At 41.1% G+C, this 72,089-nt stretch overlaps 2 protein-coding genes across 7 annotated transcripts in view; one reads left to right on the top strand and one right to left on the bottom strand.

The window, feature by feature from the left end:
* Nucleotides 1-44,399: 44,399 nt before the first annotated feature.
* On the top strand, nucleotides 44,400-50,032 carry RFK (riboflavin kinase). Its single transcript, XM_029201459.1, has 4 exons — nucleotides 44,400-44,892; nucleotides 45,820-45,971; nucleotides 48,076-48,178; nucleotides 48,952-50,032. Exons 1-4 carry the CDS (start codon nucleotides 44,811-44,813, stop codon nucleotides 49,080-49,082), a joined length of 468 nt encoding a protein of 155 aa, XP_029057292.1. The 5' UTR covers nucleotides 44,400-44,810; the 3' UTR covers nucleotides 49,083-50,032.
* A 21,555-nt stretch (nucleotides 50,033-71,587) lies between these two features.
* Nucleotides 71,588-72,089, bottom strand: part of PCSK5 (proprotein convertase subtilisin/kexin type 5) — a 449,309-nt gene continuing 448,807 nt past the window's right edge. For all 6 annotated transcript variants that reach the window (XM_029202698.1, XM_029202699.1, XM_029202700.1 and 3 more), the window contains one exon: nucleotides 71,588-72,089. This exon is cut by the window's right edge and continues 1,594 nt beyond it. The gene's annotated coding sequence lies outside the window, so the exon portion shown is untranslated.

Genomic DNA, 72,089 nt, shown 5'->3' with positions numbered 1-72,089 from the left:
AATGCAGGAAATGAGACCTTTCATCAACTGTCAGTATATAGTAGATTGCAAAAAAATAGGCACATATCTATTTCTCTCATTTCTGTATGCTTGACCCTTTGCCATGTAATTTTGCCACTCCACTGTCAAGTGGTGGAGTATATTTCTCCAGTCTTTGAATCTGGGCTTAGTCATATGACTTGTTTTGGCCAATGGCACTTTTATAAACATGATGAAAGCAAAGGCTTGAAATTCTTCTGTTCATTAGAATTTGTCCTTTCTTATTGCCAAGATTTGTCCTTTCTGCCTCCATGTGAAGAAGCTGGAGCTGGCCTACTGAATGATGCGAGGCCATGTAGAGAAAGGCTCCAGCTTTTCCAGCTGTCCAACTATCACAGCTGAGAAGCTGGACATCTGAGTAAAGCCATCCTAGAAAATCCAGCCCCAGCCAAGCTCACCAGCCTAGAATAATAGGCTGTCAATCCAAAGAATTATGAGAAATAATAAATAATAAACTTATAAGCCAATGAGTTAAAGAATGGTTTATTACACAGCAAAAACTAACTGATACACAATGGGAGTGTAACTTAGATACCACCACTTTGGAAAATACTGAGGCAATATATAATGAAGTTAAAGATGCATATATTCAGTGACCCTGCAATTCAAATCTTAAGTATGCACCTTGGAGAAAACCTCACAAATATGTCCAAGGAAATATGTACAAGAATGTTCATTGCATCCTTGTACATGTCATGGGAAAAATATTGGAAAAACCCAAGTGACTCATCAAAAGAAGACAAATTTATTATTTATAATGTATTCATATAATGGAATATACGTCACAATTGGAAGGACTAAGCTAGAACTACATGATTCAAAATGAATGAATCTTGAAAATAAAATGTTGAGTGAAATTAATTTTGAGAGAATGGTTACATTTCAGGAGATGAGGGTGATGGTGGGAGGAAAATACTGTTGAAGAGGAGCACAAAGATTCTTCAACTGGATCTGTAATATTTTAGTTCCTAAAAAAATATATTAAGGGCTTCTCTGGTGGCGCAGTGGTTGAGAGTCCGCCTGCCGTTGCAGGGGACGTGGGTTCGTGCCCCGGTCTGGGAGGATCCCACATGCTGCGGAGCGGCTGTGCCCGTGAGCCATGGCCGCTGAGCCTGTGCGTCCGGAGCCTGTGCTCTGCAACGGGAGACGCCACGACAGTGAGAGGTCCGCGTACCGCAAAAAAAAAAAAAAAAAAAAAATATATATATATATATATATGAGAGGGATAGTTAGGGAGTTTGGGATTGACATGGGCACACTGTTATATTTAAAATAAATAACCAACAAGGACCTACTGTATAGCACAGGGAACTCTGCTCAGTATTATGTAACAACCTGAATGGGAAAAGAATTTGAAAAAGAATAGATACATGTACATGTATAAATGAATCACTTTGCTGTACACGTGAAACTAACACAGCGTTGTTAATCAACTATACTCCGATAGAAAATAAAATGTTAAAAAAAAACAGAAGCAAGTGTGGCAAAATATTAAAAATTGCAAAATCAGGGCGGTAACCACATACATTACTCTATTGTTTGTATATTTGAATTGGCTCATTAAATAACTTTACAGGTACCTACTTCATTTGCAAAAATAGCATTTGTAATGACTGCTTAATATTCTAGTTAAGGAGCTAATATTTCTTAAATTAATCCTTTAATTTTTGTTACGTAGGTGATTTGCAATTTTTCACATGCATAAATTAGGCTGTGATGAACATCTCTGTATGACACTGATTGTTTCCATATGAGTCATTCTCAGAAGTATAATTGATGGGTCAAAGTCTATTCAGTTTTTTAAGATTTCTAATATTTATATTCAAATTGTCTTTCAGAAGGTAATAATTTATACTACTGCTAGCAGTGTATGACCACTTTATCAACACTGAATAATATAGCTATTCATTTTCTCTTTGCCACTTTGAGAGTTATAATTGCCATTTTAATGTGCATCCTTTTGATTATGGTATGGTGTATTAATTTGCTAGGGCTGCCACAACAAAGTACCACAGACTGGGTGGCTCACACAACAGAAATGTATTTTCTCACAATTCTGGAGGCTGGAAGTCTGAGACGGCAGTGTTAGCAGAGTTGGTTTCTTCTGAGGCCTCCCTCCTCGCCTTGTAGATGTCTGTCTTCTCCCTATGTCTTCACGTGGTCTTCCTTCTGTGTGTGTCGGTGTTCAAATTTTGTCACATTAGGATATGGTCTTATTGGATGAGGGCCTACTCTAACGATATCATTTTAACTTAATTATCTCTTTAAACATCTTATCGCCAAAGAGTCACATTCTGAGGTATTGAGGATTAGATCATCAACACATGAATTTGGGAGTAACACAATTCAGTCCGTAATAGATAATGAACATTTTTTCATAAATTTATTATCCAATGGAATTGTTCTACTGTAACTTTTTTATACTTGTGTCCTTTGCCGTTTTATTGCATCCTCTTATTGGAAATTTTGCTTAATGATTTATAAAATTTTATTATATATTAAACTACTTGTCACAAAAGTTGCATGTTGTTAAAAAAAATGATTAGAGAAGACCATTTAGGTGATACAAACAACCTTTATCTAATACTTCTTGAAGTGGATGGTCTCCATTTTGAGAACTGCAAGATGAGGCAGAAGGCAGGAGGCTTTTTTTTTTTTTCATGATTTGTGATCACATCACCTAGACTGGGGTAATACTTACTATTTTTTTCAGGAGGCTTTTATAGGATAAAGAATTAAGAACAAGGGAGAGAAAAATAGAAAATATCTGATTGGCAGTGGCCACATAGTCAATCTTGTTTGGAGTGAGAAGGAACAAGGAAGTTAGTGTAGAGCCTTAGTATTAGGCTATTAGCCTATTAGTATACTTGTCAGTATAGGCTGACAAGATATACTGCATTTCAAGCAGAGCATTTACAAGGACAGAAAAGTTATTTAGGTTTCAGTTTGCTGACATGGCACCCCAGGCAGGAGCAGCTCCATCTTGGGCCTAGAAAGTTTTCTCAACAATATATTTTTTTTCCCAGTTTGTTGTTGGTTATTTGATAGGATTTTGTTTCCATGTAGAAGAATTTTGTTCCCATTCAGAAGTTTTATGTGGTCAAATGAAAGTCTTTTCCTTTATAGTTTTCTGCATTGAGAATCCCACAATCTTCATATTTATCTATACAGTTGTCCCTTCGTATTCACTTGGAATACCATCCTTTAGAACAGTTGTGCTGGGGATCTCAGAATCCAAGGACCTCCCAAAGCTCTTATATAAAATACCATAATATTTGCATATAACCTATGCACATCCTCCCATATATTTTAAGTCATCTCTAGATTACTTATAATATCTAATAAAATGTAAATAGTTGTAAATACAATGTAAATGCATACAGCTTCCAGCAAAGGGTAACTCAAGTTTTGTTTTTTAGAACTTCCAGGAATTTTTTTTTCCTGAATATTTTCAATCCGCGATTGGTTAACTCTTTGGATGCAGAAACTGCAGCTATGAAGAGACAACTGTATATTTAATACACTAATAAGTTTTACTTATAATTTTTTAAAAAATATTTATTATTTATTTTGGCTGCACTGGGTCTTAGCTGTGGCACGGGGGATCTTCATTGAGGCATGCGGACTTCTTATCTGCAGCATGCATACGGGATCTAGTTCCCCAACCAGGGATCGACCCTGGGCCCCCTGCATTGGGAGCATGGAGTCTTACCCACTGGACCACCAGGGAAGTCTCATTACTTAGAATTTACAGATAAATTTTACCTACAATTTACATTACTTTCACGGTTTGTTTTTTACATGTAAACATTCAAGCATTCTTTTTTTCTTTTTAAACTTTATTTTATTTATTTATTTATTTTTGGCTGCTTTGGCTCTTCGTTGTGGTGCGCAGGCTTCTCACTGCGGTGGCTTCTCTTGTTGCAGAGCACGGGCTCTAGGCACACCGGCTCAGTAATTGTGGCGCACGGGCTTAGCTGCTCCGCAAAATGTGGGATCTTTCCGGACCAGGGATCTAGCCATGTTCCCCTGCACTGGCAGGCGAATTCTTAACAACTGCACCACCAGGGAAGTCCCATTTAAGCGTTCTTTACATTTAAGTAGTTAATCCAGGTGGAATTCATCTAATTTATGTTATGAAGTATAGAACTAACTTAATGTTTTCCTAAAATATTTAGCCATTTGCCTGTACTTGGTAGCCTATATTTTGGGTAAATATTAAGTATTTTAAAAATAAAATAAAAATAAAACTACTGTCCCTTATTGGCCTTTTGGTAGTGTTTACATGTAAACTTTTGTGATGGTTCAATGTCCTTTTTTTACTGTAAGTTCTGGGAAAAGTATATCTGTTGATTTTAGTTGTAGGTTGGTTGATTTCATTTTTACCGTTGTCTGAGGTGGGGTAAATGAATCATGTTTGCCTTAATGTCAGTATGTAACTTCTGACCTTTTCATTCTGAACAGGGTACAAAAAGAGATTTAGCTACTGCTAATCACCCAGTTCTGTGTTATTCAGAGCAGCATACAAATGCTTCCTTTTATAGGTTCTGTTTAGCTTTTGAAAAAAAGAAGGACTTTTAAGTATTGAATTAATGAATACTTTTCATAACACACAACAAGAGAATAAAGGCCATTTTTTTTCTGTCAATGAGGCTGAATACCCATTTCATTAGGAGGGGAAAACATCCTCTTCAGTTCTTCCCCCAGCCCTGGCGGCTCCTTAGAAACCATCACAGTTCAGAAAATGTTTAAACAGTCAACTGCTATCTCCTTTCATTCAAAGGTAAACCACTCTTTGGAATCTCTACCACCTAGTGCTGAATGTATGGTAGAAAATGTCAACACATAGTTTAATAAGGTAAAGTTCACTATGAAATAACTCTGCCCGATTTGAGCAAAAGCAAAACTTTGATCCAATTGTTTCAGAAATCAAAAAAATATTTTATCTCAATAAACTCCTTGCCATTCCACACTGGAAAGCTTAACAACAGCATCACATTGACTCACTTCTACGGATTTCATTCAACTATGTTATAGTGTATATTATTCTTAGAATTCTGAGTCGTAGAATCCTCACCTCATGGAGGCATGAAAAAAATCAGTGATTCTATCCATTCCTTTCTGGTTGCAGAACTGCAAGGGACATGTCATTTGGGGGAACAAATCTAGTAATTCTTTTATCCATTAAGGTCTTTTGAAACCGGATACTGTGATGACCTGGAAAGGGGAAATCTTTGTGGCTAGAGGCAAGACGGGGAGGGGTGGCAGTAGTGGGAACTTACTTTTCATTCTATATTATTTGTACATTTTCAATCCTATACCAAGTGCATGTATAATATATTCAAACTAATTAGTTCTCTTTAAAGTTATTTTTATTGTATTTATTTTTTATAAATTTATTTATTTTATTTTTGGCTGCGTTGGGTCTTCGTTGCTGCACTTGGGCTTTCTCTAGTTGCGGCGAGCGGGGCCTACTCTTCTTTGCGGTGCGCAGTCTTCTCATTGTTGTGGCTTCTCTTGTTGTGGAGCACGGGCCCGAGGTGCGCAGGCTTCAGTAGTCATGGCACGCAGGCTCAGTAGTCGTGTCTCATGGGCTTAGTTGCTCCGCAGCATGTGGGATCTTCCCGGACCAGGGCTCGAACCCATGTCCCCTGCATTGGCAGGAGGATTCTTAGCCACTGTGCCACTAGGGAAGTCCTAAAGTTATTTTTAAACAGTAATTTTTATGCTAGGGCCCAGTTACATTTGGAATAAATGCAAGTCAGAGTGTAACAGCAGGCTCTGTACCACTGCTCCAGGTAGAAACTATTGATTTACATTTTCAACAATTTCTTTTTTCTTTCTTTCATTCATTCAACAAATATCTAGGTAACAAGTCTGTGCCAATAATCATGTACATAGGATGGTGAAGATCGTGGTGGGGCTATAAGGGATTATGCACGTAGAATGGAGAGGGGGATTATTGAGATTATACAGGTTGTGCAGCAATTCATAAAGCAATCATACAGGTGAATAATGAGTGAGATTTGCCATAATCTTGATGGGATGCGATTACTTGATGGAAAAGTACACTCTGATAAACACTAAAATGGGTAAAAAATATGATGACATTTTATCGAATATCTGTCACGCTTCTTTATCTGCTGCCGAGATGACATTTTTCATCCATATGCTTCTTGTGCTGTCTTCCTAAATCATAATCCTTGTCTTAGAGTTTAAAGGGGGAGCCAAGGGAGGATTCCTTTTATTTTACTAGTATTTATTGAGGCAGTTAATTTCATGAACTTCATAAATAACTTTATAAATGATTCCAAAGAAAATTGTTTATTTCATTGTTTAGATTTAAGACAGATAAGGGACAAATTCATGACCATACATGGTTCATAGCTTCTAAATTGTTAAGTATCATAAAGGAAGCATTCTCATTGTCTTCAACACTTAAGAAAAAGTTCTACCTTCCAATGCAAGCAGACAGAAAGCAAGTCCTGTAAGACTTCCTTCAATTAAATATGAGGTAGTTGCTATTGCTCCAATCCCTATTATTACCAGGATGCAGAGGCTAAGCTTGGCAATGGAGCTCAAAACACTGAATAACATTGACTTGAGGGCAGAACATAGGAAATCACAATGAAAAGACAAACATGAAATCTTAGGGTTTTTTTCTTTTTTTCTGTTTGTCTTTTCTCTTGAGGAAGATGGAGAAAAATACTTCTCTGAAGCACAGTTATTAAATTGTCATTCTATATCTGTTTTCCCTACTCAAAAACTGTTAGAGTTATCTTCTACTATTTCTTTTCAAAACCGAGACGTATTTCTATTTCAGTAAAAACTGCTCAATCTCCTAAGCAAAGCTCAAAGGCTATGACTGAAATTTAACCACATTCTTCTCACATTCGTAATAAACTTCATAAATTCAGAGAAGTTAAGTAAACTTTTTAGAATGTAAGTAAATTTTACAAAAAAGGATTTTTTGATATCATGATATAACATATTTTTTAAGGTAACAGATTTAATAGGGAGCTCTTATTCATCCCACTAGTACAAGGAAGCTAATGTGATTTCCCTATGGATTAGAGTTTATGTTTTGGAACCGATGAGTCGCATTATATTGCCAAAAGAGGAATCAGAACAGCTTGGTGAACTATAGGAACCAAACAAGATAAGAAGGATCAAGTTCTCAACTAAGCATCTAATATTAATGTAATGAGTATTTTCAAGTCAGAGCCTTTCTAACTGTAAAGTAGAAAAACATCGGAATTGGTACACTGATTTGCACAGTATTGTTTTGCTAAATATAGTAGGTATTCCAATTTCATTCAAAAAGAAGCTTAGCTTACTTCTGTCAAATGACAAAAACAACACTATTTATTTATTTATTATTATTATTTTTTTAAACAACACAATTTAGTAATGAGCTTGATGTCTTGTATTCAAGGGAAAATAATCTATGGCTTGCGGGGGTTGGGTGAGGGGTGCAGTACCTCATAAGCAGTGGAACACTCTTCTGGAGGGATTTGGGGCAAGAGCGAGTTTTATAGAGCATTAGTCGAGGCAACGCAGCAATGGGGCATGAATGGCTAGGAGGTCTGGGATTTCCTTGTAAGGTCGGCAGGTCTTATTTTTTTTTAATTTATTATTTTTTTTTGTAAAATTTATTTATATTTTTGGCTGCGCACAGGCTTTCTCTAGTTGCAGTGAGCAGGGGCTACGCTTCGTTTCGGTGCCCGGGCTTCTCATTGCGGTGGCTTCTCTTGTTGCGGAGCACGGGCTCTAGGCACGCGGGCTTCAGTAGTTGTGGCATGTGGGCTCAGTAGTTGTGGCTCATGGGCTCTGGAGTGCAGGCTCAGTAGTTGTGGTGCACGGGCTTAGTTGCTCTGTGGCATGTGGGATCTTCCCAGAGCAGGGCTCGAACCCGTGTCTCCTGCATTGGCAGGCGGATTCTTAACCACTGTGCCACCAGGGAAGTCCCCTTATTTTCTAGAATAAGCTGAGCTTGAGGATTGTGACTGGTGTGTGTCAGGTCTCCTTGACTGGAGTTTCCCATAAAGTGCAGGCTGACTTAGGTTTGGATTTGTGATGTGGGCCAGGCCACTGGGGCGGCCTCCATTTTGTGGGTCCTGATGTACGAATTAACTGTCACTTCACTGTTTACCTGGTAACAACTTACCTTGTGTTATTAGCTGTAACATAAAGGGCAAACAATTTTGGGGACTCACATAAAACTCCATGACAGTGGCTACAACTCTATATTATAGAATGTTTACTTTCCTGTATTACATATTTAAATCCATTTTTAATATCACTTATTTTCAAGAATATATTTTCAAAAATAATCGGTTTTTTAAATTAGCTTTTTTTAAATAAATTTATTTATTCATTTATTTAATTTTTGGCTGCATTGGGTCTTCACTGCTGCGTGTGGGTTTTCTCTAGTTGTGGCGAGCTGGGGCTACTCTGTTGCGGTGCGAGGGCTTCTCCTGTTGCAGAGCACAGGCTCTAGGCACGTGGGCTCAGTAGTTGTGGCTCGCGGGCTTAGTTGCTCCGCGACATGTGGGATCTTTCTGGACCAGGGCTCGAACTCGTGTCCCCTGCATTGGCAGGTGGATTCTTAACCACTGTGCCACCAGGGAAGCCCTAAAATTAGCTTTGATAAGAAACACACGCATAGTGAAAATTCTCTTTTCCACCTCTGTTGGCTCCTCCCCACCTCTGTTGACTCCTCCCCTCCACAACCCCCACTTCAGGCTCTCAGTACAATCAGCTTCTTGTGTAAGAAGTTCTACACACATCTAAGCATTATATATGTATGTGACACCTTGGGTACACAGGATTCTGGGGCTGTGATTAAACTTTATATTTGCCTCCTCTTGCCCATGTAAAGTTTATTTCACAGGGTTCACTTTCCTGCTCCAGGATGAATACTCAGCTCATGTACAGTTAACAGAGGACACACTGTTAGTTCAGTAATTTAATTGTTCAGTCACGTGCATTAACGGAACTCCAAAACTAATTTAAGGCTTCTTACAGCCACTCGCCATTTTTCTCTTCCTAAATCCTCTCTCCTTTCCATACCCTATTTTTAAACCAGGGTTTGGATAAGGGATCAAGGGTTGTGAAATTGTCAACAGTTTCCTTTGTTAATTCTACATAGTGACGGAGGTACCAGGATATGGCACCCTCTTTGACATATGCCTTATTTTGAGCTAATGGCCAATGAGAACCAGCAGATATAGGAAAAGCTTTAAAAGGAACAAGTTTTCCTTTTACAGAGGAAATTTACATGTATAAAAGGTATTTCCATTTGCAAAGAGGCCTCCCTCTCCCTTACAAGGAAGAAGAGAAGTCTGAATAACTCTCGTCAGTACAGAAGGCATCTGAATAACAAACCTTTCTAAAGAACCCTTGTTTGGTCACTTTCCCATAAACTGCCTCCCACCACCACCACCACCTCCAGCCAGAAACCCCAAACTCCTTTTCCTTTGTTTTAGCCTAAGATGATATATAAGCTGGAGTTCTAACCACACGTTGAGTTACTCATTGCTGGCTACTCCCACATGTACCTGTAAACTTCTGTTTATTTTCTCTTGTTGATCTGTATCTTTGGCTAGTCTCATTGACAGGGCCCCAGATGGAGAACTTGAGATGGACAGAGGAAAAGATTTTTCTTCCATCCCTACAACATGGAATGTCTATTTCACATGTGCTTTGGTACTGAATAGTTTATTGGTGCTTCATTAAAACAGAGAAAGAGGTCCATATTTAAATAGTGTTACATGTACAGAAAACTCTACATGTTGTCCTGTATCTTACTTTGTTCACTTAATGATAAAGCATTTGAAATTATTTGGAGGTTAGGAACACTTAGGGTATTTTAGTTCTAAGCATTAAACAATACATCTCTTCTTTGTGAACTACAAATTGGCATTTTCCACTGGCACTTGCCATCCACCTCTACAAGGATTAAACCATGCGCTGCTGCACCTGCTGACCTTCAACACCCCCTGACAGGAGCTCAGGTGGAGAGCAGGAATGAGGCGCTCTGTGCTCTGGGAAAAACTGGCAGAACAGGTCTTCAGAGAGATATTTTCAGAAGATTTTATGAGCCCAATTCTTATATCTCCTCATATCTAGAAAAACACTAAAATCCTTCATGGTGACGTCTGCTCCTCGTGACTAGCAGAAACCTTCTACAAAAAAAATGTGCTTCATTGCATGTATTTCCTCTTCACCAAAATCACATATATACTGACCTTCTCCCCTGCCTCTTTGGAAGAGTTTCTCAGAGCTATGTGGGATGCTGTCTCCTCATTTTGCCCCAAATAAAACTTAACTCAGAACTCTCACGTTGTGCTTTTTTTTTTTTTATTGGAAGAATCATACACCATGATGAAGTGAGATTTACTCCAGGGATGCAAAGACAATTCAATACACAAGTATCAATTAATGTGATGTATTATATTAACAGAGCAGGGGTTAAAAATCACATGATCATTTCAATAAGTTGTGCATTTTTTTAAGTCAACATCTTTAAACTCTTAAAAGCCATAGCAAATTTTTATATGGCACACTATGGAGAAAATCCCCATATGCCCTCCTCCCTATATCCCCCAAATTTGGTCCTTTTAAAGTACTGAGTTTATGTATCTATGGTCAGAATGCTACATTTTAAACACATGTGTTGTCATTCACAGATCCATGCAAGGGCATTTTTCTTACCTGATCATCTTTGGTTCCATCTACTACGGTAGACTGCTTTGTGTTTTGGAATGAAAGATGGGGCGAGGAGAACTAGACAATGCATCGATAAACGATTTTTTTTTTCACATCAGCATCACAATTATACTGGTAGAGTTGGAGGAAAACTAGATGATGAGGTATTTAAGAGATACATTCTATAATGTATATTTAGTACTCTCTCTCCTGCACTGCCCTTGCACAGTGATGTTAGCACTCAACAAAATCTTATTATCTGACTAACACTACTTTAGCCATCAAAGTGATAGGAACAGAGTAAAGGGACAAAGTGGGTGATTAGATAGTTAATCCCACTAGGGGATCATAAATAAAGTATCAGAGACTTTTTTTTTTTTTTTTTTTTTATGCGGTACGCGGGCCTCTCACTGTTGTGGCCTCTCCCGTTGCGGAGCCCAGGCTCCGGACAGGCAGGCTCAGCGGCCATGGCTCACGGGCCCAGCCGCTCGGCGGCACGTGGGATCTTCCCGGACCGGGGCACGAACCCGCTTCTCCTGCATCGGCAGGTGGACTCTCAACCACTGCTCCACCAGGGAAGCCCTGAGGGACCTTTTAAGTTAATGATCACTCAAGAACGTAGGCTTGCTTAACAACAAAACCAAGCAACAGAAACACAAGACATTCCCCCAAACAATAAAAAGATGGTGGAATGAGACCTACATCCTGCCCATTGAATTTAGCACATTAATGATCCTTGAGAAGGGGCTTTTTCTGCATGTATTAAGCAGAAATATAGGGGAAGGGTGACATTATACTAAAACCTGAGATGATTGACCGTATTCTAGTATATGTTACTGCCTTTTTGCTCATTTCCATAGTGCCATGACAGTCCCGGTTGGGCCATAGAGGGTCGAAAACTCCTTCGCCCAGTGCGGAGGAGGAACCTATGATGGAAGCCTGATGTCTACGCAAGAACGAGGAGGAAGGTGGTCTTCTTTCTCCCCACTTTTCCTTTGATTATAAAAATGTAGCCCACTAGTTCTCAGCGTGGCACTCCCTTGCCTGTCCGCTTGCATCTCTCACAAGCATCCAAACCTAATAAACTCTTTCCATGCCTGTCACTCTGCCTCTCCTTGAATGCTTTTTGTTCTGAGCCAGAAGAACCTATGCTCTACTGAGTCGTGAGACGTGTTCTGCAGTTTGAAAATCAGATTTCCCTTCTGTTTAAAGAAATATTGGATCATCAAAGAGAATTTAGTTTCTGGTCTGGCACGCAAACAGATTAGAAGTCACCACTACATCTTACCAACAAGTAAAAATGTGAACGAACTGAAAAATAAACAAGTCTTCTTAGGTCTGTCAGGGAAGTGAGGTCACAGGGCAAATGACTGCTCCTGAATCTGGAAAGACAAATTAGGTGGATACAGGTAATCACAACTTAGTGGAGCAGAAACCTCCATGGAACCATTACCGGGATAGGAAAACGTGAGCTGTAAATGATGAATTGCTGGAGGCTCATTGTGGACAAGTCTGACAGATAAAATCTCTAGTGGGAGCCCTGTACTTCTGTGAGTTTTACTTGCTGGAGCTCTACCAGAAAGGTGCTCACAGCAAATATCAGAGAAAAATCCCCTTGGGCTTTCAGCAGGGTAAGGGGAAAAGTATCCATTTCAAATACAGCAGAGCATTTCGTTCTTCTTAAGAAAGTCTGTCCTTCAGAGCAACTATTTTACCAAAGGCCTAACCTATTGAGATTTTATCAGAGCCTAACTGACCTGGGTGAAGGGAAATACCCAGCTCCATCCCCCTCCAGCCAACCTGTCCCACCTAGGCGGGGAAAAATCTAAGAGGCACCTGTGAAGGTCACATCCCATGGGTACAGGCTCACCAAAAGACCAGAGACCTAATCATGGGACTACAGAATGCTTCCCCTCCCCACATTTTACCATCATATTATTAAAGGCCCATGTATGGTAGTTTTTTAAACTCATTGTATCATGCTTGACTTTCAACAAAAAATTGCAAGGCATATTAAAAGGTAAAACACACAGTTTGAAGAACTAGAACAAGCATCAGAACCAGACCCAGATAAGACAGGGAAGTTGGAATTCTCAGATTGTGAATCTTAAACAACTATCTTTATTATGCTAGGGGCTCTAATAGAAAAAGTAGACAGCATGCAAGAATAGGTGGGCAACGTAAGCAGACGGATGGAAATTCTGAGAATAAAAAGAAATGCTAGAGTTCAACAAAACCATAACAGAAATAGAGAATGCCTTTGATGGTCTGAGGAAAGAATCTCTGTGCTTGAGGATATGTAGAAGCTTCCAAAACTGAAAAGCAAAAAGAAAAAACCTGAAAAAAATTGGAACAGAACATCCAAGAGAAGTGAGACAACTAAAAAGGTGTAACTTACACCTAATGAGGCTACCAGGAGGAGAAGAAAGAAAGGAACAGAAGAAATATTTGAAGCAATAATAATTGAGAATTTCCCCCAAATTAATGTTAGACACCAAACCACAGATCCAGGAAGTTCAGAGAACATCAGGTAAGGTAAATGTCAAAAGAACTAGGTCATGTTCAAGTTGCAGAAAATCAAAGACAAAGAAAAAATTTTAAAAGAAACCAGAGGGAAAAACACCTTACCTATAGAGGGGAAAAAATTAAAATTACATCCAACTTCTCCTCAGAAGCAAACAAACTTGAAGGGAGTGAAGTGAAATATTTAAAGTGTTCAGAGAAAAAAACCCCACCAACCTAGAAACTAATAAGCTATTAAAACGAGGTTGCAGGATACGTGGTGAGCATACAAACATTAATCACTTTCCTATCACCAGCAAAAACAAATGGAATTTGAAATTAAAAACACGTTACCATTTATATTAGCATCACCAAAAATAAAAGACTTAGATATAAATCTAACAAAATATGTTAACTCAAAATGAATTATAGACCTAAATGTAACGAAGCAAAACTATAAAATTCCTATAAGATAACATAGGAGAAAATCTAGATGACCTTGGGTATGGTGATGACTTTAACACAGCACCAAAGGCATGATTCATGGAAGATATAATTGATAACCTGGACTACATTAAAATTAAAAACTTGGGTTCTGTGAAAGACATTGTCAAGAGAAAGAGAAGACAAGCCACAGACTTGTGAAGAAATATTTGCTAAAGAAAATATTTGCTAAAGACATAACTGATAAAGGACTGTTATCTAAAATATACAAAGAATTCAAGCTCAACAGTAAGAAAATGAACATCGTCATTAAAAATGGGCAAACGACCTAAATAGACACCTTATCAAAGATATATATACGTGGCCGGAGCAACTAAGACCATGCACCACAACTACTGAGCCTGTGCTCTGGAGCCCGGGAGACACAACTACTGAGCCCGCGTGCCACAACTACTGAAGCTCACGCCCCTAGAGCCTGTGCTCTGCAGCAAGAGAAACCACCACAATGAGAAGCCCGCGCACCACAACGAAGAGTAACCCCTGCTCGCCGCAACTAGAGAAAGCCTGCACGCAGCAACGAAGATCCAATGCAGCCAAAAATAAAATACATAAATAAATATTTTTTTTAAATGTGAAAAAAAGATATATACACGTGGCAAATAAGCATATGAAAAGATGCTCCACATCATATGCCATCAGGGAAATGTAAATTAAAATAAAAATAAGATACCACCACACACCTATTAGTATGGCCAAACTCCAAAACACTGACAACATCAAATGCTGCTGAAGATGGGGAGCAATAGGACTTCTCAATCGTCGCTGGTGGGAATGCAAAATGGTACAGCCACTTTGAGAGACAGTCTGGCGGTATCTTACAAAACTAAATATAGTCCTCCCATGTGATTCAGCAATCACACTCCTTAGTATTTCCTCCGAAGGAGTTGAAAACTTGTTTCCACACAAAAACCAGCACATGGATGTTCACAGCAGCTTTATTCATAATTGCCAAAATTTAGTAGCAACCAAGACGTCCTTCAGTACGTAAATGGATAAATTAACCATGGTACTTCCAGACAAGGAATATTGTTCAGCGTTTAAAAAGAAAAAAAAGCTATCAAGCCATGAAAAGACATGGAGGAAACTTAAATGCATATTGCTAAATGAAAGAAACCAATCTAAAAAGACTGCATACAGGGCTTCCCTGGTGGCGCAGTGGTTAAGAATCCGCCTGCCAATGCAGGGGACACGGGTTTGATCCCTTGTCCAGGAAGATCCCACATGCTGCAGAGCAGCTAAGGCTGTGCGCCACAACTATTGAGCCTGCGCTCTAGAGCCCGTGAGCCACAACTACTGAAGCTCATGCATCTAGACCCCGTGCTCTGCAACAAGAGAAGCTACCGCAATGAGAAGGCCGCACACCGCAACAAAGAGTAGCCCCCGCTCACCGCAGCTAGAACAAACCCACTCACAGCAACAGACCCAGTGCAGCCAAAAATAACTAACTAACTAAATAAATTTATTTAAAAAAAAAAGACGGCATCCAATATAATTGCAACTATGTGACATCTGGAAAAGGCAAGCTATGGAGACTGTAAAAAAGATCAGTTGCCAGGAAGCAGGGGATAGGGAAGAATGAATAGGCAGAGCCCAGGGGATTTTTAGGCAGTGAAACTATTCTGTATGATAATAAAATGGTGGATAAGATATTATTACACATTTGTCAGAAAGCACAGTAAAATACCAAGAGTGAACCCGAAGGTAATATGGACTTTGGGTGAAAATGATGTCAGTGCAGGTTCATCCATTGTAAGGAATGTACCACTCTGGTGAGGGTTATTGATATTGCGGGGAGGCTGTGCATGTAGGGAAGCAAGGGATACATGGGAACTCGCTATTTCCTGCTCAGGTTTTTTTTGTTTTTTTTTTTTTTTTTTTTTTTGCGGTACGCGAGCCTCTCACTGTTGTGGCCTCTCCCGTTGCGGAGCACAGGCTCTGGACGCGCGGGCTCAGCGGCCATGGCTCATGGGCCCAGCCGCTCCGCGGCATGTGGGATCTTCCCGGACCGGGGCACGAACCCGTGTCCCCTGCATCGGCAGGCGGACTCTCAACCACTGCGCCACCAGGGAAGCCCTCCTCCTCAATTTTGCTATGAAACTAAAACTAAGAAATCGGGACTTCCCTGGCGGTCCAGTGATTAAGACTCCCGGCTTCCACTGCAGTGGGCGCGGGTTTGATCCCTGGGCGGGGAACTAAGATCCTGCATGCCAGGCTGTGTGGCCTAAATAAATAAATAAAACTAAAAAATAAAATCTTAAAAATGAAGTCTATTTAAATGAAAAAACAATATTGGTAAAACAGAGCTCGCTGGCTGGTTTGGTTAACTATTCTGAATCACCCTGCCTGTAATTTTTTTCCTCTTCAAAGTATAGCTATAGTTCATGCTGAAAACAATTTGGTGGATTAGGGAAATTTTCTGTGTAGTGATTTTACATATTGGGAAGAAAAAATGGCAGATTTAGGAATTTCATATCTTAACTGTGAAAAAGGAGGAAGGAAACACCAGTAATTCTGGAGACAAACGGAAATAATTAAATATGTAATTAGTTTTGGTAACATTGATATTTTTACCATGGTTGTCACATGGCAAAGCTATCATGAAGTTAAGAGAAATCAAGATAGGAGGCTCTCACTGAAGCTAGAATGGCCATTTTTATTATGAGTAAATCCCGCCTTAAAAAAGAAAGTTTTCTGGGAATTCCCTGGCGGTCCAGAGGTTAGAACTCTGTGCTTCCACTGCAGGGGTTCAGGGAAGTAAGACCCCACAAGTGGTGCAGCCTAAAAAAAAAAAAAAGTTTTTTTGAAAAGAAGTGGAAGTTTAATCGGATAAGTATTTACTAATTATTATGAAAATATTCCAGTGCCCCAGAAATTTTTTACCTTTCTTTTCAGAAATTTTAGCATATTTTTTCTCCTATACTATAGTCACACGAAATATTTATATAATTTAAAACATTTTTTTTAAATGGGAAAGAAGCCTGTATTCTTTCACTGTATAATCCTGGCTTCAATTCTCCTCTGCCTTATCCTTCTTAATGAAACATATATTCACAAGAAGCTTGGGACTTCCCTGGAGGCGCAGAGAGCCCTGGTCCGGGAAGATCCCACATGCTGCTGAGCAACTAAGCTCATGCGCCACAACTATTGAGCCTGCGCTCTAGAGCCCACGAGCCACAACTACTGAGCTGCATGCTGCAACTACTGAAGCCCGCACACCTAGAGCCCATGTTCCACAACAAGAGAAGCCATCACAATGAGAAGCCTGCGCACCACAACGAAGAGTAGCCCTGGCGTGCTGCAACTAGAGAAAGCCCGTGCGGCAACGAAGACCCAACGCAGCCAAAAATAAAAATAAAATCAATTAATTAAAAAAATATATACAAAAGAAGCTTCAAAACGTATAAACTTTTGAAATTAGAACAATCAATTTTCAAACACTCTTGTGATTGAGGGAAGAGGTAGTGTACAATGGTCCTTTACCAAATCCAAGTGCATGAGGCAGTAAGTCAAACTCTTCAACTGAGGATAGAATTCTCCTGTGCCTAGTAGTACCTGAAGTGAACATCATTACTTAACTTTGATTTTCCGTTTGCATTTCTAATTCCAAGTATCAGTGAAATAAAAAACAACGTGGTAATGTGCCACCTTGTGGAAGCACGAGGAATAGAACTATTGCAGGATTTTTTTTCCCATGATGAGAATTTAACGTTGTATTTTTATGTTTTTTCCAATTATACAAGCAATAATTGTCCAGCGTAAAAAAAGTAAAGAAAGTGGATACTCAAATATTAGTTGAGTATATGAAGAAAACAGTAACCACCCCAGTCTTGATTTGGGCTGTGCCCTATTGAAGCAGCACAATGAATAAATGAATGAATGAAATTTTAAAACTCTGATTTTTCAGGTCAGTTATTGCCTCCAGGCCTGGCCTTACATTAGGATCTTATCTTCCAGAACTATTATTAATGTTCCATTTGGGGAGAAAGTGATGAAACTTTATTTACATTCGTATAGGTATTAAAAATGATCTGTTAGTACTATTGACAACTCTCCATTTCCCTGTGTGGGGTGTATCACCATCAACCAAAATACACATTTCACTATGGGTTATTATGGGATAGTTGAATACAGAAGACCTGGAGATCAGTGGACTCTCCCAGAAGGTGTGATCTTAGGCCCACTCTTGAAGACAGAATTCAGAGCTGGATGGCTCCTCAGGAATTCCATAGGTTCTCCATGTTCTTCTGGATTTAACAAGTCCCAGGCTCTAGGTCTGTTTCATTTTCTGCAAAATAATAGTGTTAGAACAGATCAGTAATTTTCAAACTGTGTGTTTTAAGAGGTTCCAAAAATATTTGATCCAAATTTTATTATAAATATATATTTTTGAATTTATTTCATACACTACTATTTTATAATATATATTTCCAGAAGTAGTATGTTATAAAAGTCTATACAATAGTATGAACCAAATTTGGAGGTATTAGAGACTGTCAACATATTAATGTGTCTTCATTGAATAAACATATTATACAAAGTAAATTTTCTACATTTAAACAACAAAATACCCTTGTGGTAACAAATTATTCTTCTTCTTTGTTCCTCTTTTATATTGAGGTTTTATGTGAGATCTCACGTGTCTGTTTTCAAGAATGGCATTCTGAAGACCTTTACGCCTCAGCCAGCCCCTTTGTGTTATAGCCTGGTGTATGGTCAGGCCACTCAGGATGGCTGTTCTCTTGCTGTCTGTTCATTCCCTGCTCAACCAGTGCCTGCTTCACCTACACCCTACTCACATGACTGACTTTCCTGCAGCCAGGCTCCAGCTAACGACTGGTTTAACTTTAGATCAGAACATCTCTACTAGGACAGCTTATCACAGAGGCAGTAAGGGGCAGGCCCGGCTGCTGGTTTCCCTGGTAACCAAATAGCCACCTGTCGTCAATTTCCCCTATACCTGGTAACCTCCCTGTCTCCCTGGAGTGAAGACTGTCGCCCCTGCTGCACACAGTGGGGTGTCGTTCCAGGACCTTGCTTCATCCACGTAAGCTCCTCCCATCCATTAAACCATTGAGTCTCTGTGGCTGATTCTGGGCTTTTTCTTCTATCTTGAAGCCGGGCAAGTACAGGGCTTGCAGGCCTGCAGGATGCAGCCCCAAACCTGGTTATAATAAATTCTCTATAACACATCAACAGGTGTAGGGGAAGAATAATAATTTTCTGTTTACCCTTTTAGGTTCTTGGCAGAAACCCCTCTGTAATAAAACTCAGATTAAAATGAAAATCAAAAAAACCCCAGAAGTTTAATAACATGTATAACTCCTGTATATATGGGAGAGAACCAGGAAAACAAGTAGCTTTAAGGAGTGGCCCAAGCCACCACCTCAAATATCATCTCCAGCTAAAGACAAAAAAAAAAAAATTGGGGGAAGTGGGGAAGAGCCAGTTATGGGTGGTCACCAGGAAAAGCACAGTAAACAGGGCAAGGTTATCACACAGATTAAAGTCCTTACCTTCTCCATTGATAAGAGTTTCTAGAGATTTGGTCCTCCTCCTCTTGGGTACAGAGAGGGAAACACCCTTACAAATGTAGATGTCTCTTACAAAAGGGTAACTTCTATTCTGTTTTCAGAGCTTCTTAAAAATAACCAGTTCGGGGGCTTCCCTGGTGGCGCAGTGGTTGAGAGTCCGCCTGCCGATGTAGGGGACACGGGTTTGTGTCCCGGTCCGGGAAGATCCCACATGCCGCGGAGCGGCTGGGACCGTGAGCCATGGCCGCTGAGCCTGTGCGTCCGGAGCCTGTGCTCTGCGACAGGAGAGGCCACAACAGTGAGAGGCCCGTACTGCAAAAGCAAACAAACAAAAACCAGTTCTGGAATTCCTTGGTGGTTAGGGCTCTGCACTTCCACTGCAGGGGGCACGGTTCAATCCCTGGTCGGGGGAACTAAGATCCTGCAAGTCACGGAGCGTGGCCAAAAAAAAAAACAAAAATGAAAAACAGTTCTTATGCTAAAGAGGCATATTTTGGGGTGGCAAATTCTGCTCCCTTTCTCAGGTAATCATCATAATAATAGCTGATACTGAGAGCTCACTCTGCATAAGTCACAGATTTAGTTGCTTTACCTTGTGTTAGCTCTTAAATCTTTCCAATGCTTTATGAGATGGCGAACATTATTATTCCCATCTCACAGCCAGGAAACTGAGGCACAAGGAGGCCAATTAGTGGGTCTAAAGAAGTGGCAAAGTCAGGGTCCCCTCTTATTATCACCTTGCAGTAGAGTCTTCTTGCTCTGGTCCGTATATTGACATTCCTGCCTCAGAAATGAGACTAATGGAATCCACCCCAGTTTGATACTTTTCCCTCCCTCCTCTTTGTTCAGCTGTCTCACAGCCATCCTGGGGGTCCAGCTCAAGTCCCACCTCTTCTGGAAAGTGTCTGGTGTACCTGACTCCCAGGGCTCCCCTGTCTCTCTAATCCACTGTGGCACTGGCTCATGCTAGGAAGCCTGATCATGCAAAGGCCCAGGAGTGAGTTAGAAAAACTGCAGACATTCAGGAGAGGTCCTGGATAAAGTATGGAGGCAGCATTACCCGAAAACTGGGTTCGCCTCTTGGTGGGTGTCAAGCCAGAAGGCGAAATCAAGCCAAAGAGCAGGTGAAGGAAGGATTCATTACTTGAAGCAAGTAAGGAGAACACCAGGGATATTTCCCAAAGCAGCGTATCCTCGAATAACAAAATTGATGAGGTTTTAAGCCAAGGGTGCATGCATATTCATGAAGGGGCTTGAGCAGGGGAGAATTCAGCATAGAATTGGGACAAAGGTTGACAGAGTCCAGGCTCCAGTTGATTGAAGTCTACAAGGGTCAGCAAGTTCAGCATCGTCATTTCTTAGGCTCCAGTTAGCCTGGTGGTTAAGTGCTCCAGGGGGGGTTTGATCCCACAGAAAAACTCAAAAATGTGCTTCAGACTGATCTTTACCTTCAAAAAAAACCCCCAAAAACCCACAGCAAACATCATTCTCAATGGTGAAAAGCTGAAAGCATTTCCTCTAAGATCAGGAAAAAGACAAGGATGTCCACTCTCGGCACTCTTATTCAACATACTTTTGGAAGTCCTAGCCACAGCAATCAGAGAAGAAGAAGAAAAGGAATCAAAACTGGAAAAGAAGAAGTAAAACTGTCACTGTTTACAGCTGACATGATTGTATACGTGGAAAATCCTGAAGGTGCCATCAGAAAACTACTAGAACTAATCAATAAATTTGGTAAAGTTGCAGGATACAAAATCGATGCACAGAAATCTCTTGCATTCCTATACACTAACAACAAAAGATCAGAAATAGAAATTAAGGAAACAATCTCATTCACCATTGCAACAAAAAGAATAAGATACCTAGGAATAAACCTACCTAAGGAGGCAAAACCCTGTACTCAGAAAACTATATGATACTGATGAAAGAAATCAAAGATGACACAAACAGTTGGAGAGATAGACCATGTTCTTGGACAAGAAAAATCAATATTGTGAAAATGACTATACTACCCAAAGGAATCTACAGATTCAATGCAATCCTCATCAAATTACCAATGGCATTTTTCACAGAATTAGAACAAAAATTTTTATAATTTGTATGGAAACACAAAAGACCCTGAATAGCAAAAGCTATCTTGAGAAAGAAAAACGGAGCTGGAGGAATCAGGCTCCTTGACTTCAGACTGTACTACAAAGCTACAGTAATCAAGACAGTATGGTACTGGCACAAAAATAGAAATATAGATCAATGGAACAGGATAGAGAGCCCCGAGATAAACCTACACACCTATGGTCATCTAAACTGTGACAAAAGAGACAAGAATTTAGAATGGAGAAAAGACAGTCTCTTCAATAAGTGATGCTGGGGAAACTGGACAGCTACATGTAAAAGAATAAAATTAGAACACTCCCTAACACCATACACAAAAATAAACTCAAAATGGACTAAAGACCTAAATGTAAGACCAGACGCTATAAAATTCTTAGAGGAAAATACAGGAAGAACACTCTTTGACATAAATCACAGCAAGATGTTCTTTGACCCACCTCCTAGAGTAATGAAAAAAACAAAAATAAACAAATGGGACCTAATTAAACTTAAAAGCTTTTGCACAGCAAAGAAAACCATAACAAGACAAAAAGACAACCATCAGAATGGGAGAAAATATTTGCAAATGAAGCAACTGACAAGGGATTAATCTCTAAAATATGCAAATAGCTCATGCAGCTCAATATCAAAGAAACAACCAAATCCAAAAATGGACAGAAGACCTAAATAGACATTTCTCCAAGGAAGACATACGGATGGAAAGAGGCACATGAAAAGATGCTCAACTTCATGAATTATTAGAGAAATGCAAATCCAAAGTATAAAGAGGTATCACCTCACACCAGTCAGAATGGCAATAATCAAAAATTCTACAAACAATTAATGCTGGAGAGGGTGTGGAGAAAAGGGAATCCTCTTGCACTGTTGGTGGGAATGTACACTGATACAGCCACTGTGGAGAACCGTATGGAGGTTCCTTAAAAACTAAAAATAGAACTACCATATGACCCAGCAATCCCACTACTGGGCATATACCCTGAGAAAAACATAATTCAAAAACACACATGCACCCCAATGTTCATTGCAGCACTATTTGCAATAAGGACATGAAAGCAACCTAAATGTCCATCGGTAGATGAGTGGATAAAGAAGATGTGGTACATATATACAATGGAACATTACTCAGACATTAAAAGGAACAAAATTGGGTCATTTGTAGAGATGTGGAGAAACAAAAACCAAAACAAAACCAAAAAAAAAAAAACAAAATATCTCACTACTGTCAGTTATAAATTTATATGGAAAATTTAAAAATAATAAACTGATTTGATACACTGAAATTTAAAACATTAGAAACATTGCAAAAAAAAAAAGAACTGGGAATCTTTACAACTTATACATTGTCTTCCATATGGTTAAGTTATCTCCCTAGCCTGGTAATACCTGTTTGTCCTTACATTGTTTTGTTCCCTTAAAATCATTAACTACTGAGACCTCTGCAAGGGCATGCATTGTGGCCAGGCTTAGGCCACAAAATGGCTTAGGTATAAAACGGCTTCTCTAATTGTAACAGTGAAGAGCAAACCTGACTCCATATTGAATTTATCTCTTTAGCTCTAAGCTTTGTGTCCTGTTGCTAGTCGCCCTTGTTTAGAGAAGTTAGCTCTGCGCCTGAACTCACAGACACAATAATCATTGAAGGAATTCTGCCCATGGCTTAAGGTGTCTGTGAGAGCCCCTTTCTAGAGAGTGGTCCTCCCCCCAACAAAGATAAGGAAACCTGAACAGGAAAGATAACATTTGTCTTATCATGAGTCCTGCAGGCACACCATGAGGAGACCTGATTAACAAATTTTCATAGCATCCCACCTGGCTGATGCCCTGCTGCTTGAGGCTATTCAACACCTCCTGACCTCACCCTTCCCACTTTCCTCTTTTCTTAGCATAAAAGAAGCTTGAATTCTAACCTGAAAATGATAGCCCTTTAGGGTACTAGTCTGCCATCTTCTTGGTTTGCGGGCTTTCTGAATAAAGTCGCTATTCCCTGCCCCAACATCTTATCTCTCGATTTATTGGCCTGTCATGTGCGGAGTGGTAAGAGCTTGGATTCAGTAACATTATGTCAAGTAATCTATGTTTGGTTCTCTTCCTCCAGGGACCACACCCCCCCCCACACACACACACGCTATTGGCCTACAACAGGAGTCAAGGGGTGTCATAGGGAGGACCCTAAGAATAGTAGTTCAGTTTAGACTTACCCTAAGAGGATGGGAAGCATGGAAAAGCTTTTGGTGTAGTTTGATCAGACTGGCATTTGAGAAAGGTCACTGCTGTGCAAAAACATTGATTGGGATTGACTGGAATCAAATCTAAGGTTTGAAAGAATTGAAAGGAGACTGCTGCCACTAGGCAGGTAAAAGGTGGTGTCTTGCATAGTATGAGTGTGTTTTGTGTTTGGTAATTGAAATCATTGTTGCTTTTGTCGTGGTCATCCATTTACAATGCTTGGTGTCAGTTTATTTATCTCTTATAAAAATAAAATACAGTGTGTGTGTGTGTGTGTGTGTGTGTGTGTGTGTGTAAAAAATAAATAAATTAATTAAGGGGAAAAAAAAAGATGGTGTCTTGGATTTGGTTGGGGCAGAGGGAGGAAGACAGATTGGGAGAGACTTGGTGATTGTTCAGATATGGAGAGTGTGGACCCTGCTGTCAGATTTAAAGGCTAGCCCTTTTTAAGATTTATTTTAAAAAGATATAGACTTTATTTTTTAGATCAGTTTTAGAGTTTTAGGTTGACAAAAAAATTGAGTAGAAAGTTCAGAGAGTGCCCTTATATCATCCCCTGAATCCCACCCCCATAACCCCCCCACTTTCCCCTGTGGACTGAAAAAAAGAAGCACAACATGAGAGTCGTGAGTTAAGTTTTATTTGGGGCAAAATGAGGACTATAATCCGGGAGACAGCTGCTCAGATAGCTCTGCGGAACTGCTCCAAAGATGTAAGGGTCAGTATATATGTGATTTTAGTGAAGGGGGATATGTGCAATCAAGCACACGTTTTGTTAGAAGTTTGCTGCTAGTCACAAGGAGCAGATGGCTCCGTTAGTGATTTTAGTGCTTTTCTAGATATGAGAAGATGCAAGAAATTGGGCTCATAAAATATTCTCCTGAAAATATCGAACTCTCTGAAAGTCTGTTCTGCCACTTTTTCCCAGAGCACAGAGTGTCTCATTCCTGATCTCTGCCCTGAACTCCTTTCACAGTGTGTTGAAGGTCAGTGACTGCAGTGGCTGGTGACTTCATCCTGGTAGAGGCAGATGGTGAGTGACAATTTTTCATCTGCACCCCTATTATTAACCTCTTGCATTAGTGTGATACATTTGTTATCATTGATCAGCCAATATTGATAGTGAAGGGGAACAGCCTATAGGACCCAAAGTGTGCCTCTTTGGAATAAGGATTATTTTATCCTCATTATCTTTAAGAAACAGGAGAAGCTCTGAAAACCTAGTAGAAGTCACTCTTTTGTAAGAGACATTTACATTATATAAGGGAAATTTCCATTTGTAAGTGTGTCTCCCTTTTTGTACCAGAAGGAGGAGCAGGACTCTAAATCTCTAGAAACTCTTATCAATAGAGAAGGCAAAGACTTTTATCTGCATTAACAACAAATTATTTTTCCTCCCCCACAGTAGTTTATATTTGAGTTCATTCACTCTTTGTGCTGTACAGTACTATGGGTTTGACACATGTGTAATGTCATATGTCCATCATTACAGTATTATATAGAATAGTTTCAATGCCCTAAAAACCTCTGTGTTCCACCTATTCCTCCCCAACTCTGGGTAGCCACTGATCTTTTTACTGTCTCCACAGTTTTGCCTTTTCCAGGATGACAAATAATTAGAATCATGTAGTATGTAACCTTTTGAGATTGGCTTCTTTCCCTTAGCAATATGAAGGTCCTATCATATCTTTTCCTGACTTGATAGTTCATTTATTGTTTTGCTGAATAATGTTGCATTATACGGACATGCCACAGTTTATTCATTCACCTACTGAAGGGCATCCTTGTTGCTTCTGCTGACCTGAAACAAATAGATTGCTAGATATTTCTCGAGCAAAGATGAGTTTATTTGGGGTCAGCAGAGAATTGCAATTCATCTGCTACCAAGGGGAGCCATTTGCAAGTCCCCTCATGGCAAGTGAAGGAAAATGCTTTTATAGAGAGAAAAAGAAGTTGGAAGTGCTATAGTAAACAAAGAATCCAGGCTTTTTATTGGCTGACTCCTTGCCAGGGAAAAAAAAAGGACTCTTTATTCTTTCTGTTGTGCACTGCTATCCATCCCAGGGTGAGAGAGGTCCCCTTCTGGTCTCCTAATTCTGTTTGAGATTTCTGTTTATTAATTTTTTTTCTTACATTTCCCCCTTTTGTTCAAGATCTTTCTCTGAAAGCATCACTGATCAAGAGTCATCTTGTCTCGTTTCAGCAGATTTTTGTTCCTCAATGTCAGGAAGAACCTTTCCTGGGTGTAGAGTCCCATGTCAGAGGGAAAGTGCACAGATTATAAATCTATTAAGGTTACATTTGAGTAAAAAGGCGGGATAGGAGGGAGAACTCTCAGGCACTTTTTATCTAAAATCTGTATATTATCAAGATCATAGACACTGGAGATCATCTGAAGCATTATGACATCATCAAAGTTTTGGTGACAAGCTTCCAATAGCGAGGTCCTGATATCTTGGAAAGCTGTCTTATCAGATGTCATCTGCTTCAATTCTGGGAAATCTTTACTTTCAGGGTCACCAGATGATATGCAGGTCCAGTCAGCGTTCAGTGCTTTCTTTACATGTGTGCACCGAATCCAAGAATCCGTTCCTTGAAGTTTGGCAGCACAAAAGTTGTTTAGCAGTACCTGATGGGGCCTTTTCAGCAAGGCTGAAGAGAGTTCTAGAGATATCTTCTCCAGTAGAAAAAAATCTCCAGGTTGCAAGACGTGATGCTTAAGGTTTTCATGTCTGGAGGGCTCACTGAGAAAAAATTGCTCTACCAAAGAATGGTTATTATTATTATTATTATTTTTTGCGGTACGCGGGCCTCTCACTGTTGTGGCCTCTCCCGTTGCGGAGCACAGGCTCCGGACGCGCAGGCTCGGTGGCCATGGCTCACGGGTCCAGCCGCTCCACGGCATGTGGGATCTTCCCGGACCAGGGCACGAACCCGTGTCCCCTGCATCGGCAGGCGGACCCTCAACCACTGCACCACCAGGGAAGCCCAAGAATGGTTATTTTTAGTAGAAGCAATTAGGCCTTTGCAATATTGGAGTATCACTCCTTTCGTCAGCTGTGGGTCAAAAGAAGCAGGAGCCATTTGCTCTCAGTACTCTCAGTATCCTGTGACTATCTTAAAGTGTGAGAGTTTATGAGTTCCAAAAGGGGTGGATCTGAGATTTAGAAGGAAAAACGGCAATGCTTTTGGCCAAGGTATTTAGAGAACCTCTACACATTTTGCCAACTGAGTCTTAATAATGCCATTAGTGCGCTCGACTAAAGAGGTTTGAGGGTGGTAAGCACAGTGAAAGTATAAAACTGGCCAAACGGCACAGACTTGTCAAAGCATCTGGCCAGAAAAATGGGTTCCTTGATCACTATGAAGTTTGAGAGGAGTTCCCGAGGTTAGGGACAATTTTTTCTAAAAGGACATTAGCCCAAGAAGAGGCAGTAGCCTATCTGCAAGGGAAGGCTTCAGTCCAGTATGAAAACATACAGACAATGACCAAAACATATTTATGTCCACTCGACAAAGGAAGTTGTATGAATCCATTTGCCAGACCTTGAATGGCCCATTAGGCAGTTTAAAAAGTCCAAGAGCTGCATGAATAAGCTTCCCTGGGTTGTATTCTGGACAAGTGGGACAAGTGAGGTAGGCACCTTTGTGGCCTTGTTAATTTTCCCCACCAATATTGATTCATGAAGGCTATCATTTTGTCATAGACCAATTGTTTAATGCATGTGAAGGGTGGGAATTTTAGAGTCTCCAATAGAACTCGGTGGTAATTTGGTTAAAACCAGGGCTTTCTCTTTTTATCAAACTAATAATTGTTGAATTTCCAAACTTGTTTTTCCTTTTCTGAGGCCAATTGTTGGGACTCTCTAGCCAGTTTAAAAAAAAAAAAAATGATCATTTGGGGAAATATTCACTTGGACCATGACAAAGGTTTGGCTGCTCTTGGTTCCTTCAAGGGCAGCATTTCTTGCAGAAATATCAGTAAGGTAGTCCTTAGGTTCCAGAGAATCAAGTTTAGAAGCCCCAGAATATTAATAGCTTAAGTGGTATTTAAAAGTATTATATTCAATAAATCTTGAACATAGGGGCCATTTCAAGTTTTATTTCCACTGGAAGTAAGGAAGGTACATTGCTTCCACAACATTCCCAAATCATGAGCTATTCTGAAAGCATATCTCCTATGAGTATAAATATTGGCAGTTTTGTCCTTGGCTAAAGTACAAGCACATGTAAAAGCATGTAATTCAGCCTGTTGGGCTGAAGTAGCCATAGGTAAAGATGATGCCTCAACAACATCAAAAGGAGTTGTAATAACATACCCAGCACATTGCTATTGTTGACAGAAGTTGCCATGTCAATTTTTAAAATAAGACCATCAGTGAACTATAAGAAGTCAACATTACCCTATGGAATTTCTTGTAGCTCATTATGAGGTATCAGGAGGTGGTCTGTCAGCATTAAGCAGGGGAGAAGTGTAGCCAGGTTAAGGTTGTTATTATTATTATTATTATTAGGGTTATTCTAAAATAAAAGAGTGAAGAACAGTTAACCAAAGCACTTCATAGGAGGTGAGGTGACTAGCTGAGAAATGTGGAGTGTGATGAGAATTCAGGAGAGCTTCTACTGCATGAGGTACAAAAATGGTTAAAGGGGATTCTACAGTGATTTTCTCAATGGCCTTAACCAAAAGGGCAGTAACTGTAAAGGCCCTAAGACAAGGAATGTATCTGTGTCCCACAGTGTCCAGTTGCTGGCTATAATACCCTGTGGGTTGATGGTGGTCCCCATGTTTCTGACTGAGCACCCCAAAGGCATTCGCTTCCTTCTCATATACAAAAAGAAAAAAATGAATCTGATAATTGGGATGTCCAAGGGCAGGTAGGTTCATCAAACTCTCCTTTAAGTCCTTGAAGTCTATGTCATCTGGTTCTTACCATATAATTGGGTCAGAGCTATTATTGTTGAGAAAAACATATAGAGGTTTGGCCATAAGAGAGAAATTTCAACTCCAATTTTGGCCATAACCAACTAACTCGAGAAAACCTTGCAGTTCGTGCCTAGTTTTCGGTTTGGGGAAATTTAGGACACCACAAAGTCTGTCTGGATCTAGGTGTAGCCCTTGTTCTGATATCAGATGCCCTAAATATTGAACCTGGATTTGGGTAAACTGCAATTTTTCTTGGGCAACCTTATGTCCCTTTAAGGCTAAAAGATTTAGTAAGTGATTCTTTAGCAAGCGGTTTTCCAGTTAGGAGGCTTGAGAAGGAGAGCAAAGCAGTAAATCATTCACATTATGGCAACAAAGTAGAACTTCTAGGGAATATTCTGTCATCCAGATCAGGCTTCAGGATTTGCAAGAAATAAGAAAGGACTCAATAAAACTCCGAGGCATTAGTGTCCAGGTGAATTGTTTTTCTTCCCCAGTGAAGGGAAAAAGGTACTGACCAGCTTCATCAACTGGAATACTAAAGAATGAACTGCAAAAATCAATTACAGTAAAGAATTCACTTCCTGTGGGGACAGATGTTAGTAATGTATATGGGTTAAGAACAACAGAGTGTTGAGGGATAACAAGGTTGTTCATTGCTTGGAGGTCCTGGGCAAACCTCTGCCGTCAACACTTAGGTTTTCTCACCAGTAAAACAGGAGTGTTGTAAGTGCTAGTACAAGGCATAATAAGGTCTTGAGTCTTGTAAGCTTCTTTTATGGGTTTTGTGCCTCGAAGGGCTTTTTTATTTATAGGGTATTGATTCATTCTGGGAAGAGGTTTTGAGGGGTCTGTCTGTTTTTGTTGTTGTTTTTTTAAATTGAAGTATAGCTGATGTACACTGTTATATAAGTTACAGGTGTACACTATAGTGATCCACAATTTTTAAAAGTTATATTCCATTGAGGGGTCTATTTGAATCTTGATGGGAGGTGTGTTCCAGTGTTTCCAGAATCTGCTCTAGTACCGTCAGAGACAGAACAAATAAAAGATGTCAGAGGGTTGTGTAATTCACGTGGTAGGTTACTTTGATGACTACTATCAATTTGTAGAATTACTTCCCCCTTTTGAAAGAATGAAATTACGGCATGATACTTCTCTAAGAAGTCTCAGCCTAATAAATGGATAAGTATGGAGGAGCTAAGGAGAAAAGGGTGGGTATCTCTTAAAGTGTCTAAACAAAAGGGAAAAGATTCTTGAGGTTCATGAGAGATCCCCACTATTTGAACAGTTTTAGTGGTCAGAGGCAGGGGCTAATTTATAGTAGTGGGGTTGAGCACCAGGAGGGTGGCTGTATGGTCAATTAGTACTGGAAGCAATTCATTCCCAATCTGGAGAATGTTTCTTTATGCTGATTAAGAGGGAGGTTTGGAAAGGACTCCTGTAGTTCCTAGGAGCCCCATCATTGAGAATTGGGAGGATGTTGGAAAGGCTGGTTATAGGGCTGAAGCTTCCTAAAGCACTTAAGTGTGTAACAGTGTTTTTTCCCCAAATCCTGGCTCTTTGTAATAGCAGAATCTAGGAGTGTTTTAGTTTCATTTAGGAGCCTTCATTTTCTGGAGTTGAAGATTAAGAATTCTGGTGGTTTTCCTTTGAGGTAATTCATCTAGACTGCAAAAGAGCTGGTTTGCCAGATTAACTAAATCTGGAGTAGTCATAATTTCCCATTCCATCCTGGTCCTTTTTACCAGAAGGGAATTGGTTCAGCCAATTAATAAACAAAAGCTACTCAGGTGGAACCAGCATCTGAAGGAAGACCAGAATTTTCTTTAAAAATAATCTGAACTCAGTTGTAATATTCATGAACGGGTTCATCTGATTCTGTGTGCAAGGCTGAATTTTATTCCAATCAACAGACTTTGGAAAAGTCCTAGGACTTGCTCAGTGAAGTCACCTAGTGATTGCCTAAGCCTGATCATGCAATAAGTTAGTGGGCTGGTCTTCCAGTGGTAATTGTATTACCAAACTGAACTTGAGTCCACTTGCCTGATGCACATCAAAGCCAATCTACTGACACTGGGTTGTGGTGAAGGAAAGTACAGCGTTTATTGCAGGGTGCCAAGCAAGGAGTACAGGCAACCAGTGCTCAAAAGACTAGAACATCTCCATGGCTTTCAGGGAAGGATTTTTAAAGACAGTATGAGGGAAAGGTTCACAGGGTGTGTGATCAGCTCATGCACAATTCTCTGATTGGTTGATGATGAGGTAACAAAGTGAAGTTTCAGGAAACAACATCATCAATCTTCTGGTTGCATCTGGTCTGAGGTCTATGTGCTTGTGGTCAGCAGTTTCCATCTAGTGGGGATCTGATTTCTGTAAAAACAACTTAAGAGTGTGTGTCAGACATTGTTATCTATGTCCTTCAGGGAGGAACTAAACGTCCTGTGACTCTGCTATATGGCTGATTTATTGTTTAAATTGTTACCAGTTCTGCCTGACTGCTGTTCCTTGTTTCTGTATGTCCCCGTTCCTCTGTTCTCATTCCTCTAATCATTAACTTTTGTTTTTTTAATTTTTTTTAAAATAAATTTATTTATTTTTGGCCATGTTGGGTCTTCGTTGCTGTGCGTGGGCTTTCTCTATTTGCAGCGAGCGGGGGCTACTCTTTGTTGCGGTGCATGGGCTTCTCATTGCGGTGGCTTCTCTTGTTGCAGAGCATGGGCTCTAGGCACGCGGGCTTCAGTAGTTGCGGCTCGTGGGCTCTAGAGCGCAGGCTCAGTAGTTGTGGCACATGGGCTTAATTGCTCCATGGCATGTGGGATCTTCCCAGACCAGGGCTTGAACCCATGTCCCCTGCACTGGCAGGCTGATTCTTAACCACTGCACCACCAGGGAAGTCCTTTAAGATTTTTTTGATGTGGACCATTTTTAAAGTCTTTATTGAATTTGTTACCATACTGCTTCTATTTTATGTTTTCATTTTTTGGCCGTGAGGCATGTCGATCTTAGCTTCCCAGCCAGGGATCGAACCCACACCCCCTGCACTGGAAGATAAAGTCTTAACCACTGGACCACCAGGGAAGCTCCTAATCATTAACTTTTGAGCTAGATTATTTTTTGAAATTTTTGAGCCAGATTTTTTGAAACTCAGGGAAGCTTCAAGAGACCATAGTATTTTCTCTAAGCGGGAGATGGGGAACATGAAGGGGTCTGCTACCAAGGAAGCCTGTGCAGGGATTGCTCAGTTTCAATTCTAGAGACCCTTCAGGACTTTCCCAATTAGCAGTTTTCATCCAACGCTGGGCCTGGTCTTCACTGACAAGCACAGCTAGCTTATGTAAGTCAGAGAAACCAGGTTGAAATGTTCAAGTGACTATATTAAATGCCTCAGGAGGATCTTTGGTCACTTTGAAAATCTCTGACTATGGCTCACAGTTCAGCTTTAGCCCAGGGAGTATAAGAAATTAAAGGTTTAGCCCCTGGGTCCTCAGAGGGCTTAATTTTTCCTTTTTTTTTTTTTTTGCGGTACACGGGCCTCTCACTGTTGTGGCCTCTCCCGTTGCGGAGCACAGGCTCCGGACATGCAGGCTCAGCGGCCATGGCTCACGGGCCCAGCCGCTCCATGGCATGTGGGATCTTCCCGGACCGGGGCACGAACCTGCGTCCCCTGAATCGTCAGGCGGACTCTCAACCACTGCGCCACCAGAGAAGCCCGGGCTTAATTTTTAAAGAACAGGTTCTGACAAGTCCAGAGGAAAAGGGAGTGGGAGTGTTTCAGGGAAAAGGAGAAGTTTGGCAAGAGAATCAGTATGGGAGATTTTAGGGTATAGTAGAGGGATAGTTGGTATAGAAGTGAAGGCGGAAGATGGTGACAGAGTTGGAATCTGAGACAAAGAAGACAAGGAAGAAGAGCCCAAGGCTTTGGGAACCATTTTATCTTTCTTTAATCATTTGTTTGCCTCAGTTAATCTTAAAATCTTATTTTGTGGGCTAAAATTACTGAGTCTACTGATAATGTTGGGATGCTTCGAAATAAATGTCCCACTCAGCTCTGGAAATTTTTGAGTTATTGTAGTCCAATTCAATTTTAAGAAAACTGAGTTTGGAGATTTCAAAAGTTCCCCACAGTGACCGTTGATATTCTAAATTGCCTTTGGTCAGGTAGATCCATTTAGTTAGAAATATGCATGAAGAAGGACCATGGATGTTAAACATAAAATTGGCCTGAGTCCCTGTTTGTGGGTGCCCTCAAAATACTTAGATAACTGGGATCCCCCCCACCCCACCCCCAGAGGTTTTTCCTCTAGAGCAAAGGACAATTCTCAAACAGCTTAAACAACTTACAGTATATATGGCTCAATTCAAACAGCTGGCAAGCCAATTCCAGCCAGTCCTAAGAAGACAGGTTGGTCCCACATGAGCCAGGCCAAAGACTTTTTTTAGGCAGTCTCCAGAAGACAGCCTTTCCAAGGGAATAGGCCAAGAGCTGAAAAATCCTGGCTATTCTTCAGGAACAGTTTCAGAGAAACAATCCCTGATCCTGAAGAACGGCCAGGACTAGACAGTTTCAGTGAATCAGTCTGATCTCAAAATCAGAGCAAAGTGCCAAATGAATACTCTAGTATAGAATAATTCCTTAGCCAGAAAGAAGAAACCTTTGAATAGATTCCAAGTAAAGCCTGGAGAGCTTCAAATGCAAAGAGGGCGCAAGCTCAGATCCACGAGAAAAACTTCAAACTCCAGGGTCTGTGAAAAAGCTGTGAGTGACGATGGCTCAATTGTGGGTACCACAACCATGTGCTCACCAGCCCCAGAGCCATCAGGAGCATTTTATGGTCTCCTACTTGTCACAAAAATGTTGACTTGAAACAAATAGACTACCAGATATTTTTCCAGCAAAGAGGGTTTATTTGGGCTCAGAAGAGAATTGCAATTGGGGTTTGCAACCATGGTAAGTCATGTACAAGTCCCTGGCATAGAAAGGGAAGGAGAATGTTTTTATAGAGAGGAAAAGGAAGTTTGGAGGGCTATAGTAAATAAAGAGTCTATGTCTTTTTTTGGCTGAGTCCTTGCCAGGGAAGAAGTCTTTCTTCTTCCTGTTTGGCTCTGCTACTGGCCCTGTGCATGAGAGCTCCCTGTTCTGGTCTCCCAACTCTACAGTAAGCCCCCTACATACGAGCAAGTTCCATTCCGAGCGTGCGTTCGTAAGTCCAATTTATTCGTTAAGTCCAACAAAGTTAGCCTAGGTACCCAACTAACACAATTGGCTATATAGTACTGTACTTTAATAGGTTTTTAATACTTTTCACACAAGTAATACATTAAAAAACACAAAAAATAAAGAAAACATTTTTAATCTTACACAGTAGAGTACCTTGAAAAGTACAGTAGTACCAGCTACATCACCACTGATTTTACACCTGCTTCCAGATATCCCGGGCTTGAAATAGAGATACGTACTACTGCACTCTATACAGTGCTGTACAGTAAAGTACACAAAAGCAAAACCACTTGTAGAGGATGCACGCACGTGACAATGTATGCCAGACATGTGGACTAACCTGCATGATTGGACATGTGAACGCACATTCACGTCTTTGAAAGTTTGCGACTTGAAGGTTCGTACGTAGGGGACTTACCGTATTTGAGGTTTCTGTTTAATTTTTTATGCTTCTGAGTTTTGGCCATGCTAAACGAAGCTACTATAAACATATAAACATATATGGGCAGGGTTTGTGTGGACATAAGTTTTCAACTCATTTGGCTAAATACCAAAATTGCTGGATCATATAGTAAGAGTATGTCCACCTCTGTAAGAAACTGCCAAGCTGTCTCCCAAAGTGGCTGCACCACTTTGCGTTCCCAAGAGCAAAGAATGAGAGTTCCTGGAGCTCAACATCCTTGTCACCATTTAGTATTGTCTGTGTTTTGGATTTTAGCCATTCTAATAGGTATGTAGTTGTAACAGGGAAGAGTTAAATTGTACTCCATGTTCCATCTGTTTCTTTGACTTTAACCTTTGCTTTCTGTTGATTTTGTTATTATAATCATACATAATGGCCTGCCTCAGGGAAACCTGCCCCTCTGCCTGAATGTTAAAGTGCCTCTGTTCAGGGCTTCCCTGGTGGCGCAGTGGTTGAGAGTCCGCCTGCCGATGCAGGGGACACGGGTTCGTGCCCCGGTCCGGGAAGATCCCACATGCCACGGAGCGGCTGGGCCCGTGAGCCATGGCCGCTGAGCCTGCGCGTCTGGAGCCTGTGCTCCGCAACGGGCGAGGCCACAGCAGTGAGAGGACCGCGTACCGCAAAAAAAAATTTTTAAAGTGCCTCTGTTCGGCTCACAGGGAGACAATCTGACCCTGCCCACCTGTGGATGACTGCAGAAAAGAAGAAATTAACACATCCCTCCCCAGGGCTGGCCATTTCAGGGGATATTTGCAAAACTTATGGCGTTTTTACTTTACTTCCTCATCTCCTCCCCCTCTCTGTGCTATAAAAGAAACTGGCATCCAAACCCCCTAAGATGGTTTATCGGAGACACTAGTCTGCCATCTTCTTGGACTCGGTAACAAATTTGGCTTAGCCAGCCAGGATCCTTGCTGTTTGTGGCTAGCCGGCCCCTGTCGGGGAATATTGGGGCAAGGCCCTAGCAGCTGCCAGGACCATTTGTCCTGAGGATCTTGCCTTCCAAGTTCCCTGAAGCGGCACCGGCTACCCCAGCGCTTGGCAGCTGAAGCAAGGAACCGACAAACTTCAATTTGGAGCTACTAGTCGACGGACTCGATTTGATTCTGGAACTTCGGTTCCAATTTGGGGAACTTCGGTTCCATCTGGGGAACTTCAGTTCCATTTGGGGCTGTGAGTCAATGGACTGGATTCATTTCTGGAGGGTAAGTCACCGGCATGCATGCCGGGAACGTATTCCCCTCTCAATCTGGGCTTTTCCTTTAAGGGACAAGTCAATCTGGTTGGGGTACCCTGTTGGAGGGGGGAATTGTTGTTGGACTCTACCTGATTCTGGGAACCGGTTCACTGGGAACTAGTTCATTGGTTTTGTAGGGTAAGTCTATGCGATCTGGGAACTAGTTCATTGGTTTTGGTCTTGGTTTTGTGTGCGTTGATGCTAGAATTAGTGCCTTTTGTGTTGGAATTTGCGTCTTTTGTGTCTTGGTGTTATCAAACTTTTAAAAGTGGAAAATACTACATCTATCCCAAAGGAGAGCCCTTTGGGGAATATATTAGATAAATGGGCAAAACATAGCTGTGAGCCTCTGAATAAGAAAGACATGATAGGGATTCCCTGGTGGTGCAGTGGTTGAGAGTCCACCTGCCGATGCAGGGGACACGGGTTCGTGCCCCGGTCTGGGAAGATCCCACATGCCGCGGAGCGGCTAGGCCCGTGAGCCATGGCCGCTGAGCCTGCGCGTCCGGAGCCTGTGCTCCGCAACGGGAGAGGCCACAACAGTGAGAGTCCCGCGTACCGCAAAAAAAAAAAAAAAAAAAAGACATGATATACTATTGTAATAGGGTGTGGACCCAATATTTGTTAGGATCAGAATAACGATGGCCCCTGAATGGCTTACTCAATTATTTTACAATCTTGCAGTTAGAAATATTCTGCAAAAGAGCAGGGAAAAGAGATGAGATTCCATATGTAGGAGCATCTATGCTATTGCATCAGGAGGAAAAGGAGTCAGAGGGCTGCCACCTTATGGTGCTGCGGTCTGAAAGGAAACCCAAGAGGAAACCTGCTGTACAAGGGAAGAGGAAAAAAAATGAGAGTGGGGACATGTTATTTCAAAACGTAACCCCCCTCCAGCCTATCCAGCTCCCCCAGTGACCGAGCAGGCTGCACCAGCAGTTATTCCAACCGCCCCCCACCCCCCCGCCCCCGCCCATGCCGCCAACATATTCAACGCCTCCTGTTTCCCCTACCCATGGGGATCAAATAAAAGTTTCTATGGTAACCCCCGGGGCACAGGGACCTGGTTTAGTATCACCATCTAAGACCCGACAGGGCATCCAATTTGGACCGGGAGCCACTTCTGCAGCAGGGCAATTCCTCTTGCCCCAATATCCTGTAAGAGGCCAGGGGACTGACTCCCTTGGACTTGAGGCGTCTGATTCTGATTTCCCCACAGGAGCCCCGGGTAACATTGACAGTGGGGAACAAGTTGATTGATTTTCTAATAAATACGGGTGATCTTAAGAGGCTTGTAAATAGTAAACAAAGGGGAAACAAAGTCATCCTAGGAGAAACTTGCCTGTATCTTTGAGTTACAAATGTCCTATCCGGTCTTCTCAAAAACCCCTATCTCTGCCATCTTTTTTCTTTTTTTTTTTTTTGCGGTACGCGGGCCTCTCACTGTAAAACTGATGGGTTTTACATTGCTGTACTTGACTCAGGGCTGAAATTTTGAAATGAGAACTATGATGTCTCTCTGTTTGTGTGTTTGTATGTGTTTTTGTCTTTGGATAATATTGCTGAGGTTAATCTGTAAATGAGCTCTATTTAATTGGCTTAAAGAAAAGGAAGCGCTTACAAACCAAACAATTCTAAATACAAGAGAAATTAAGTTACATCAGTTTCAGGTTCACGTGAACTGGGAAATATTCAGTATGAAATTAATACCTGGTATTAATGTTTAAGTTTGTTGGTCTAATTAATATAGACATGTCTTTAGAGCCATCAACATTAAGTATAGTACTTTCACTGCACCTAGGTTTAATAAAAGTTAAATGAAATCTTGTTATATCTGTTGTAAATTTGTCAGCAAGAAAAATAACTTGATATGATGAAACTTTAAATATAAATGAAATAAGAGCTTTTAGGTAAACTCTATAGGAATAATTATGTTCTGAAAATTATCTAAAATAGTCTCTCCAGATTTTGGTAACTATTACTCGCCTCTTGGTTGTCACTAGAAATTAAGGTTTTTAAGAGTCGGGGATTCTAACTTAAATATATAATTAAAGCTACTGAAAATAATGAAACATTTCAGTATGGTAGAATGTGTGTTTTCAGTTAAGGTAGTATGAGGAATGGAACTACATTTTACTGAGAAAGTTTTATACATGGTCAGGATTAACTAAATTTAGTTTGAAGTTAACTAAGTAAATGGATTTTGTTAAGCAAGCTAATACAAGACTGGAATTTGATCTCTCTGTTACAAGTGCTCCTTTTGATAACAGATTATGTAAGTTTCCGTGCCCTTAGGTGATCCGTATGTGTTTTCTTTTAACTGTTTTGTGACTTTGGTTAAATGAATAAATATTGTTTCACAGGGACTACGAGCCTGTTGTGTTTTAAAACCTTTTTGGTATTTTTAACGAACTTCCCAAATATCAAAATCTGACTAAAGCTTTTTAGCCTCCAGCTGACTCTGGGATACTTTGAAAGAACATCTCTGAGACATCTCAGAGAGAAATGTCAAACTCAGTTTATTTGGTATGTTAAATTACTTCAAAAACATTGTCAAGAGATTGGAGATGAACCTTAGGTTATAGTGTATGGATGAATGTCATTTATATAGATATTCCAAAATTTATATGGAATCCCTAACATCTGATATGTCCTGATATGTTATCAATCATAACACTAGTTATTCTAAAATGGTATATCTAAGTTTCCTGCTAATTGCATTGTACTGAAATCTTTAACAATGCTATTTTAAGTTTTGTCCTGATGCTTTTACAAAATGAAGATTTCCAAGAAGACTGATTAAAAAGGAACTTTTTAACAAATATAAGTTTTTGATAGCCTTTAGATAATATCACTGGACTGGGTAACAAATGACAAAACTAATGGGAAACCTTATTATTTCATCCAGATCAATGGGAATTAATTACATGGGACTGAATGAACCGGTAAATATGATTTATAACTTTATGACTTTGGGAAATATACTGGCTTTAATCTTTGTTTTTCGGAAAAACATTTTCTCTTATGCTATGACCTACAACAAGTTGATAAAGTATGCCTTTGTAAATGAAGATGAAACATTTATCTTTTTCTCTACCTGGTCCTGCCAGAATTTGTTGTCTCCAGCTGGCTCTCTTGTGGACTTGATATTATGCTAATCATTGTTTTAATTTGCTCTTCGTTTCCAAGTTGTTTGTGCTTTGTGTCTCCCTACTGCACTATGTCTTTGTCAGTGTTATTTTATAAGATTGTTGTCTCTTGCAGTACCCAGTGTGTAACCAAGCCTCCAACAAAACTTCTATGGCTAAACATCTTAAGGTAATAGATCACATTTATAACACAAAATAATTGTAATAATGTGATTCTAGTTATGGGAAGAAGCAGCAAGGGAAAATGTCTCCTGGTTCATAATTAGACAGAGGATCCAGAGAATCTTTAATTATCAATAGGGCCTAATCTGAAAATTAGCACCGGGAGTGGCATATCAAGAATTTTCGCCTGACCTGGCATGAGCCTCCCAGCACCATGGGGCAAAATTTGATCATAAAATGTCTCCCAAATGTTGGTCAAATTCCTGACCACGAGGAGAGGATCAGTCATCGGCTATTGCAGCCCTCCAGCGTGAGCCAGTGAACCCTGAGGAAACTCAAGAAGAATACCTGCCATCTACCAGCCATCAGGCTGCAGCCACTCCCTATGGTGAGCCCTGAGGAAACTCGGATGTGAAAATACAGGATACAGGGACTTGCCCGGTAGCTCAGTGGTTAAGAATCCACCTGCCAATGCAGGGGACACTGGTTCGAGCCCTGGTCCGGGAAGATCCCCCGTGCCGCGGAGCAACAAAGCCCGTGTGCCACAACTACTGAAGCCTGTGAGCCACAACTACTGAAGCCCGCGCACCTAGAGCCCGTGCTCTGCAACGAGAAGCCACTGTAATGAGAAGCCCGCGCACAGCAACAAAGAGTAGCCCCTACCTGCTTCAACCGGAGAAAGCCCGTGCGCAGCAACGAAGACCCAACACGGCCAAAAACAAACAAATAAATAAATAAAAAGAAAATACAGGATACAGGCCCCGGATAGCTGTGGTGCATATCAAAGAAATGATTTCAGTGAACCCAGACTCTTGCATCTTCCCATACAAAGAAAAATGCTAAATTCCTTAACTTGAGATGCAGCCTCCTGGGCTTGAAGGCCTCAAAATTCCTGATAACTCTCAGCTTTTAGGTTGTAAATATTTTTAAGTCTCCAGGTGTAAAGTAGACACTTCCAAAGTGGAACAAAAGACAAATCTCAGCATTTGGAACACTGACACCGATGGCGGACACTCCCGGAAAGATCCATCTGACAGAGCAGTTAAAACGTTGTCACCCCTTTTTCCACAAGATTGTGGAACGGACACTGACAGTGGGGAATGGTAACAGGGAAGAGCTAAATTGGACTGTTTCTTTGACTTTAACCTTTGCTTTTGTTGTTATAATCATACATAATGGACTGCTTCAGGGAACCCTGCCTCTCTGCCTGAATGTTAAACTAAAGTGCCTTTTTGTTCAGCCCACAGGAAGACAATCTGCCCACCTGTGCGTGACTGCAGAAAAGAAGAAATTAACACATCCCCTCCCCAAGGCTGGCCATTTCAGGGGATATTTGCAAAACTTATGGCGCTTTTACTTTACTTCCTCATCTCCTCCCCCTTTCTGTGCTATAAAAGAAACTGGCGTCCAAACCCCAGAAGATGGTTTATCGGAGACACTGATCTGCCATCTTGGTCTGCTGGCTTTCCGAATAAAGTCATACTTCTTGCTTCAGCACCTTGTCGCCGATTCATTGGCCTGTCATGGGGCGAGCAGAGCGAGCTTGGACTCTGTAACAAAGTGGATCCCCTTGGTGTTTCGTTTTGTTGTTTTTTTAAAATTGTATTTATTTATTTATCATTTTTGGCTGTGTTGGGTCTTCGTTGCTGCACGCGGGCTTTCTCTAGTTGCGGCGAGTGGGGGCTACTCTTCGTTGCGGTGCGCGGGGTTCTCGTAGCAGTGGCTTCTCTCATTGTGGAGCACGGGCTCTAGGCGTGCAGGCTTCGGTAGTTGCGGCACGCGGGCTCAGTAGTTGTGGTTCACGGGCTCTAGAGCACAGGCTTATTAGTTGTGGCACATGAGCTTAGTTGCTCCACGGCATGTGGGATCTTCCCAGACCAGGGATCGAACCCGTGTCCCCTGCATTGGCAGGCGGATTCTCAACCACTGCGCCACTGGGGAAGCGCCCCCTTGGTGTTTTAATTTGTAATTCCCTGATGACATATGATGTTGAATGTCTTTTCATTCATGTACTTGCCATCTTTATATATTCTTTGGTGAGATGTCTATCTAGACCATTTGCCCATTTTTTAAATTGGGTTGTTTATTTTCTTATTGTTGAGTGTTGAGTTCTTTAGATTCATTTTTTTTATTATTGTTTACTTATGGTGGTGAGGCAGGAGATAGACGGGCTCCAGGCTAGACATTTACAACAGCCTCCTGTTCAGTTTCCTAAGGTGAGAAGAAGATGGGCTCCAGGCCGGACATTCATTACTGTAAGGCCAACTGGCCCGAGGCTGCGACCGGCACCGGATATTGCCGCGATACCCAAAAAGACCACCAAATAAGGAAGACCCTGCGCCCTCCCGGATTCGCCACACCCCTTTCCCTTCTTCCCCTATAAATTCTGCCCAAACCCTCGCCCGGGCGCGACTTCTTTGGCCCCTTTTTTCTCGGACCAGTGAACCTCGCCCGGGAGCGCTCTCTAATAAAGCTCACTTGAAGCTTTCCTCTGTTTCGCGGTGCCGTTTGTTAAGATCCGACCTTACAATTACCAGCCCCTTGTTCACATTGCCTGAGGCAAGAGACAAACGGGCTCTGGACTACATATTTATGACCGGACTCCTGTCTATATTTCAAGAGCTGCACTTAAATGTAAGAAACAACAACAGGAATAGTGTAGATAACTGGTCATTTGGACACTTTTGTGGCAGGGACAGAGAGGGGCTAAACCCGGAAGTCATACATTTCCCATCCTTGGGGCAAGGGAAACATTGCACATGCGCAGAAAGGCTCCTTGGGGGTCAAAAGGGAGGGGGGGCACCAGTCCGTAATATGTGATGCTAAGGCCATCCCATAGACCTCTGGGCTGGAATCCATCGTGGAAAAAAGTTGCGCATGCATGTCTGGGAGGGTCCTAGGGCAGGTCAGGTGTGGAAACAGAAACCAGATAATTGGCCAAAGGTAAACAAAGACCGGGAAGAACTGCCCAATATAGATGACTTAACCGCCTCTTTACTGCTCTCCTCCTCATTACGGGGACGCCCACACCCATTCTATCTGATGTGCATCTCTGCCCTGCTTCTATCTTAACTAAACAAACTGTTTCTCTGTGTGCTTTCCCACTTGTTGTTGTGCTATGTCTCTAATAATAAACTTGTACCTGTTTTTACAGTTTTTGCCTCTGTGAGAAATGCATTTTCCACTGGGGGCAAGAGCCAGGGGGTCTGCTGGCCAGGATTCCCGGTTTTCATCCAGGCTACCCAGGTTCAATTCCTGGACAGGGAATTAAGAACTCGCTTCACGCCACCACCCACTGCTGCCTCTCCGAGATCAGGGTAGGGTGGTGGGGCTCTGATTAGATTAGTATATAAAGTACTTGAGGGGAGTCCTCAGAGATAAAACCCAGAATGGCAAATTGAAGGGGACCCTTGGAGGGCTATTTTATTCTGTAGTACCAAGGGAGCCACTGAGGGCTATTGAGCAGCAATGGAAAAGTCAGGCTTCTGCCTTTCATACCCTGCACGGATTACACAGTGTTTATGCATAGTAATTGACATGTCAACGCAGTTAAAAAAAACTGGAGCCCAAATGCTCCATCTTAGAAATTCTCCAAATCTCCCTTTCTCTCTTTATAAATTGGGTTTAATGCTTTCCTCCAAAGCTGATAATGAGGATTACATGAAAGAGTGTGTGAAGTACTTACTATCATCTCATTTAATCCGTAAGACCACTCCTCATTTGTCCCCCATGACCCATTTAATTATTTTACCTCATTTAATTGTCACACCTCCTTGTAGTGTTGGAGGAGTAGACCCACCACGTATGCTTTCCCAGGCTCTCATCTCCAGGGTTTTATTTGGTGTATCATGGATAAGGATGTTCCTGCTGTTGCCGCTGCTACTGAATTTTTTACAACAGGCCAGGCAATTTGTTGAGTGCAGTAGATACAATATCTCACTCAAACCCCACAAAATTATTGATATGCCCATTTAGTTCACAGGGTACCTTGCCCAAGATCACCCAGCAATTAAATGAGGCAAGGCCTGCAACCAAACCCTGGCTTATCTAGCTCTAGCACCTGTGCACTTAACCATTAACTATACAAAATGCCTTTTATTGAGGACTGCTCTCTCTAGCAGTTTTCCAAGCACTTTGTCAGGACTTCATTGGCCTATTTATAGCATAGAATGCTATGTTATCAGGCTTCCCAATAGGTCTCCCCGACTAAGCTGAGTCTCCTGAGGGCCAAGACCTTGTCTTAGACACCTTTGTTCCCCCAACACCTTGCATTGTGCTTGGCACATGGCTGGGCTCAATTCATTCTTCCTGCAGATACTTTCGGAGAGTTTGCTATGAGCCAGGCACTAATTAGGGAAATAACACAGTCTTACCAACAAAGACCCTGCCAACTAAAAAATTACCCACAACCTAAACGTTGAGAGTTATGTTTTATTCAGCAGGAATTTTTAGGACTTCAAGCCTGGGGGGCAGCATCTCAAGTAACCCTGAGAGAACAGCTCCAGGGAGGCAATGGGGGAAGCCAGGTTATATAGAAGTTTTACAACAAAGGGCAGGTAGTCCAAACGTCAAAAGATTATTGTTAATTAAAGAAAACCAGGTATCCCAAGTTAAGGAATTTAGTAGCTTTCTATGTATGGGAAGATGCAAGAATCTGGGCTTATTGAAATCATTCCTTTGATGTGCACCTCACTTATCTGGGGCCAGTATCCTGTGTTTTCACATCCTGAGTTTCCTCAGGGCTCAGCAGCTCATACTGGAGGGCTACATCGCTAATGACTGTGACATCCTTTGTTTACCGTTATGACTGGAAATATTCCATTTCTCAACCCCTTTGGTACCAATAGAGAGAGAACATAATTTGAACACTGGGTAAGCACTATTAGAGTTAAGGTAAAAGGATAATGACTGCAAAGGCTGGACAGAATTTCACACACATTTGTAGAGAAAGGCAAAAGAGAATTAAAACTTCTTTCTCAAAAACAAGACAAGAGGATAGATCTTGTGAGTGACCCTGGAACTATTTCCCGAGGTAATGTTCACAGTTTCAAGGGTCAGAAGGCCCACAAATTTACATTGCAGTAGAGATCAAGTCTTACATCAAGTTTATTGGGAAACCGGAAGATAGAGGGAGGGTAGGCAGCCGCTTCCCTGCTCAAAAAAATTGCATCACTGTAACCTTCCACTAGTCACTGGGATTGCAGCGTTACAGACCAGGACCCGCTCCCCTGGAGCTTACATACTGATACAACTTCAGACCATGGTCAAGTGGTCTGGGGGAGAGGAGGTCCACTTCCCGTAGCTAGTCGTGAAAAGCTTCTATGAAGAGGTGAAATTTTGGAGGTTTAATAAATCTTTAAAAAGCGAAAGAGTGATGAATGACGAGCAACCTAGCAGTTGTCAAGGAGCTAAAGAATGTCTCTTCTCGGCATCAGGATCATAATGAAAAGGAAAAATGGGAAAGAAACACTTCGGAGTGTCTGAGAATGACGACAGTGCTTTCACAGGTCCCAGGCTGAAAAACGCGCCCCCGACTCGGTTTCCACCGCCCGGGAAGACTGAGATACCAAGAAAAGAACGGACACCTTCCAGGCTACGTTGGAGGCAGGGCTACGGCTGGGGCGGGGCTAAATTGGGGGCGGGGCTACGGAAGCCGTACGAGCGCCGGGGCGCTCGGCCTGGGCAGAGTGCGTAGGCCCGGGGCGCTCGGTGGGCTGGGGGGCCGTCCCAAGCCACCCCGCTCCGCTCCCCGCCCACAGCCGCACTTCCGCGGTCGCCGGCGTTCCGGAGCCCAGACGCAGCGTCTGAGTCGCTCGGCACCTTCTGTCGGTGGCGTGAGCGTCTCGCTGTGGCGTGTCGTCCGCGCCGCTCGGCCAGTTGTACGCCCGTGCGCTCGCCCGGCCGGCCGGCCTTTGGAGCTCCCGCCCGCGTCCCCCGGCTGGTCCGGGGCGTCCGGGCACCGCCTCGACGGCGGCTCCGCCGGACGCGCGTTCTGGACCGCAGCCCGCACCCCGAGCGGACGGCGTCATGAGGCACCTGCCGTACTTCTGCCGCGGCCAGGTGGTGCGGGGCTTCGGTCGCGGCTCCAAGCAGCTGGGCATCCCTACAGGTGAGCGCGGGAGGGCGCGGAGCCCCCACCCACGCTGGGCCGGATCACCTGAGAGCGAGGACGTCAGCCGGAGGGGCTCCGGGCCGGGTGGTGGGGCTACGGGCAGAGGTGACGTTCCCGTCCTCCCCGCCCCCGCTTTGTTGAGGCTGATGACCTTTGGTCGGACTGATGGAGCGCGTCCTTGCCCGTGGCTCCGAGCTCACCGGCTTGGGGGGTGGTGAGGGCAGGAAGCCGGAGCTGAGTTTCGGGAGCCCTCTTTCCCGCCTCCCTATCCAGCCGTGATAAATCCGCCAAACGTGGCGCGCGTCTTTCTCTTTAGAAAATGTAATGTGGGCCCGATAGGCTAAATTCTCAAGGCAGCTGTAAGGTTTTCGTTCCTTAAATACGTTAGTAGGTTGTGTCCAAATGATGACACAGGCAGATGAATGAGAACCAGGTATCTTTTTTGATCTGCATTAGTTTTAGTAGTCAGGTCCTGAAGGTATGCTTAATTTTTCCTTAAAAATACATTCCAGGGCTGCACCTAGACCTGTTAAAGCAGTCTTTGAGCTTGGGACCTAGTATGTATATTTCGAAAATAGAAATCTTTTCAAGAGACGCTGAACCCCTTTAAGAAGGACCAGGGCTAAAAAAAACCCCCAGCTGTTCATGTACCTGTTTTCTTCTACTGTGAGAGTTTACGATTTTTGGTACACTTACTATAACCTGGTAACTTATACATATATAATCTGGTACCTTTTTTCCTAACCAATCCGTATGAAGAGGAGAAAGAAATCCTAGCCAGAGTATGAAATGATGGGATTAATAATTGTAGTTAGAGTCCTAGGAATCTTGTGAGGGTAATGATTTAGACTAGCCTTACATGTGAATTTTCTAAATATTGACTATGAAACTCTAAATATTAGCATATTTTCTTCTGTTGTTTAGCTAACTTTCCTGAACAAGTAGTAGATAATCTTCCAGCTGATGTATCCACTGGCATATATTATGGTTGGGCCAGTGTTGGAAGTGGAGACGTCCATAAGATGGTGGTGAGCATAGGATGGAACCCGTACTACAAGAATACAAAAAAGTCCATGGTAAGAATTAATAATTGTATTTCACTCAGTAAACAGAAAATGGGATGATGATTTAGAGTAATACACAGATAGAACTCATCAGTGGTGATCACAACATAATCCAAATATGAGAATTTACTTGACAGGTTTAAAAGTGAAGAGTTTAGTTACTATTTGAATGGAATAACTTTTCCATCCTTTTCACTTTCAAGATTATTTGTGTCTTTGGATCTAAAGTGAGTCTCTTATAAAGGGGGTAATAGTTGGATCTTGTGTGTTTGAACCATTCTGCTAATCTCTGCCTTTTGATTGGAGAGTTTAATCCATTTACATTTAAAGTAATTACTGATAAGGAGAGACTTCTGATGTTTTGCTATTTGTTTTTTGTATGCTTTATAGCTTTTTTGTCAGTTCCTCCATTACTGCCTTTTTTGTTTAGTTGACTTTTTTTTTGTAGTGACACATTTCGATTTCTTTCTTATTTCCTTTTGTGTATTTTCTATAGATATTTTCTTTGTGGTTACCATGGGGACTGCATTTAACATCCTAAAGTTATAAAAATCTATTTTGAATTTATATGAACTTAATAGTATACCAAAACTCACAAATTACATCATTGTGTACCCAATAACATAGATTAATAAATTTTTATGCATTTATCTTTTAAATCATGGAGAAAATAGAAAGTGGAATCACAAGCCAAAACTACAATAATTAATTTTTATAACTGCCCATGTGTTTACCTTTATTAGAAATAAAAGTGAAATAAAGTTGAGTTCACCAGTTAATGTAGGTCATTTACTCTAATTATTTGGGCACCCTGTTAAGGTAGAACTGCTTACGCTGTGGATGGTGCTTTCTGATAAAATTGCAAGGTGATGCTTTTTTTCCTCTTTTTTATTTTTTTTTGCGGTACGCGGGCCTCTCGCCGTTGTGGCCTCGCCCGTTGCAGAGCACAGGCTCCGGACGCGCAGGCTCAGCGGCCATGGCTCACGGGCCCAGCCGCTCCGCGGCATGTGGGATCTTCCTGGAGCGGGGCACGAACCCGTGTCCCCTGCATCGGCAGGCGGACTCTCAACCACTGCGCCACCAGGGAAGCCCTTTTTCCTCTTTTTAAACCCCTTTGAGAGTATACATAATTCTTCTGTTCTTATGAACAGAAGACCTACACAGCTGAAGTGCTTAATCTGCTAGATGTGGCTGAATCTTTGGGTCAGCTCAAGTACGTGGCACAAACGGTTATAGTTGATCTAAATTTCATCCTCTTTGAAGAGTTCATAGAAAAGTGCTGGTATAAGCAATAGAAGTGGCCCGGAACTACTTAACGTTGTGCTCAGTGTTCCTCATATTTTTCAAGATTAAGCCTGTGTTGGAATAGATAAAGAAAATAATCGATGAAAGAAGGCAAAATATTTTTCACTGGAATGAGAGAGGGAATAAAGGGGAGGGAAGGCTATCCCATGACTAATTTTTCCTTATTAGCTACTCAGATAACAGAACTCTTACTATAGAGCCAGTTAAGGAGTGCCTTGGAGGTCCTTCCATAGTTAGGAGAAACTCAGTTTTCCATTGGTAGGAGGTTCATACTTTTTAGAGTTTTTCCTTTTTCTTTTCTTTGCTGATAACAGACATACATGATGTACCTGTTCAAGTCTTTATCCCTTTAAAAAAAATTGGATTGTCTGTCTTACCGACTTAAAGAAGTTCTTAATATATTATGGATCCAATTCTTTTGTTGGAACTATGTATGACAAATGTCTTCTTCCACTGTGTTGCCTTTTTTTTTTTTTTTAATTCGCTTAATGGAATGGTATCTTTTGAAGAAGAGTTTCTTTGCTCATTCCCTCTGCTGTATTTGCTCAGTTTTTTCACCTTGATAAGACTCTTAATTACTTTGGTGCATGTTAGCTTTTTCTAAAAACAGCAAATCACACCAGATTTGTGGGATAGCATCTACCTTACTCAGTTATAATGGTACAAGGTCGAGAACACGAGCAATGGAAGAATTCAGGAAATACTGCACTTAGATTTTAACCTGTCTTTAAAATTTTAAGGAGGGTTGATTGTTTCATTTAAATTACCTCACCATAAAGATAAATTCAATTTTAACATCTCTTGACTGTAGGAAACTCATATCATGCATACGTTCAAAGAGGACTTCTATGGGGAAATTCTCAACGTGGCCATTGTTGGCTACCTCAGACCAGAAAAGAACTTTGATTCTTTAGGTAAGTTCTTATTTAGATCTTCTTAAGTATTACTGCAGCTACTCTGCTGCTTCTCCTGATAGTAATCATGGCTAGACAGATAATATTTGAGCATTTAATATGCTAGGCACTGCTTTAAGAGCCTTACATGAATCAACTCACTTTATCCCCACAACACCCACATGAGGAATTATTTTGCTGATTTTGCAGATGAGGAAATTGGCACAGAGAGGTTAAGTAATTTGCCCGGGGTAGCATAGTAAGTGATGGAGCGTAGATTCAAACCCAGCAGGCTGGCTCTCTCTCCAACAGTATGAAGTTAATGAAATCCTTATTTCCTTTTCATATTTTAAGGAACCAGTAAGAGTTAATACTGTGATGAATAATGGATGCTTAGCGGTAGTTGAAGTGCAAGAAGCAGTAAATCGGAACATTTAAGACATGTCAAGAATCTTAGTGTAGTGTAGTAGTTTTAATTCTAATGTAGAGTTTCTTTTACAAGTGTAAATATTGAAGAGAATTGATAGTATTTGTTTCTTCCATTTAGTATATGCCATGTACCTTTCTGCTAATGCCTTTCTCTAAGTAATTGCAAGAAGATTAGGGACATCTTTTGTGTACTATTGACTTTTACTTAAGTCTAGAAGAAAGGATGAAACAGACATTATTGGGCATCTACCCTGTGCCAGGAGCACTGCCAGCCTATGAGATTTTAGGAGAAGCTGAACAAAGGAGTAGTAAAAAAGTACAGCAGCAGATTTTCGTTATCTTTACCTGGTATATTCTCTCCACAGAGTCACTTATTTCAGCAATTCAAGGTGATATTGAGGAAGCTAAGAAACGACTAGATTTACCAGAACATTTGAAACTCAAAGAAGACAATTTCTTCCAGGTTCCTAAAAGCAAAATAATGAATGGCCACTGAAGGAAAAGCATCTTATTTATTCATTCACTGTTTTCTAATATATTACTGCTCATAACTGTACAGTCTCATCTTGGTTATATTTTAAAAATCAAACATTTTCCTACAGCTGTGAATTAAACAGTACAATGTAGTTACCATATTATGTTCCAACTGTTCAATTAAACCCATCGTGTTACAGTACTAAAAAGGTTCGTTTTAAAAATCAAGATTCTTTTTAATGTAATATGTTGATTAAAATGTACCACTAGAAAGGTCTTAAGTGTTTTATAATGGAAATGAAATATATATAAATATGGGTAACAGGCAAGTCACTGGTTTGAGATGAGAACTATTAATTCTCATGGTAAAATTCTAGCATGCATGTACCTGTATAGCATGCTCTGCTAATCAGAAGGCTCATAAAAGTAACTATATTAAGCAGAGGTTTGACAGTTTATTACAAACCTGAGGGGAAAAATCCAGAATTCGTAATTTTGATATTTTGTGCATTTATATATTACTATAGACATGAAGACTTGTGAAATTTCACTTTAGTTAGTCATTTCCTTTAAGGGCTCAAATCATTGTACTGTGTTCCATTTTTGTTACAGCTGCCTCAGTTCTAATTGGTCTAGACTCTCTCCCTGTTATTTTTTTGTTTTTCTTTTAAAACCGTAAAATGAGTGTTTTTCGAATCTCTAGTTCTCATTTTTGTGTTATGTAACACTTCTCTCTTTTTAAGAGTAGATATTCTTCAACATTTTTCTTAACCTTTGTTCCCTGTAAATAATTCTCAGTGTCATTTCTTCCATTTAGAATATCCAACTTTACATTTACAAAATGTAGAGTTTCATCTGTGTCTGTATCTGCCGTCCCATCACTTCACTATATGAACAGTGATTAAGTGCATATCCCTTGCATTTTAGAGAAAACACCCAAATGTTCATCTGTAGGTTTCCTCAAAGTTTAAACGAACACCTAGCATTTCATTTATATATACCAGTTTCTTAAACAACACAAAATACTTGTTTCCTCCCCTAGGGAAACTATTTAAGACCCAACTAAACTATGAAATGCAAAGCTACTTGTTTTTAATGTGACTGTATGTTCCTGAACAAATGCCGACTGTTGTAGTTGTGTGTGCACAATGTAATTTAAGGCTAAAGAGTGCTATCTAGAAGATAATTTTAAAGATAACTCATTATAAAACCGTTTTCCCCTAATCTGCATAAATGAGAACTGATTTTAACAAAACTGTTTATATAATATTTAGAAGAATATCTAAAGCTAATGTCGGAGAAGGGGGAAGCAGGAATAAATTCAGTTGGATTGTTTTGACTTTTTGGTATATGAATTTATGGCAAACAGTGTAGTATGTGTCTTTTTCATTTCTTCTTTAAAGAAATACTTAGAAAATGTAATTTAATGTTACAAATCCTATACTTGAAAGAAGCCTCAATTATCAGTGGTTCTGTGAAACAAAATTAAAAACAAACATGGAAAGTGTAAAAAAGATCTGTGTGTGAGTAGCTTGCGACTGATTGTGTCCTCATTAAATGTGAAAATTCTTTGATATTGTCACCTTATATTTTGTTAAATAACTATTGCTTTTGAAAAGCCTATAGTGTGTGGTTTAGGAGTTAGTTAACAGTGTCTACATTTTTTTAAGTTTTATATGTAAAGTATTTATTATAAGAAACTGCAGTAGGGCCATTTCCAATTAGTGTTTTCAGGCCTTGAAATAAATCTTGACCAAGGGATGTTTCTTCTTTTTTTGTGTCAGTTTGAATCTTTTGCGTTGTCTATATAAATTCCTGATCTGTTGGTTGGTGGTTGCTGGTTACTGTAAGGTGTGTTAGAGGCCCTGAATAGTGAGTTACAGGCAGCAGCTACAGGGAGAACCTGGCCAGCAGCAGTGGTTCTACAAACAGAGGCCTTGCCTTTAACGGCCCTTGTAGGTTAGGTCTGAGTACCGTTCCATAACCCCTGCTCCAAAACAGCGTTTTGTAACCCTCATGACTTGTGCCACCAACCCCCTCGCAGTGACTTGGGACTCTTGCCTGTCTCTACTACATGGAGAAACTCACAGTGGCTCTTTCAACACTTCATCACCAGTGCTCTCAATTATGGAGGCTTAAAGCCCTGCAGTTAGGGCTGTAACACGGTTCTGATCAGGGGGATGTAAGCAGAAGTCTACTTGGAGTTTATGAGGACAGTTCTGCTTCCCTGGTGAAAGTGCTAGCCTTTTCCTGTTCTCCTCTTACCTGGAAAATGGATGGAGGCTGATAGAGGAGAACCAATCTGACCTGGGACTGAGCTAGGAAATAAATCCACCATATAGAAAGAAATGCCATCATAAGCAAGAGTTCGCAGAAGCAAATTACAGAATAAGCTCTACAAAGGTGACAGATACGGGCATTATCAGGTACAGAACTTGAAATCACTGTATAATATGTGTAAAGAAATAGGAGTGTCAAAAATGGGGAAATAAGGTTCTATAAAAAATCGGGCAGATTTAAGAATTGTCAAAATAGAATTGATGAAAAAATAATTCAGATTTAAAGCTCAGTGGACAGGATAAGTACAGGTTAGACACAATTGGTGAGCTGTGAGATCTGACAGTCTGACTGCTCTCATACACCTATTGTCTGTTCACTCCAAATTTGCTTCCCATGGTTTTTGTAATGTGGCTGTGACTTAACACTTCTTTGACAGTTGGCTTCCTTTTGGGTCAGGTCATACATGGACGTTGAGCCCTAGCTTGTGTCACAGGCAGCTCAGTTCTTGGACTTACCCCTGTGCTTACTTTCCCTGTTCCTGAGTGTGTATTTGGAATAGACATACCTGACAACTGACAGAATCCCCACTTTGGTTCCCTGACTGAAACAAGGGCCAAGTAGAAGCCACAATAGTAAATCAAGTCAGTGCTACATCTCTGGGGAAATTGCCAAGTGTCATCCTTAAAAATACAGAAAGAAAACAAGCAAAAAAAAAAAAAAAATACAGAAAGATTCAGGGTAAAGGCTCCTAACATCTGTTCAGGCTGTACAGAAACTTAGTGGATCTTGGGAAATGACCGTATTATCAGCTAATCAGGTGATGACCTCAACTGCAGCTGTTGTCCAGGATATATGAAATGTCTCAACAGATTTCTAAGGATTGGTGTAAGGAACATATCACAACGTGATGGAGAAAAATCAGTATTTTTAAAATACAAAAATATCACAATGGAAAGCTATGTTGAAATGAATGATAATATGCAACGTGTAAAAATTTATAGGATATAACTAATGCTATCAAGAATTATAGCTTTAAATACATAGAAAAGAAAGATCAATAATCTAAGCTTTGATCTCAAGCTAGAAAAAGAATAGCAATAGAAGCCAGACAAAAATGAGTACACACTGGGCTTCCCTGGTAGCACAGTGGTTAAGAATCCACCTGCCAATGCAGGAGACATGGGTTTGAGCCCTGGTCCAGGAAGATCCCACATGCCACAGAGCAGCTAAGCCCAGGCATCATAACCACTGAGCCTGTGAGCCACAGCTACTGAAGCCTGTGCGCCTAGAGCCTGTGCTCCGCAACAAGAGAAGCCACCACAATGAGAAACCCGTGCACCACAACAAAGAGTAGCCCTCGCTCACTGCAACCGGAGAAAAGCCCATGCACAGCAATGAAGACCCAACGCAGCCACAAATAAATTAAAAAAAAAGTGAGTACACTGATTCTATATAAATTGTAAGAACAGGCAGAACTATAGCAAAAATGGTCAGAGTGGTTCTAGAGGACAGGGGTGACAGGAGGACTATGAAGGCTGTTGGGTGCTTCCGTCTCTCTGTCCTGTTTCTAGATCTGGGTGATGGTTGCATAATGTGCTCGCTTGTGAAAATTCATCAAGCTTTATACCTACTTGTACACATTCAAATAAGGCAAATGATGTTCTGTATAGCTTGGCTGTGAATATCATTTACACAGTCAAGAATTACAGCACTGAATTTTTATGAAGCAAAATACATTTATTGGAAGGATGAGGAGGGAAGTGTGCAGGGGCAGTGATGGGAAGAGTTTGGGAAAGAAATGCTCATCTTCCGTTAGTGGGAAATGAGTAGGTAGATACCTAACCTGAAAACATAGGAAGCAGCAGTATAAGCATCTGCCTTAGGGACAGGGAGAAAACATACTAAATAACTGAAAGGGTTGAAATTGCTTGCTTCTAAGGAGTGGGAAATGGGATGTGATGGGAGCAAACAATATTTCTTTTTCTTACTATGTCTTGTTAAATAATTTGATTCCTTAAACTATGTGCAGGTATATCCTGGTGAAAATAAAAATTAGCCTTTAGAAAGTTAATTATGTATTTGGAGGGTGTTAAAAAGTTGTGAAACTTAGGATAAACTTTTTTTTTTTAAATTTATTTATGGCTGCGTTGGGTCTTCATTGCTGCGCACGGGCTTTCTCCAGTTGCGGTGAGCAGGGGCTACTCTTTGTGGTGATGTGAGGGCTTCTCATTGCAGTGGCTTCTCATGTTATGTAGCATGGGCTCTAGACACGCAGGCTTCAGTAGCTGTGGCTCACGGGCTCAGTAGTTGTGGCACACGGGTTTAGTTGCTCCGTGGCATGTGGGATCTTCCCGGACCAGGGCTTGAACCTATGTCCCCTGCATTGGCAGGCGGATTCTTTTTTCTTTTTTTTGCGGTACGCGGGCCTCTCACTGTTGTGGCCTCTCCCGTTGCGGAGCACAGGCTCCAGACGCGCAGGCTCAGCGGCCATGGCTCACGGGCCCAGCCGCTCTGCGGCATGTGGGATCTTCCCGGACAGGGGCACGAACCCTTGTCCCCTGCATCGGCAGGTGGACTCTCAACCACTGCGCCACCAGGGAAGCCCGGCAGGCGGATTCTTAACCACTGTGCCACCAAGGAAGTCCCAGGATAAACATTTTTAAACAATGTATTATATTTTCAAATTACAAACTCAGTATGTTTTTCTTCAATTTACAAACACCTTTTTGAATAAAGTACCTCTAAATTCAGTGAGTTCAACTAGTAATCTGGAAAAAGTAATGCACACATTATAAAGCATGCTGTTCAATAGAACTTCCTGCTGTTGTGATAATGTTCCATTTCTTCACTCTCCACTAATTAAATAGCCACGTGTGCCTAGTGACTATTGTATTAGGCAATACAACTATAGAAGATCAAAAAAAAAAAAAAAAAAGGAAATACAGGGGAAATAATATATTTACTGTGCTTTTTTCAGATTAACAATTGGTCCAATTGCTTTAATTTTGAGGTACTTTATCTGAAAATGCATGGACCACATTTCATGAAAATAGAACTAACATATAGTTTAAATTGTTTCTCAGCTTCGTGGATACTATGTATATGATACTCTTTTCTTCTATTTAGTTTGCTCTTTTTCTAATTTCTCATTTATTTTCAGCTATTATTTGCTTTATAATCATTTTAAGTCTAAAGCTCACCCCCCCCGCCCCCACTACAGGTTTACCTGCCAGCATGTGGAAGCCAGCCCCTCGGAAAGGGAGTGAGCTGTCTGGCATTTGGCATCTCTGCTCAGCTCTCCTGATCACAGTCCTGTACACAGTCACCTTCCCTTAGAGGTCTCAATGGATTACATTATTAAGTTAGGTTGAAGGGCATTTAACAGAAGGGAGATGGATATATTTGAATGGCATTCGTGAATATATGAATTCATATACCAACCGACAATAGTCTCTCTTTTTAAAAAAAATATTTATTTATTTTGGCTGCATTGGGTCTTAGTTTCAGCATGTGGACTTCTTTTTTTTTTTTTTTTTTTTTGCGGTACACGGACCTCTCACTGTTGTGGCATTGGTCTCTTCCGTTGCGGAGCACAGGCTCTGGACGCGCAGGCTCAGCGGCCATGGCTCACGGGCCCAGCCGCTCCGCGGCATGTGGGATCTTCCCGGACCGGGGCACGAACCCTTGTCCCCTGCATCGGCAGGCGGACTCTCAACCACTGTGCCACCAGGGAAGCCCTCGGCATGTGGACTTCTTAGTTGTGGTGTGCATGCAGGATCTAGCTCCCTGACCAGGTATCGACCCGGGCTCCCTGCATTGGCAGCGGGGAGTCTTACCCACTGGACCACAAGGGAAGTCCCCACAATAGTCTCTTTATAGCAGCCTCCCACAAACTCCAGTGTCTCATGTTTATAATCGCCTTACGCTCTTTCACCTAGAATGTAAACTTCTGGAAGCCTTGAACTGTATTTTAATTCCTCCAGCACCTATGTATAGAAAGTGATCTGTATATAATTGTGCATTAATTAGAAATAAATATACCTTGGATATTGGGGCCTTAATACAGCAACAGAATTAGAGAAAGCTTCACTGGGGACCCAGCTTGTGGGCCAAATAATTTTTAAACCTGGCTCTGCCTTCCTTAGCTCCATTTTATTCTCCAAGGCAAAATCTATGCCATGGATGAAGCCTCGAGGGCTGAGTTTTGTTATCTATTAAGGGCTTGTTACGGTCATTATGATAGATATTAACTTATATTTTTCTCACAGAAAAATTGTGACTTCCTGAATTTTTTATTTCTAATCCTTCATGAGCTGATACTTAAAAACATACAAACTGATGAGGATGATTATAATTTTTGTGACTTTCTGTTTGAATAAAATAAAAATCCCCCCCCCAAAATACAATAAAAATTACTAGAAAAATAGTCACACACTTGGATGTCTTGACAATGTCAAAATGCTGTAAGAGATTCTAAATACTCTCAATTTCAGTAAGAGACAGTTCATAGACCACACTTCGGGCTTTCCCTGTTAGCCAGAGCAGGTTGACAAACTTTTGTAAAGGGCCAGACAGAAAATTCTTAAAGGCTTTGCCATATCGAAAAAGCAACCATGGACAATATGTAAATGAATAGGCATGGCTATGTTTCAAATTTTTATTTAGTAAGGCAGGAGGTTGGATTTGGCCCATAGACCCACAGTTTGCCAACTCCTGAGTGAAAAGAGCTCTTTTTTTTTCAATCTTTATTAGCACATAGAGAAATACTAACCTTCTTTTTCCCAATTACTATGCAGGTTTTATGTAATTCATGTGCACACAATTTTGAAGCACAGGTGTTAACACTGAAGGAAGATAGTTATGGGTTTAAAGTGGTATTGGTATCTTCAAATCTGGAGTGCCCAGGTGAATTTTAAATGTTTACTCTTCTAGCTGTGAGGAGTAGGTGATCACAAGATACCAACACTGGATAGGAACTAAATTTTTTGTCCCCCCCAAATTGATATGTTGAAGTCCTAACGCCCAATATATTAGCAGGTGGAGCCTTTGGGAGGTAATTAGGTCATGAGGGTGGAGCCCTCATCAATGGGATTAGTGGCCTTATAAAATGACCCCCCCCCCCCCAGCGAGCTCTCTCACTTTCCTTCCACTACTTGAGGGTATAATGAGAAGTTGGCAGTCTTGCAACCTGGAAGAGGGCCCTCAGCAGAACTGGACCATGCTGACTCTGTGATCTCAGACTTCCAGCCTCCAGAACTGTGAGAAATAAATTTCTGTTGCTTCTAAGTCATGCAATCTATGGTATTTTTTTTATAGCAGCCTGAACAGACTAAGACAGGAACCCTGATGTGAAATAAAGTAGGTGACCTCTTCCTTACCTCTCCTCTTCTCCTTTTTCCTCTCTTTCATGCTCCCCCCCCACCGCCGTCTTCCCCCCTCTCTTCTCCTCTTTTCTCGCTCTCTAATGGAAACAGGTGTGAGCAGTTGAACTGGGAGTGAAGAAGATACAAAGGCATCATCTATAAAATGTTTGTAATATTTCTCTTTGGAACCAGATATGAAATGCCTCCAGGGTATTTGTCTTAATAGAATTTCTTAAGGTCAATGCTGTAAACCAACACTAGTTCCCTGGGTTACCCTGGACAATGGGGTGAGCAGAGCTGCTGAGGGGTATGTAGGAAAGGAATGGTTGCCAGTGCCTGTATAGTTGAGAGTCTTGAGTGCTCACTACTGCTGTGTATAGTGGAGCCTCATCTTAGGAAGCGGTTAGGTTGTAAAGTCAGCAAGCATGGCCAAAAGGCAGATACAGAAGTCAAAAAGACCCATGAAACTTTTTTTTTTGGCTGTGTGCCATGTGGGATCTTAGTTCCCCAACCAGGGATCCAACCTGTGCTCCCTGCAGTGGAAGCGCAAGGTCTTAACCACTGGACCGCCAGGGAAATCCCAGAAAACTTCTTATCTTTAAATTGCTAAAACCTGGGTCTTTTGTAACTCAAACCTAGGATTTAATTCTTCTGTGTCCCTTTGCATTTTGGCCATGGCCTCCTTATTCTGGGATAGTAGGGGCCTTGGTTGAGTTTGAACAAGCAAGGATAACTGAGCAAATAAAAGAATCTTACTCTTCTCTCTCATGCTCTTGTCCAACGAGCCTATATAGCTGAATTTTCTTAAGTTGAACACAACTGCACTGTATCATCTTTTGTATTTCCCACAGCAGACCTAAGCCTCATAGTTACCATTTCATCTGGGAATCTGTTTGCAAGTAACAAATGGATTCTGGCTGATTTAGGCTAGAAAGGAATTTACTGGAAGAATGATGGGTTGCTCAGGGGATAGATGGGAAAGCTGGAAACTGGGTGAGAAAAGGGGAACTCTGAGCAAAGGGGACCTCGAACCAGAATGACTGTACAGAGCTAGTTCATCAAGGGCAGTGCCACAGCTGCTGAGTAGGGAGGCCCCAAATTCCCATCAAACGCCAGCAGAACCATGTCCTCCACACTGCTGGCTGGCCCTGTTGCCCTGGAAACGAATCCTTCTATGATTAGCCTCTGATTGGCCAAGCTTCGGTCACATGCCCATGTGTTAGCTGCAAGAGGGGCTGGAATATTGAGTGCCTGGCTATTTCAGCTTCTTTGAGAGAAGCTTTTCTATCAAAGTTCATGCAGTGGGAAATAAATTCCCTAAACATAAGGAAGGGGTTCCAAAGCTGGGCATTAAAAAAAAAAAGACTACCATTACCTAATTCTGAAGGAAATTATGATCTTCTGAGTATATCCTATCCATCCACTCCTTCAGCCACTCCAAAAAGCATTCCTTATGTTAAGTTAGAATGTTCCAGAGAGACTGATAGAACCTTTGGTTTTCTTTTACTGAAGGAAGAAAAAGTGATCCATAGTATCTTCCTTTTTATCTTGATTTGCTGGAAGCTCAGGGCTAATGTTCAATCACAGTAGCTATAATCACCTAGAACCCCGATTTTCAAAATGTTCACCAAACTGCTGTAGAGCTTCATAGAAGTGCCATGGGCAATGGGCAGGCAAGGGGACCTCTGCCCCTTCCCACCCTCCTTACTTTAAGGCAGCACTCTTAACTGTCTGGTGAAGACTACGTTTGATTGAAGGCCTCCATTGCTAAGAAATACTTAAACTTCGGCTTGGATTGGTTAACCTACTTACGTCCTCCTCCCTCAGGGTTCACGTCCTCTATTTCCATGTCAACAATTTCATTTGTATACATAAAAGACGCACTGCAAGCACTTTTCTGGAAGCAGATGGATATAAATTCTAGAAGAGTCACTCGCTCTGGGGCTTCGAGAGGATTCTGGGTTGTGGGTTCTGCTTGGCTCCATGTAAACAAATACCTGCTTCTAACTATTTATGAGTCACTCATAGGAATTCCAGGTTAATCTCAGGGTCCTTTTAGGCCTCTCTGAGCCTTCAAAATATTTTCTACTGTTGCCCAGGGAGTTGTTTTGCTTACAGATTTACTTGTATTTCACATGAATTAAAGGCTCCCCATCCATGACTGTATTTCTGTCAAATGAAGTGTTTTGTTTTGTTTGCAAATCTATCTCCAGGGCCTGACAAGCCGTAATACTATAATGTTCTGAGATTTCTACCATATTTCAAAAGCAGGATTTTCCCTGGCTCTTCGCCTGACCAGCTAGACCTGTTCTCTGCTGTTTCCTACTGATTTAGTTTGAGTACTTTTCTGAAGATTTAGAGGACAGAAGGAAGTGTTATCTTGGATTCTCTGCCCCTTTTGAAAGTTTATTTTCTTCATTCCTTTTTAGACAGTCTTGCAAAGGAAGAGCTAATATGAAATATCACCAAAACAGCTTAACTACACGAAGGAGATCATGTTCTTTGTAAGAATACAGTATTAAAAGTCAAGTACAGATAACTAGGTACACATTGAACACATTCAAAAGAAGAGTATGTCCCCATGTTTCACTATAGAGATTCAAGATGGGAGTGATTACGTTCTCTCCATTTCATCTATTGAATACTTCCCAGTGGTAAATTTTAGTGGTCGTACCAGTAGGAGATTCAATTTGCCTTTATTCACATCACTTCATTGCTCCTCACAAGAAGTCTGAGACAGCCTGCTAGATGTTATTCTAACTACACTTCAGATGAAGAAACCGAAAGTCAAAGGTAAACTCAGACTGACTTGAACTGTGTTGGCAGAAAATTTCAGAGCTGAGTGTGGAATCCAGGTCTTCACCCATTACAGGAGGGAAACAATCTTAGTAACCTCCCAGCCCTGGAGGAGTTGTGTATATGGGACCCTGGGAGCTATGGATGGTGGCGTAGTGAGTGAGGACAATCCCCAGGGCCACCAATTAGCAGCTTTTGCAGGACATAGCAGCTTACCCTTTACTTGGCTCTTGCCTCTACTAGCTGGAGTGTTTTTTTTGTTTGTTTGTTTGTTTTGCGGTACGAGGGCCTCGCACTGCTGTGGCCCCTCCCGCCACGGAGCACAGGCTCCAGACGCGCAGGCTCAGCAGCCATGGCTCACGGGCCCAGCCGCCCCGCTGCATGCGGGATCTTCCCGGACCGGGGCACGAACCCGCGTCCCCTGCATCGGCAGGTGGACTCTCAACCACTGCGCCACCAGGGAAGCCCTAACCCAGAGTTTTTTATGCTATGCATTATGAAATCAAATTAATGGATGATAGTAAGCTTCAAAAAAAAATACTAAATTAGAATATGATGGAAAAAATGTAATGAAACTTTTCCTTTAGTTTTATAGAGGTGTTGGTATAAATTTTTTATTTTTAATTGTGGATCACAGTCAAAAGAAGTTCGAAAGCCCCAGTTTTAATTTGCTCTTCTTGTGCTTGGTTCTGGAAGGATTAGGCAGCTGTAGTTTGGGAGATTAGAAACAAGGTCTGTGGGGTCAGTTTCTATGCAGATTTGGGCAAGTTATTTTATACTTTTCTGTGGCTTAGAGTCTTACCCGTAAAACAAGGATCATAATAGTTATCGGGTCGTTAAAAGGATTAAATAAGTTGATCCATGCGAAGTGTTTCTCATAGTATTTGAGGAACGGTATGTATTGATACTTGATAAATGCTAATTATTGCTGTAAAGTGGTTATTTCATCCCCTGGCCAAAGATAACATTGTAACTGTAAGGACACAGCAAACTTTCCCAGATGCAGAGAGTCTAGTGTTGTTCAGCTGAAGACAACCGTTTCTATAGGCAAAGAGGCGTTCCACAGATATTTATGGAGCAATTACTGTGTTTTAGCCCTCTGTAGTGCCTTAAGGATACAAAGTAGAATAAGATAACATTTGAGGAACAAACAGTCTCCCAAAGAACTTCTGATTTATTTGACTTGATCTCCATCAGCCCCATGAGGTACCTGGTATATTTTCGGTCCATAGTAAATATGTGTTGAACACATTTCTATGTCAGGAATCATGAACTGTCTACCTCACCCAGATGCAGTAAATAAGGGAGCATCACGTCCCTTCATTTTTTTCCAGTACCTTCAAGACGTGGAGGAGAGAACAGCAGCACAGGAGACTTTTCTGCAGATGCCGCAAATCTACACTTGAGGAAAGATGAATTTGTTCTTGTAGACATCCTCTGTTGTCTATTTTATTGTGTTTGTTGAAAACAAGTTTTCAGGAAAGGAATAAGAAAGGAAACAGATGGCGCCAAATGACAGAGAAGAACTTTACAGATTTCATCTCTCTTTGCTGCTCAGAGCAGCTGACAAGCCAGCAGGAAAATAAGAGCAGGGAGGTGGTGTAGCCTCCTGAATCATCCATGTGGTCCCCTCCCTCCATTCCAAAACTCCCAGTCCTTCAGCCATGTAAACAGAGCTCTGATGTCACAACCCAAGGAAGGTCAGGCTGGGTGAATATGTCCAGCCCTTCTTCCCGCCCCTTCTGCCCTTTAGAGCAGGGCAAAGGCGGCCAAGCAGGTTACACACAAAATTAACAAATTGACAGGGTGGTTTGTTTTCCTTTTTAGCCCAGAGGCAGTGGAAACTAGAGAAGGGAAAAAAAGAGAGACTGATTTGGGAGAACATAAAGCCCTCCCCACCTGTTGCCTTGGAGGGCGTATACAGCTGCACATAGGATGGGGACCCAATCAGAATGTGTGTGTGTCTTTTCTAAAACGGTTAAGAACTACCCTTAAAAATGGCAACAGTAAAGTTTATGCTTTAATTGTTGTGCAATTTACAAGTTTACAGCATACAAAGCACAGCCCCTGACATCATCTCCGGTGACTTGGCCAGTGTCTCAGAGAGCTTAGATGGAAACGAAGATATCCTGACTTGAAGACCAGTTGTCTTTCAGTTAAGCTTTTTATTCTTTTCTTTTTCTTCTTTTTTTTTTTTTTTGGATACACCGCCCGTGGCTTGTGGGATCTTAATTCCCCGACCAGGGGCCAAACTGGCACCCCCTGCATTAGAAGCCTGGAGTCTTAACCACTGGACTACCCAGGAAGTCCCTAAGCTTTTTATTCTGAAAAGAAATTCTTCCTCTTCCATATCTTGACATCTTCTTCAGTGTTTTCCTTATATCCACATGTTTTGTAGAACTTAAAGAGCTTCTTATCCCTTTGCCCCAAAGCTACCTACCACCTTTTGTATCTAAATTCTTTGACCCATTTGCGGGTGGAGGTAGATGCAGTAGTGGATGCATTTTGCAAGCCTCACGTTGTTCTGAATATACTGAAGTCATGTTTAGCCTCATGGCTGTGCTCTCTGGGCAGTCGCACAGGACCTGATTCTTAGAAGGGCCCCAGGCTAAGTTTCAATGCTCTACTGCCACCATCTTGAAATTCTTTTGTAATTTTTATGCTGGACTCTACAAATTATGTAGCTGCCTCTGACTGACCCAATTAGTTTTCTGAGAAACCACACCCAGATGGTTGGCCTGAGAATATTGTTTGCTTTCTCCCAGTTTCCACAGTATAAGTGGCATGCCTTCTTAGGATGGACTACAGGTGAATGGGGAAATAACATTGGTGTGACACCTTAGGGTTTACCACAGACTTTTCACATGCATTATCTCCTTTAATCCTCACAAGCAACTGTTAGGAGGCAAGTCTATTTAAGGCCAACAGGAATCCACCTACAAGGGATGAAATTGATTTGACAGGCAAACAGCAAACAGCTCCTTAAAAGTGAAAATCAACAGAAAAACAGGACAGAGAAATTATCCAGATGTTATACAGCTGTGCTGCAAAGGAAATTAACAAAGGCAGTAAAGGACTCAGCATGGAGTTTGGCCAAAGGGATCATGGGGAATAAAAATTCCAATCCCAGGCCAAGAGAGAGGGAGAGAGAAGAGACATTGTTCTTGGGTAATCCTGGAGCAAGAGTCACAAAGATCCCTCACGATCCCTTTATAGCCCAGGGATAAGTATCACAAAGTCCGGCTGAAAAATCCTTTATCGAGGATTCTATCTTTGCCCAGTCACTTCTTGATTAGCAGTTTGATTAGGTTTCTGTGTTCCTTTGTTCCAGGAACAGATCAATACTGAAAATACTGCTCAAGCCACCTTTATAAGGCTGCCGGCCTGAGACTGTCTGGAACCCAGACCAAGTACCATCTTTTGGCAATCTTGCAGCACCCAGACTGTGGTTTTTACTTGCTTCCACCTAGTTGTCTGACTTGCTAATTTCCTGCCTCTGCCTGTCCTGTTTCACAGCTCCCTTTCCAATCTGACGTCTGAAATCCAGGCTGCTGCTGCTTGGCTGAGTGCAGAAGCACGACACCTATATCATGGTCCTCAGCTCGGCCATTTAAGGCCAAAGGAGGCAAAGGGGGCCTCCCTGAGTTTTCACGTTGACAGTTCAGATGGGCCCGCTTTCCTGACTCTCTTCTCAGGCCATGTTCCAATCCTGTATCCTAAGGGTTTTTGTATATGGCTTCAAAATGAAAGGGACCTAGAGAAGGACTGGGTTGCTGTCATCCTTCCTTCTCAGATGTTCTCATCACACTGCTAAGATCCCCCGTAGCTTCGGAGCCAAAGCCTTAACATTTGAGTTTTTCAAGACTTGGGAAGAGAGGGGGGCTTTACTGTAGAAGTATGGATTCTTTTGGACAGTCAGGGTATAAATAGGATTTCTATTAAGAAACTTCTGCTTGTGGGGGGGAACAGTAGTTGCCTTTTAGAGAGTGGAAAGCTGTGGGGAGAGAAACAGTTTTCCTTAGAGGTCAAGCACTTGGTCAGTTATGGAATATATAGCCCTTTAACCAAAACATATAACTTCAGTGAAGGATGAGTTTTATTTTCTCCTGGTTTTGGAGGAAATCACTGTTCAGGTTTCTGAAAAAACAATCTTCTGTTTTTCTCTATCTGTTGAGAAATCAAGTAAGAAAAGCCAGTTTAATGATCTAGTTACTTAAAGCTACTCATTCAAACGTATTTGCTTTGATGAGAAGAAGCCTTGTTAACAAGTGCTGAGTGGGTGTGTCTTTGCTTCCAGATTAAGTGTAAAGGGTGAGAAGTCTACTTTTCTCTCCATCACAGTCTTACTTCACAGATCCTTTCAAGATTCATGGGCGGGAAGACAATTAAGAAGCTTTCACTGCTGCTGAAACAATATGGGAGGAAGTGGTGGGAGGGGGTGGGGTATGGGTAGCTAGCGCCTTTAGAGCCCCTTCTTTATACCCAGCGCTTTGCGTAAGTGATCTCTTTTGTTCTCATAGCAACCTTGGGAGGTCTGGAGTTCAAGTTTCCTACACATAGTAGAGAATCAGAGAAGTTTAGTAACTTGCCGAAGATTCCACACAAGAAAGGGTCAGGGCTGAAATTTCATCTCAGGAATCTTTAACCCTTAAATTCATGATATTTCTGTCATGCCAAACCATCTTTATAAAACTGAATGGTAAATCTAATCAGGGCATCACCCAGCAAGATTTTTTTTTTTTTAAAGAGCTTTATACTTAGGGATAGTTTGTGAATGGACAGAATGAGATGTAACTATTGAAACTGAAGTGAGGCCATAGTTTGTCAAGCTGGCACTGAGCCAATGTCTTTTGACGTTTGTGGAGCTTTCCCATTTCTTAGGTTCATTGGTGACTTGAGAAACAAGAACACAGGAAAGGGGAAATGATGCAGGGAGAGAAGGTAGGGTCCACCCAAGACATTGGCTGCTTGCTATACGTTTACTTTCCCTCTACTAACTTCAGGGGGCCCAGGTTGGCTGGAGGACTAATATTCTTTATTACTTACAGCTGAAATTGACCTGTGATTTCAAGTTTATGTGAAAAGTGCTTGTCATTTTACAGGCCATAGGAAAGTCGAGATAGAGACTTACTCTCCACTGTTACTGAGCTCTGCAGATCCTTTTATTCTCCTAAATATCTCCCTCAACATTTCTCCCCCAAAAGGTATGTAGATGCATCGATTTGTTTTGTCTAATGGCCTCTGTGTTCCAATGGTTTTATTGGTTTTTTCCCCCCGAATTATTGCACTGCTTGCATTCTCCCTCATTTAGTAGTTATTTGTACACATATTTGTTTTTCCACCCCAGTATTAAGCTCTTCGGGGGCAGGTAATGTTGTTTATCTTTTCTTTTTACAGTTCGGCTTCCCTAATCCACATAGATTTTTAATTTCAGAAGTACACATGAAATGGTAGTATACATAAACTTTTATATCTTATTATATGTAACTATTGTAGCGTATTTTGTATAGTCTTTGTAAACTTACTTTTAGAGTGTTGTAGTTTTAAATTATAAACAGCAATGATTTTTTTTTATTGCTTTGGTTCTGTTTATAATATTTCCTAGCAAGGAACTGGTGAATTCAGCTAGAACACACATTGAAATGACTCGACATATTTTGCTAAGCTGATTTCCAAAAGAGTTTTATTGGTTATAGTATCCTAAAATAACCCCTCAAGATTTCTCACCCTAATCCCCAGGACCTTGTATATGATGAGATATCATGCCTTGTGATTGTCACACTATAGCCAACGGGAGATTCTCCAGGTGGGCCTAATGGAATCACACCAATCACAGGAGCCTTTTAAATGCAACGTTTTCTCCAGCTGGTAGCAAGAGGGACCATCAGAAGGATTCAAAGCATGAGAAGGATTCAATGCACGGATGTTGACTTTGAAGGAGGGCGCTGGGGGAGGGCATGCACACGACCAGAGAGTGGCCTCTAGGAGCTGAGTGGCCCCCGGACTTAACACCCAGAAAAGAAAGCAGGAACCTCAGTGCTACAGCCACGCGAAACTGGATTCTGTCAGCAACCTGAATACCTGGGAAAACAATTCTTTTCCAGAGCCTCCAGGTAAGAGCCAGCCTGGTTGACACCTTGATTTTGACCGTGTTAGACCCTAAGCAGAGAACCCAGTCAAGCCTACCTGGACCTCTGACTTATAAAATTATGAGGTAATAAATGGATGCAATTTAAGATGCTAAATTGGTAGCAGTTTGTTATGCAGTAATAAAAAATGATTACATTCGCTTACCCTATACCAAGTAATACATGAAATTGTCGATGTCACTACAGGTGGCAGTAGATAGAACTCCAGAATTGTGTGCTATAATTAAGAGTCTTAGTGTTCTTGATGTCTTAGTGTGCTAAGACATTATTATTATTTAATTAATTTATTTATTTTTGGCCGCACTGGGACTTTGTTGTTGCACGCGGGCTTCCTCTAGTTGCGGCGAGTGGGGGCTACTCTTCATTGCGGTGCGCGGGCTTCTCATTGCGGTGGCTTCTCTTGTTGCGGAGCACGGGCTCCAGGCACGCGGGCTTCAGTAGTTGTGGTTTGCGGGCTCTAGAGTGCAGGCTCAGTAGTTGTGGCGCGTGGGCTTACTTGCTCCACGGCATGTGGGATCTTCCCGGACCAGGGCTCGAACCCGTGTCCCCTGCATTGGCAGGTGGATTTTAACCACTGTGCCACCAGGGAAGCCCGCTAAGACATTATTGACTAAATTTGTTTTTCTTTGATTGCTGGTGGAAATGAGCATAATAACAATAGTTTTATTATTATTATTATTTTGTTGTCTTCTGAGAACATTGGAGTGGGGGAACTTGTGGAAAATAAAAGACAGGAAATTCTGTATATTTGTTATTGAGAGAAAGAAAACAATCACAGAGGAAAAGCTTCTACCTAAAAAAGAGTGGAAGGGTGGTATGTTGAAGTTGGCTTGTCCCAGCTTATGAAACCCAGCTGTTAATTTGTCAGGACTCTTGTGAAGCAGTTGTTAGACACAGCTGTTATTTAAAAATTAGGTTATAAGACTTTCTACTAAAGAAGTTATATTAAAAACACAGGTAACAAGCAAAACTGATTTTGCATTTTACGTTTTAATATTAGCTGTGTTCTTGAGGTTATTGATGTCTAATGTATCTGTGTGATAGAAATACTATGTAATGGTTCCCTTTACATTTCTTCCAACTGCACGTTAATTGACATCACATTTGAAGCTTGAAATTGGCCACAGTGGGAGCATTTACACCTGGAAACTGGCAAATGTCTTTTCTGAGCCAATGAGATACCACATAAGTGTTTTCTGAGATGTGGGTCAGAGGTAGGGCCTTTTTCCTACTGGACGTGGACCCATGAGAATTCTAAGTCTGGCACTGCATGCCATCATCCTGTCAACGTGAGGGAGATCTCCAGGGAGGATGGAGCCATTATAGCAAAAGACAGGCAAGAGATGGAGAGAAACCCATACGTGATGCCATGGTTTGAGCCCCATTTCCAGCAATACCTGATTTCATGCCCTAGCCCTAGACTTTTTGATTAGGTGACCTGATAAATTCCTTTTGTATTTAAGCCAGTTTGGGTTGACTTTTCTATCATTTATAACTAAAAGCAGCCTAAAGGATACAGCAGAATTGATAGTTGACCCCTAAATAACACTGAGGGTTAATCTGGATACAGTTTATAGTTGGCCCTCCGGATCTGTGGTTCCTCCGCATCCGGGGGTTCAACCAATCAGGTAGTAGTGTAGTATTTACTATTGAAAAATACCTGCTTGTAAGTGGACCCGTGCAATTCAAACGCATATTGTTCAAGGGTCAGCTTATCAGGTCCAGAATCACACTCGTAGCCACCAAAGTGCCTTCACTGAAAACAATAACTTAGAGGGACGATAATCCTCCTGACCTCAGTCTGGCTCTGCTGTTGTATTAGTTATAATTCTCTGTTTTACAAACATATATTTTTTTCATTTAATAGTTTAATAAGGCTTATATCACTTCCCTTGAAGCCTAGGATCAGTTCTTATCAATGAACTCTTTCTTAGAGTGAGAGGCCTTTCCGTCAGGCTATCTAACATCTATCCTGTCCTACCCTCCTCTTTCTGGATGAGGGAAACCTTTTATTCTGGGTGGCAAAGCCCCAGAAGATTAGTCATGATTGTGCTAAACCCTTCATGATAATCTCATATCCTTTTACCAAATACTTGTTTTCAAGCCTGCCTTACAGCTAAATGTGACCACGGGACCTAGTTCTGACTTCTACTCTTAGCTCAGAAGACACCCACATGCAATGATTTTTGTTCCTGTAAATAAATGAATGCCCTTTGTACCATGTAGTGTGTTGATCACTAGGGCCACAGAAGTGAATAAACAGACTTCATTCCTCATATCTTTCTTCACTTTATGACTTTTTTTTTTTGCCTACGTTTGAGAGCAGTGCAAGGTAGACATAGGTGGTTTTAAAAGTGAAACCCTAAAGACATCTTCAAATTCTGATCTCATTTATTCATTATCAGATATTGTTGATGTGTGGTGATCAGTTACATCTAAAGTCTGTGCCAAGCATGCATTGATAGAATTCATATATTTCTTTTTGAAACACAATCTATTTACAGTTCTTACATTTCAGTGTAAAATGCAGGCTACTCTAATGGCATCTGAACTTAATTCTTCAGTTGGGTAGTACACTGAGCAGTTTCTTTTTTCACGAGCTCTGAAGTAGGCCTCCTTAACTCTGAACAGATCTTGAAAGCTCTATTCCAATGTTAAATGTATGTATTCAGCACCTAAAGTCTGTATCTTCAGTTTTTCTAAATAGCAGTCTTCTATCCCCATTTGATGCTACTTCTGATTCCATATTTGGAAATTCTTAACTTCTTAAAATTTTTTTCTTTTATATGGTAGAATCTCATGCATACTTTTTATCTTTTTAAACTTTATTTTCTCATGAATACTCTTTAATAGGTTGGCTTATCTACAGTTAATGTGCACAATTACCTAAAATTCTTTCTTTCCTCATTGCCCCTCAACACTGTGCCTCTAGGTGAGATTATGCGCCCGAACTGCAGGATCCCATAGGTGCTTCCTTAGCATCACTTTCTGATGATTCATTACAGCAAATTCCATACCGCTAAAACGAATCCCCAAATGAGATCCAGGGATTACTGACAAAGGCCAGGTTCTTTTTTATAGCTTAGAAGCAGGGTGGTACAACAGAAGGAAGATGGACTGAAGTCCTAGATTCACATCCCAGTTGGAACACTCACACCCTGACTGATGGCACTTTGAGTGTCCTCCCCGAGCCTCCATTTCCTCATTTGTAAAGAGGGATCACAGTCCTATTCTACTGCATTTGTGTAGTAAGGATTAAATGACGTCATATGAGAAAAGGGCCTAAGACTGGCTGGCAAGTAGAAGGCATCAAAAATGGTAGTTGTGTTGTCATTTTTTTTCTCCCCAACTAGACCACAAGTTCCTTAAGGCCCAAGATCTGATTGATTACACTCACTGTTGTTTCCAGAACAGTGCCTGGAATGTGGAAAATTTCTTAATACACACTTAGTGAGTTAATATTATTACAATTATCAAGTTAACAACTTGTTAACTCCAGCACCTTCTTTGAGGGATACCTTCTACATCCTCTTTTCTTTTTAAAATCAAGTCCAAGCATGAGTCCTTTTCCCATGAAGCCACCCCTAACATGCTCTAATTTGTGGTTATCTCATACTTCTCATATTTAACTGACACCATCACCTGCACCCCACCCCCTTAACATTTATATTCAAGACCAAATAGGAATGGACTGCATAATACAATGTATGGTCTGTATCATTGTCTAATTACTTCATATTGGTGAATCCTGTCTTCTTAACATTCAATTCCATCAATATTTCTTGATTATTTACCTAGTGCTGGGCACTGTGGTAGGTTCTAGAAAGGAAATGGTAGCTGCCTCAAGAAGTACCCAGTCTCTTAGTGGAAATAGATGTATAATCAAACAGTGACAACAGTGTGATGTGAAAAGCTATACATGCATAGTATCTAGGTAGTGGAGAGGTGAGAAAGTGATTAACCTTCTTCAAGGTCAGGGAAGACCTCCCAGGAGAGGTTATGAGGGAACATGATTTTAGAGAATGGTAAGAAATTTTCCAGGTCAAGTTGGGGGTAGGGGAAAATAGTCCAAGGAGAGTGAACAATGTGTGCCAAAGGACATGAGATAACAAGATATTATCCTGGAGAACTTAGAAGCAATTCAGTACTGTTGAGTATAAGTAGAGAAGCTGGGAAATGAGGAGGGGTCAGGAATTGGTGCATAGTAAGATTGGAGACAAAGGCAGTGGCCATATCTTGCAAAATTTTGAATGTTGTAATCAATGTAGGTGATGGGGAGCCCTGAATGTGATGATCCTATAGACCTTAGAAATGACCTATGATAGCAGGGTAGATAAACTGGGAGAAAGAGACGGAAGCTTAGCAATGAGTCAGGAGGAAGTAGTAAAGGTCCAGATGAGAGAGACTAATAGCCCCGTTGAGCCAGTGATGATGGGGCTGATAAACGATTGGATTGATTTTTAAGAAGAAAGTGTGTAATTGATATGACTAGCTTAGTCATTGGAGGTAGAAAGATAAAAGGGAGGGGAAGAAAAGCATTCTTTTATTGCTTTGTTTTCTTGATAAAGCATAATACTAATCACATAAAAAGTGCTCAGAAGTAGTTCATTAATAAGCAAGTCCCTATGGCATTATCTGGTCTTGATTTAATTTTATTTTCAATTTTTTTTTTGATGTGGACTATTTTTAAAGTCTTTATTCAATTTGTTACAATATTGCTTCTGCTTTATGTTTTGGTTTTTTGGCCCCGAGGCATATGGGATCTTAGCTCCCCGACCAGGGATTGAACCTGCACCCCCTACACTGGAAGGCGAAGTCTTAACCACTGGACCTCCAGGGAAGTCCCAGTTTTCAATTTTAAAATTACTTTCTATGAACTAGAGCCTTCCAAGCTCCTGCCCAGCCTCTTGGTGTATTTCCAGTCTGCAAGGATTCTCAATATTTCCAAGTTGTTCACAAACAGAAAACCAAAAAGTGACTTTGTTTTCCAACCACGTATTTATCTATTTAGGCAGTTGTTAGCAGAATATTCAGAAGTCTGCGAATAAAGTGGCCTAACTAAGAACAAAGAAGGAAAGATGTCAAACTACCCATATACAGCATGAGCCTTCTTTTCAGGATTACATAGAGTAACAACACAATTTTTCTTAGTATTCAAGGTCATCTTGACCTCATTTAATCTTTAACTGTGTATCATAAACACAGATTTTTCTTGGAAAACGATTTCCAGGCTACACAAAGAAATGTCAAACTCAGTCTATCAGAGCTTTAGAATTATCAGGGAAGATGAACAACACAGTATAAACAAAATTACTTATTTCCATAGGCTACACTCCAATTACACAGCAAAAGATGAGGAATTCTTCCATTGATAAGATGGGTATCTTACATGTATTTTTATTTGTTGCTAAGAATTGAAAATGGAACCATAAAGGCTTCAAATAGATTTTGAAGAGGTGATTTTAAATGATCAGAATTTTTGGAAGCATATCATATGTATGTGTGATACACATGGTCTCTTAAGAATTTCTTTTAAGACAAGGTCAGCAAATTACAGTCTCTTGGCCAAATCTGACCCATCACCTGTTTCTGTACTGCCTTGAGCCAAGAATGGTTTTTACATTTTTAAGTGATTGAAGGAAAAAAATCAAAAGAAGAATAATATTTTATGATATGTGAAAATTATCTTAAATCCAAATTTCAGTGTCCATAAATAAAGTTTTCTTGGAGCACAGCCCACCCATTTGTTGTGGATTGGCTGCATTCAGGCCACAATGGCAGAGTTGATAGTTGTGCAAAGCCTAAAAGTATTTACTATCTGGCTCTTTCGAGAGAAAATTCGCCAACTTTGTTTTAAGAGCTTTCCCCTAAAGAAACACTGAGGACTTCAGTAAACTGAAGACTTCTTTACAAAGATTTCCTGTGTCAGTGATACGTGCTTTTTTTTTTTTTTTTTAGTGATATGTTTTTTAAAAAAAGAAAAAAAATGCACACATTCAGGAAATAGAGTTGCCATATCATAAAATAATAGCCATGCCTTTATTAGATTTAGGATGCTTCTCTTTCCACTTTGTGTCAGTGGAGAATAGTTATTAAGAACACACACTCTAAAGTCATCCTTTTTTCTTGAATCCTGATTAGCTTTCTGTGACCTTGGGCTAGTTATTTAACATTCTGTAAGCCTTGGGTTTCCTATAAAAAAATAAAAAAGAGTAATAATGGTACCAACCTCATGAAGTTACAGTGGTATTAAGTGGGGTGAGTTTTTTAAAGGAATTATTTAGCTCGGTACCTGGTACATAGTGTGCAATACATTTGTGCGTGTGTGTGTGATTATCATCATTATCTGAAAATGTCACTTTCTGGTGGTCCACTCCCAGAACTGCCTATCACTTCTGTTTTTACAAGGAAATCCACAAAACCCTGCTTATATAATTTCAC

This window comes from Monodon monoceros, unplaced genomic scaffold, assembly GCF_005190385.1.
Source record: "Monodon monoceros isolate NGI ecotype Baffin Bay Population unplaced genomic scaffold, NGI_Narwhal_1 Super_Scaffold_5, whole genome shotgun sequence".
Taxonomy (NCBI): domain Eukaryota; kingdom Metazoa; phylum Chordata; class Mammalia; order Artiodactyla; family Monodontidae; genus Monodon; species Monodon monoceros.
This window is presented reverse-complemented; position numbering and strand designations above follow the sequence as displayed.

Excerpts from the sequence above, each read along its gene's own strand:
- RFK (XM_029201459.1), top strand. The coding sequence starts at position 44,811 with ATGAGGCACCTGCCGTACTTCTGCCGCGGCCAGGTGGTGCGGGGCTTC. Across the intron at positions 44,893-45,819 it reads GCAGCTGGGCATCCCTACAG|CTAACTTTCCTGAACAAGTA; the intron begins GTGAGCGCGGGA and ends TCTGTTGTTTAG. Across the intron at positions 45,972-48,075 it reads AGAATACAAAAAAGTCCATG|GAAACTCATATCATGCATAC; the intron begins GTAAGAATTAAT and ends TCTTGACTGTAG.